Source organism: Felis catus, chromosome C2 (genome assembly GCF_018350175.1).
Source record: "Felis catus isolate Fca126 chromosome C2, F.catus_Fca126_mat1.0, whole genome shotgun sequence".
In the NCBI taxonomy this organism is placed as follows: Eukaryota; Metazoa; Chordata; class Mammalia; order Carnivora; family Felidae; genus Felis; species Felis catus.
Genome location: NC_058376.1, coordinates 113,611,878 through 113,683,966, shown reverse-complemented (window position 1 = coordinate 113,683,966; position 72,089 = coordinate 113,611,878). Strand labels below are relative to the sequence as shown.

General features: G+C 36.0%; 1 protein-coding gene across 7 annotated transcripts; it reads left to right on the top strand.

The window, feature by feature from the left end:
• The first annotated feature begins 17,784 nt into the window (after positions 1-17,784).
• On the top strand, positions 17,785-66,540 carry TSC22D2 (TSC22 domain family member 2). Of its 7 annotated transcripts, XR_006585403.1 has the most exons (5): positions 17,785-19,913; positions 31,297-31,368; positions 43,149-43,307; positions 60,031-60,338; positions 62,679-62,711. XR_006585403.1 is itself a non-coding variant. In XM_019810572.3 (4 exons), the coding sequence occupies exons 1-4, from the start codon at positions 17,935-17,937 to the stop codon at positions 63,986-63,988; spliced, it is 2,364 nt and encodes a 787-aa protein (XP_019666131.3). In that variant the 5' UTR covers positions 17,785-17,934; the 3' UTR covers positions 63,989-66,540. The 7 variants fall into 7 exon arrangements, 3 of the variants coding, with proteins under 3 accessions (XP_019666131.3, XP_019666132.3, XP_023116230.2); XM_019810572.3 differs by lacking the exons at positions 43,149-43,307; positions 60,031-60,338 and adding an exon at positions 63,728-66,540 and having other exon boundaries at positions 62,679-62,730; XR_006585402.1 differs by lacking the exon at positions 60,031-60,338.
• Positions 66,541-72,089: the final 5,549 nt, after the last annotated feature.

Genomic DNA, 72,089 nt, shown 5'->3' with positions numbered 1-72,089 from the left:
AGAATCCCAAGCAGGCTCTGTGCTGTCAGTGCAGAGTCTGACATGGGGCTTGATCTCACAAACTGCAAGATCGTGACCTGAGGGGAAACCAAGAGTCAGAAGCTTAACCGACGGAACCACCCAAGTGCCCCTGATTTTTAAAGTATAGGCCTTCCCCACAACTCCTCACTATGGAAGATAAGGACATAGCCTTCCTTCATTGCCCTCTGCCTCCCCATCACACACATCTCCCCTTCTCACCTCTTCATGCACTCAATATCATTAGATCACAATTTTGGTTGTTAAAATTTTTCCTTTAATGTATATTCATTTTTGAGAGAGAGAGAGAGAGAGAGAGAGAGAGAAACAGAGTGTGAGCGGGGGAGGGGCAGAGATAGAGGGAGATACAGAATCCCAAGCAGGTTCCAAGCTCTGAGCTGTTAGCACAGAGCCCAACATGAGGCTCAAACCCATGAGCAGTGAGATCGTGACCTGAGCCAAAGTCGGTCACTCAACCGACTGAGCCACCCAGGTGCCCCTTGGCTCTATTAATAGTTAGTGTTTAGGGGCGCCTGGGTGGCTTGGTCGGTTAATCGTCTGACTTGGGCTCAGGTCATATGATCTCACAGTCCGTGAGTTCGAGCCCCGCGTCGGGCTCTGTGCTGACAGCTCGGAGCCTGGAGCCTGTTTCAGATTCTGTGTCTCCCTCTCTCTCTGCTCCTCCCCTGTTCATGCTCTGTCTCTCTCGGTCTCAAAAATAAATAAACGTTAAAAAAATTTTTTTTTTTAAAATAGTGTTTATATTATAGTAGGCATATCAATGTTACTTATACCTAAGCTCTGTCTTATAAATACTATATTTCTCCTATTCTTTTTGGCTCATATGTTTGTTTCCCTGGGGTTTTTTGTTTGTTTTATCAAGTATTCTATGTATTACCACTAATTGAATTCTCCATCCATTATTTGACCTTTTTTAAAAAATGCTCAAACACATCAGGATTCTTTTAATTTCATCTTCTTAAAGAAGTCCCTCCTTGAGCCTTGTAATGAGCCTTGTAGTGACCACCAGATGGATGGTCCTGGACACCAGAGGCACACTTGTCACCCAGGCTTTCCCTTCCCTATCTCCTGGAACCTCCTTGGCCTGTGTCCTGTCTCCATTGTCTTCCTCTGTCTTGCCTCATTCCCTCATTTTGGTGGAGCACATCCTTAAGCAGCTTCTGAGAATGGGCATATGACACGTAAAAGTTTTTGAGGCCTTACACGACTGAAATTCAACTTATTTTCTATGGTTTCACATTCCCAAATCTCCAACCCTCAATTATTTTCTAGATCCTCTGAATGTCATACAGTTTGTTACAAATCTCTTAAACGGGTAGGCCCACAACTCGCCAGAGTATTCTAGTAACAGTCTGAAGAATGCAATACAAGAATTACTTTGTGATAACTGAATTTGGCACTCTAAATTCAATTCTGCCACAGTCACATGTTGCAGTTATCGTACCTTTGCCTCTCCTGCCTACACATGTTCCTATTTAGGATTAACAACTCTCGGTTTTGCCAAGGTCATTTCAAATTCCATCCTTGTATTCGAAAGTGTTAATAACTCTGTATCTTAGCATCCACCATAAACTGAGCTTCATAAAATATCAAATTACTAATACAGCACACAGGTTTTCTAGACTCTGAAACTTGCTGCCATGTCTCTTAATGGCCAATGCGAAATTATTTCAAACCATTAAACAATCGGAAACCTTGAAACATATGCCATAATTGTTTAACTTTATTAGGAAAATAGTACTCTGACAGTCGAGTTTCAAGGTCCCAGTTCTGGGGGATTTATCCTGGTGCTTTGCAAAGGTGTTCAGCTTCTGCCTTTCAAAGGCCATCTCTTTCCTTATTTAAAAAATTAGGTAGTACATAATTCTTTTTCCAGACCTCAAGCTTCCATTCTGTTAATACTAAACAGATACATAATTAAAGAGGCAGCACGGCATAGTGAAAGAACACTTGCTTGAAGAGTGAGAAGATTAATGTTACTAATGCTAATATTTCAGCTACTATTACTCGGATGTACTACTAATCCAATATTTAGTAATCGATCAAATACGTATTGAACACCTACTGGGTTCCGGGTATCACACTAGGTACGGAGGCTACGGAGTGAAAAAGACAGACATGGTCCCAGGGCTTGTTAAATAGGACAACAGACACTGAGCAAGTAATAACAAGTTGACCATGACAATAACCTAACCTTTATGAGACTCAGTTTCCTTGTGAGTATACTAAAATAATATCACTCCATGTGTTGCAATGAGGTCATATAGCAGAGAAACTTTATAAACTCTCTCTCTCTGTCTCTCTCTCTTTTTCTTTTCCATACAAACTACAAGCACCTTCTACTAGCTTTGGTTGTTCCAGAAGCAGGGAGCATACCTTTCTCCCATGTGTAACTTCAGCAAGTAATCAGTGCTTGTCAAGTACATGGAAAGTCAACACGTGTATGCTGAACAAGCAACAACTCCAAAAGGAGTCTGTATTTTCATACATGTAAAAGTCTTCTCATTTTCCCACCAAGATTATCCACCCATTCATGAACAAATGAACCTTATGCAATTAAAAAGCACAAAGTCATACTTTACTAAGACACTTCCTTTTAGCAGGCATTCGTCATTAAGGTGTGTATGTTTGAATAAGTGAAATATAACATTTAAGCTTTCATCTATCCCATTTTACATAACAAGCAATTGTCCCTAAAACAATTTCAGAGGACAGAGTGTAACTTTTGAAGTGTTTGACAAAATTATGTGAGATATGGAAAGCACCTAAATAGGACACCCAAAACAAGTCAATTGCTTTGAATTTCAAAATGAGATGTTAAAAAAAATTGAATTAACTCTCAACAAAGTTTCAGCCTGCAGAAAAGTTTTCTAACAATGCTAAAACACCTTAAAATAAGTGTATGAAAATGTCAACTGACCTGCTTCCCAGCAAGTCTATCGGATAAATGGACTTTAAATCTTCGGACACTAAAATTTGTACAGCAGACAGAGTTTTACCATGGAAGGTAATTGTTTTGGTTTTATTCCCCCCCAGAGGGCCTAAGGAATAGCTGTGATTTCTGTTCTCATAAAACCAGAGACCGGAAGGGCTGGAAGGGAGTCTAGGAATTGTCCACTTTAGCCTCCTTATTTTTCAGAGGGGGAAAAACAGAGGCCTAGAGAGGTGAGACGATTTGCCAGTTGCAGAGCTGGGATAAGAACCAACGTCTCCTCTTCTCTGGGACAGGAAGCAGCAGCAGCCTGCTGAAAACATTGCCTGGTATCCCGGGAATTTGCTTGTCTGCTGTGTGGAGATAGTCTGACCTTGGAGAGTCTAATTCCAAGACAGTTACACATACATTCCAGCTAAAGACACAACTTCATTTTAATTGAAATAGAATGGCAGACCAACACCTCCAGTTGGTTTTTTGTTTTTAGGAATAGAAAAATGAAATGTTTTATCTCCTATTATAAAAGCTCTACTCCTTAACAGAAGTAAACAGAAAGCCCTCTAGAGAGCCTGACCCAACCACAGTAGTGGTTCCCAACACACCAGCCTAATTAGCTGCTATACCCCAAAGCCTGCACTGGCCCATTGCTTCTTTCTCATGGCAAGTAACAACCTCCTGCCCACTTCCTTCCCCAATCAAGGACCTCATTATCAGCTCTATCCCTCAAATTCATCCAGAACAGGTTCAACCCCTTTCTTCTGGCCTTTCCTTCCAACATGATGAGTTCACAAAACAAAACAAAAAGTCAGAAAGTAGTTTCTCTTCACAAGTTTGGGAAAATCTAATCTGCTAGTTCATAAATTATAATTGTAAAATGGAGTAATGGAGAGAACATGGGACAAAGAGAGCAGGCAGACCAGTTCAAATAGGGTTCTGATTCTAAACTCTTGAGGAAGTCCTCAATCTCTCTGAGGTTCAATCTCTTCATCTCTAAACTAGAGATGCTAATGTTTATCCCATAGAGTTGCTGTAAAGATTAAATAAAGGGGCACCTGGGTGACTCAGTTGGTTGAGCATCTGACTTCAATTCAGGTCATGATCTCGTGGTTTGTGAGTTCAAGCCCCGCGTTGGGCTCGCTGCTGCCAGTGCAGAACCCGCATCAGATCCTCTGTCCCCCTCTCGCTCTGCCCCTCTCCTCCTCTCAAAAATAAGTAAACATTAAAAAAAAAAAGATTAAATGAAGACACATTTTAAGTGTCTACCACACTGCCTGGCACACACTAAGCACTTATTCTTTTCTGTTCTCTCTCTGCTGCTCACTTTTTCTCCATTTTCTAGGAGCCCTGTTGAATATGCAAGTATTGTCATTTGTTGTATGATTTTACTTTTCTATATATTTGGAATTTTTCATTATAAAAAATTTCAAGATAACATAATTTAAAATGATCATTTTCAGATGCTAGCAATGTTTAATAAATACAAATAATCTTTCAATCATGCAGATTTGGATGATAATATATTTCTAAAAAACAATAATTTAGAAGCTAGAGATTGTCATTTTTTTTATTTTTTTTTTCAACGTTTATTTATTTTTGGGACAGAGAGAGACAGAGCATGAACAGGGGAGGGGCAGAGAGAGAGGGAGACACAGAATCGGAAACAGGCTCCAGGCTCTGAGCCATCAGCCCAGAGCCCGACGCGGGGCTCGAACTCACGGACCGCGAGATCGTGACCTGGCTGAAGTCGGACACTTAACCGACTGCGCCACCCAGGCGCCCCTAGAGATTGTCATTTTATGCACATTGAGACATCGTATATAATAGCCAGTGTTCTTAAGGAGGTTTTATTCTGATAAATAAGCTATACAACAATGCTTGAACAGCAGCTGACCACCTTAACTGTTGCTTATGAAGTACCATTCTGATTGTATATCTATTTGGAAAACACTACTTTTATCAAAAATATTTCCTATTTCTGCTTTCAGTTCATGTAATTCATAGTCATTATGGGATTAACTACCAAACTGGGTATCTTTTACAAGAAATTTGTTTTATCGGTTTGTCATATGTAGCCTGAATGCTGATCAACAACTGATGAAATCATATTCAGTTTGATGCATTTAAGGAAAATTAGTGAGCTCATAGTTCAGAATGAACATTTGTTTATATTTTTTAGAAAGTGCTATTTTCCACTTGAGACAATATTTTGCCCTTTATGATAAAAATCTCTTGCCATTTTTAATCTAGCTATAAAATATAAACATTTTAACCCATGGTTCTATATGTTTCTTTGAACTAACATGGTTAAATACTTAGGGCCAGCTCACTCGACCTCTCTAAATTTCAATTTCCCAAGTTAGATGGTTTAAAATACCTTATATTTACAACGCTACCTTTCTTTTAAAGACTTTGTAATGTGTTCAACTACTTTGTTATTAATTCCGAAGCGTTCCTTGGGCTTAGTAGAAGGTATCTATTAAATGCAGCTTACCTAAAGGGACCAGTCGTGGCTGAATGACTTGCCCAAGGTCACAAACACATAGCATCATAACAATCAAATGATATGACACGTGACAACCATAAAGTACTACACAAATTCGAGGTATGACCAGAAATATGAATAGATCTGTGATGAATTCTCACAGTTACTGACTACTGTTCTTAACGCTCTTTTCCCTTGACTTTCCGGCCAACACTAAAATAAAACTTACCACCAAAACATCTCATAAAGCATAGCAAAGAGTAAGAAGAAGCTGGGAAATATACAGAACTCCTTGAAAATATGGTGCCATGTTATTTTTATGGGTAGTAATAGTGACCCTGCTGTGGAAATAGCCTCCAAGATTCATTTATTTATTTTTTAAAGAATAAAATAATTAAGTTTAGAATTCTGACCAAACTCTAACTTGGGGATTGACTTTCAATACTTCAGATCTCTTGCTACATCTACTCAATTTCCTACTTGGCTGGAGAATTATTGGGAAATCTCATAATGCATCCTAAGTACTTGCTACATGATGCCCTCTACACAGCTACAGAATATCAGCAAAATGTGTGTATTATTTTTCCTTATTCTCAGAACTATTTCAGAGTATAATGAGCTGCTTCAAAAGGGTCTGAAGGCCCCTAATGAAAGGTGTTTAGGACGTGCCAGATGCCACGGTTGCTATGAAAATTATCAACCAACTAGAAACATTAGCTATTTTATGCCAAAAAACCAGTGTTTTAATAATGATTCATTTTTGGTCGTTAGCTGATTATTCTAAGTTCTCATTATCTTGAAACTATATTAGCACCAAAAAAATATATGTTTTCAAATTTGGCCTCTTTTGTGTGATGGTTCCATCTCGTATGTACCAACCATAAATTCTTTGCCTCTGGGACTGCAAATACTTCAGGATGTAATGGAAAGTTAGTATCACATGGCAAGACATTTGTTCCCATTGCAGAGTGAGGCCAGCTCTGAAATTCAAACCCTAATGAGAACAAGTATGTAAATGAGAGCAGCCAAACTAAACAGATGAAGAAAACAAAGACCAAGGAGTCTATAAAAGACATTTTTTTAGCCTAGGTATTCATTAACCCATAGCATTTAGATTCTCTGAATTAAAAATAGAGCCTTCTTTCCAAGTTTGTTACTGTAGTGACATATCTATAGACCTACATTTAAAAAACTATATGGGAAGAACTTTTTACCCATAGAGTAGATCTATTTATTAAATCTTCCTATGAAAGGAAATGGGAGACTATTATACCAAATATTAAATGCATTTTAATATGCCTTAAATGAATATGATTAAAAATGGTGGTGTCAAAGGAATGTGTATTCGTGATCAAAATTTCAATCTGTGCTTTCTACGGAATACTAAAGATGCTGTATTCTCGAGGGCTTCTGCATATGATCCAATGTATAGCTCGCATATTTTCTTAAGTTTCTGCAAAGATTAAAATTGATTCAATAACAAGTTTAAAAAAATGTCTAATAATTAAAATGATTTCTTTTTTAATTCCTCTCTTTTTAGGTTTATTTATTTTCAGAGAGACAGTTGGGGGGGGGGGGTTGCAGAGAGAAAAGGAGAGGGAGAGAATCCCAAGCAGGCTCAGCTCTCCCAGTGCAGAGCCTGACATGGGGCCCGAACTCACAAATTGTGAGATTATGACCTGAGCCAAAATCAAGCATCGAATGATCAACCTACAGTACCACCCAGGCGCCCCTCTTTTTTATTTCCTCTTAAAGATACATGAAGTACCTATTTTTTGCAGGGAATTCCCCCTGTGCCAATCTTCCATGATTTTAGACATATTTATTGCTTTACTTTCATAATGGTGAATGAAAATGTTGTAGGGTATTATAAACATGGAAAGTTCATTTATACAGTATTTATTAAAAAATATAATATGTGTCTGGCTCTACCACCTTCAGAATGCAAGAATTGGGGCTCCTGAGTGGCTCAGTGGGTTGAGCATCGTACTTTTGATTTTGACTCATGTCATGATCCCAGGGTGGTTGGATTGAGCCCTGTGTCAGGCTCCATGCTGAGTGTGGAGCCTGCTTAAGATTCCCTCTCTCTCTCTCCCTCTCTCTCCCTCTCCCACCCTCTGCCCCTCTCCCTGGATCTCTCTCTCTCTCTGTGTCTAGAATAAAAATATATACATACTAAAAACTAAAAAAAAAATGCAAGAATGAACAAGACTGATGAAAGCCCTTGCTCTCCTAGGCAATCCATTTTAGCATGGGAAGATAGACAACAAACAAAATAAGGAAATGACATAATGTATTAAAAGATATTAAGTGCGGGGCCCCCCGTGGCTCAGTCAGTTTAGCATCCGACTTTGGCTCAGTTCATGATCTCATGGATGGTGGGTTCGAGCCCCACATTGGGCTCTGTGCTGACAGTTAAGAGCCTGGAGCCTGCTTCAGATTCTGTGTCTCCCTCTATCTCTGCCCTTCCCGGGCTCTCTCTCTCTCTCTCTCTCTCTCTCTCTCTCTATCTCTCTCTCTCCCCAAAATAAATAAAACATTTAAAAAAAAATGTATCAAGTGCAACAGCAAAAAAATAAAGCAGGAAAGAGGATAGGAGCTGGGAGCGGGAGAGGCTTGCAGTTTTAAATAGTGTAGTCAGGGTAGGCCTCACTGAAAAGGTGACGTTTGAGCAAAGACTTGAAGGAGGTGAAGGCATTAGGCATGCAAATATTTCAGGCAATAAGCAGAAAGTACAGGAAATGCAAAGGTCCTGAGGCAGGCGGGTACCTTGGGGAATCAGGCAATAATTAGCATATTTGAGGATTACCAAAGCTAAAGCAAAAATGTTTTGTGGACCTATTTATATGTTGGCTGTCACATGCAAAACCAAGACTCCAAATTTGTCCTTTGGGACTCTAGATTCATAAAATATGAGAACCAAAAATAGTAATGCTCTCAGTCAACCTCCTTATTTTACAGATAAAGAATATGACACCCAGAGAGGTCAAAGACACACAGCTACATAGAATTCTGCAGAGCCTACAATAGAACAAAGGTTTCCTAACACCCCATTTTCATTCAACTTTATTTCTTATATTTCAATTACACTTCTGTCCTTTATGTCTTTTTTAATTTCTTTTTAAATTCCTTTTTAATTTCATAAATTAACTCTCTAAAGCATTTTTGCATTAATTTGACTCAACTGAAAAAGCACTATTCATTCCTAATGTTACCTTTTGATGGAATTCAACAAAACTGAGGGGCAGTTTATCTTTTGATAGAAAGTACAAAGTGTTATTTATCACATGACTAAAATTGTCATTTCCTCTGTTGTTACACCTTTACAAAGCTACTTTTAATTTAGGTGGTATGGAAACGTACATTTTTTAATATAAAAGTAACACACTCAGATAAAAATTGTATGTGATTGTTGTAGAAAATTTGGAAAATATGTTTTAAAATGAAACAGAAAAGGCCAATAACCTCATCACCCAGAGATAACTACTATTTAAATTTTGATGTATTTTCCCCTCAGTTTTTTTCCTATGCATACATGTAACCTTCTTTCAAAGGTGAGATACAATTTTGTTTAATGTTTTTTAACTCAATATTCTACCACATTCATCATTTTTTAAAAATCATCAGATGATAACAAATGTTCATCTTTAAAATGGTTTGATTTTTTTGAAAATAGAAGTCAACTACATGTAAAGTTCATTAATCAGGTGGACTATACAGTTTGTTGAAAGTAATATTTTCCTACCCACAACAAGATACAATTATAAAGCAATATGATCAATATGTGTAAGCTTCATAATTAAGCTGTAAAATAATTTAAGAGTTTTGGAATGGTAGTTAACAAAAATGCAATATGGGAACACGTGTACCCTTTTTAAAGAGGATAAAGTCTTAATTCTTTATAATCATACAAACACCAAATTTCATCAAATAATAAACAATCTATTTCAAAAGTATTAGATAAGGTAAGCAAGCCTTCTTTCTTTGTTTGGAACTTATAGCAGCCCATTTACATTTACACTGGGGTCTATAGCACAAAATATGTAGGTGCTTCTTCTTCCACGTTCCACTGGGAAAATAACTTTGTGTGCTTCAGAGAAAAGGATGGCTTACCCGTCTATCTCTGCTGAAGCTCCCAGACATGTTGGCCCTGCTTTGGAGTTTACGATGGTAAGAATAAATTTAACATTCATACACATAAACCTAGAATTGGGAGAAGACGAAGGAGTGAGGAAAGTGGCGAGGCCAGCTGTCGCCACCAGAACACGAGTGTAGCTTCATTAAAAACAAGGCTACTCTAGCATTCTCTTGCTAAGAGAGAGCCCATGAATCAGAGTAAAAATTATCCACTGTTCAATTGTACCTGGACAAGAAAGAAAAGGCAATCCGCCGATACTGAACTGTATGGCCTTGCCTTCTACCTTTTCCATGAGGGTCCCTTCTTTGTGGCTCTTTTATGACTAACTGAATCTCTCCCATCCTCCCTAGATTTATCTATGTATATTTTTATCTCATGGGAAAGATGAGGCTCAGCACCGAGCCTCCCTAAAATTAGCTCTACTTGTTAGAAGTTCTCCTTGTCAGGTGGTTCTATCACACTTATCTAACAATTGCCTTTAAACAAAATGCCTTCTTTTTCTCTGTAGTTCAGAGTTGGGTTGTTTGTTTTTTGTTTTTTGGGTTTTTTTAGGTGGGGCATTTCAAGTTCTTGAGTAATCAAAATCACTGACATTAAATTAGTTAGGGTTTCACTGAGAAAAAGACTTGTCTCACAGGTATTTAATCAGTTGTTGTGCTATAAAGTTATTAATCTCTGTATAAAAAATGTCATAGAGATTGTTCAATATTTCTACCATTTTGGTATGATACAAGTATTATAACCATATGAAAAGAAATGTATCGTTGACTCTTTTAACAGATCTTTCTGAATATAATACACCACATACTCTAAACTATGAGAAGTTAGGAAAACAGAGAGGTTTCTTTTTAAATGTAAATCATAGCGTGTTAATCATGTGCCTGTAACCCTCCTGTGGCTTCTCATTACATTTAAAGTAAAATACAAATTCTTTCACTGGGCCAACGAGATCCCTAAGATCTGGGGCCTGCCTACTTCTCAGATGCCCCTGCGACACACTGATTTCCACCACAGTGCCATTGTGCCGTGTCTGCCTCTCTTTCTTAAATGCTGGCTTTTGACAAAAAGCCCACCAGCCAGACACCTAAGATGCCTTTGCCGCCACCTTCCGCTGTTGTTTGTTTCTTCTTCACACTTATGAATCTTTGAAATTACCGCATTATTCATTGATTTCTTTGGCATCGGTTCCTGTTCTAAAATATAAGACCTATTAGAACAAAGACTTTCCTTTTCTTGTATAGTTCACAGCTGTTCCCCAAGTCTAGCAAAGAGACCAGCACATAGTAGTCTTCTAAATATATATTAGATGAGTAAATAAGGAGATATTCAGAGCTCTTTGTTCAAAATATAAGCTTGATTTTTTCCATCAACATAAAATATTTCAAATAAAATATTAATAAGCAAAATTATTTTAAACGCAGTAGTTAAGCTTAAAGCAATTCAGTAGTTGCTTAAAGCAATACTTGGGGAGAATACATGGAAAATGAATGAACCATTATCACATAATTTATCTTTCTTTAAAATATGCATTTTTGTGAAAGGGTTGATCTTTTTTTCCTGAAAGGGTAGAACCATTGTATTGATGGAGAACCTATCAAACAAATATAAATGAAATAGTTATAAACTGAAAATCTAGAAGTAAATCAGCTATTGAACAAACATATGCAATATGCAAAAAACGATTAGTACCACAATCCAGAAGAAATGGGGTGAAGATGGAGAAACTATTCTAAATCTTTGAACATGAAATATATTTGTATCTAGTCAATTTAGTTTAAAAAATAGGTGAATATCACAAAATGAGGGTCACAGTAATAGTTATAGTTATTCATTAGATATTTGATGGCCAAAACTGCAACAAGCCTATGGTTAGCATTTCACCTTGATTTTGCATTTTCCTATATCCTTATTTCTTGCTAGCCTCCTTCTTCTCCAAAGATATCAGGTGAAAGATGGGGGAGAGGAGTGAAAATTAATTTATAGAGGAGCAGCTCATTACGTAACCATTTTTTTTTTATTATTATAATTTTTTTTTTCAACATTTATTTATTTTTGGGACAGAGAGAGACAGGTCATGAACGGGGGAGGGGCAGAGAGAGAGGGAGACACAGAATCGGAAACAGTCTCCAGGCTCTGAGCCATCAGCCCAGAGCCCGACGCGGGGCTCGAACTCACGGACCGCGAGATCGTGACCTGGCTGAAGTCGGACGCTTAACCGACTGCGCCATCCAGGCGCCCCATTATGTAACCATTTTAAGTAACACCCAAATCCTTGTGCAAACATGGGTCATGGGTTGAGCTTTTAATGAGTATGAATGCTGTCAAAGTAGGATTTCAAGTATTCTAAAGTTAAATGTTAAAAGTGTTTTGTTTCCAACGACTAAAGAGATAGTTATTTTGGAATTAAAACACGACTGCTAATACAAAGTAGTCAAGATTCTATTTGTGCCTTTCAACCGCTGTTCACTATGAATTGAAAGTAGTTCAATCAGCCAAGTTAGAATGACCTTCAGATTATCAGTCAACACTTAGACCATCCCTCATGTCTCGATCCAATTTATACAAGTTTCTACACTAAAACATATTTTTTTGAACTTCATAAGCTGATAATAGTAACATACAGAAGAACTATAACCTAGAAGTCTAGAATTGGCAATGTCTTTCAGTGTTCTTTTGTGAGTATTAACGTTACAACTTAAAATTACAGATATACTACCACTTGAAGTGATAACATAATTACACATGCGGACACCAAATTCACATACACAGGAAAGACAGAATAGATGGTGATGATTCACCTTACCAAAAGATTTTCCATTAAATGTCTTTAAATAACTAGCTCATCTATGACAGAATATGGCTTCTTCATAAAATCATGTAATCTAGTAACCTTTTTTAAAGGTTTTTATTTATTTATTTCTAAGTAATATCTGCATTCATTGTGGGGCTCGAACTCACAACCCTGAGATCAAGAGTTGTATGCTCTACCCACTGAGCCAGCCAGGTGGCCCAAGTAACTTTCTTTTTTAATTGACAAATTGCATTGAAAATGTGACTGTCAATAATATCACAGTGAGTTGCCATCTTTTCTTCCAAAGACACCAAAACACTGCCACGTGTGTTATCTTTTTCCATCTATTCTTTCAGTGGGAATGGTGGTTTTAATGCCTCTTCACCACAATGTTGCTTCTTTTTAGTAATGGGAGACTGAGGGATTAATAGATTTGTCAACAGTTGCAAGACAAGTTTAAAATAAAACTGAAGCTTACTCTTGATCTCAAGTTTTCTCAAATTAGGAAATGTAGATTTCTTTAATTGTATCCCAAGTGGTCATAAGTAGTGTGTGTGTGTGTGTGTATGTGTGTGTGTGTGTATGTGTGTGTGTATTTAAAGGTAATATAGTCACTAATAGATTTTCTGTTGAAGTTGCCCTACATTGCAGTATTAAGATAGATTTCAGAACTACATAATTAATATTTTAGATTCTAAATTAAGTGCCATAATAGAAAACATGCTTTAATAGGACACTGTATTTATTATTCAAAATGCACCATTTCCTCCCACCAAATTGCTGTATTTTGCCTGAACTTCAAAGATCACTGGGACTCAAGGGAATCTTCCCTATTAAAAAAGACACTACTGTTTCATAGTATATCAAACTTTAGAAGACTATCTAATAGAACTTTTCTTAAATTTGAAATTTTTACGTACTTCATTTGCTGTCAAGTGATGAAAAGATTGTGTATCTCCATCAGATTATGTTTTCTTTTATAAAAGTATTTATGGAATTTCACTATGCTTAGACTTCTTTCATTGCAGCGTTGTTTTGTTGTTGTTGTTGTTGTTTGATTTTCAGACAATATTATACAATGGCCTCAGTCCAAGTGGTTATTAGTAAGATATTGTCCTAGAAATAGAACCCCAGGAAAACCATAGTAATAAATAAGGACTTGTTTAGACAACTGATATTTATTTCTAACAAATGCTTTTTGAAACCTGAAAAGTAGTCCTCCATTTTGTATTTTCCAGCATGTTGGTAATAAAAATTTAGAAAGTAAACACAAGCTATTTCTAAATCCCAGAAAAAGTTGTTGGCTAGGACACAGGCTGTCCAATTCTTAATGCACACAGGGAGTGCTCAATAAATGTCACTGACTGATAGCATTAATTCCGAATGTTACTTCTCTTAGTCTAGGCAGTTGCTTAATTTCTCCTGAAAGTATGAGTCTTTTTCTCTATCCCAGAGTATTTAATATACTATTACTATTTTAAATGTAATATGTATTTGTTGAAAAAAATAAGGTTTTCTTGAGTATCTGTAGTGCACATTCCAGGATCTTGTGACTATGAAACAATTTACCATCTGGTACTGATATGGTTAGATAATAACCTAGCAGAATTTGGAGTATGATACTCTCAAACAAAGGAATCTTGCTATTGTGGTTGTAGTGTTTGGTTCAGTTTGGTTTTGTTTTTTCTGACCATCAGTGGAAACAGTCCTTAGTTTCTAAGTTGTTGGCAATTGTTTTGTTTTTTTTTTTCTTTCCCCCCTGCATTGTTCTTCCTAAACCTACCTCTCATACGTGGCTTTAAAGTAAGTCTTTGAGGGAAGTATAAGATGTAGGACACTCAAATTGGGTGCTCTGGAGCAGTCATCAAGGACTCCCACAGTTTCCACATGTAGTTTTTGGTGTAAGCATGGAGCCAGCATAGTTGCATGAAAACCCTTAGTCTTGAGGTTTGGGACTCCAGAGGTCTCCCCAGTTTCAGTGACTTAGGCTACCATTTTACTTATTATCAGCTCTCCTCACACAGAGTGTATATCCTGGCTGGTACATCTGGCTTCCTATCACTTTAATTAGTTATGTGGAGGATTTTAATCCTTTGTGGGTGAACCATGAATTACATAGTTGTGCATTGTTTGATGGCAGTTATGATTTTTTTTCCTCTGTAAAATGCTTTCAAATCTATTTTTAACAACCAGAATTTTTACCATTTCTTCATAGCAGTTTTATGCAATAAATTCTCTACATCTCTAAGGAGCGAATGTATAAAAGAAGCTAGGGCCTTTAAGACTTTTGGAAAACTTACTTTCAAGAGAACTATTTTATTGTCTTAAACACACAAAAATCTTTAAGCATATAAATAAAACATTTTAACTTTATACATCTTATTTTTTGCTAAGATGTCTTTTAACATCCTTAACCCCATTCTTATCAAAAATATAGTCCACTTGCAGATCTCTTCTAAATTATCTTTATCATCATTGTCATTTCATAATCCTTTACATGTTCTTTAAGGAGAAATGATCTTACAGATTAGTTAAGACTTTTCCTTTAAGTGTGTGATTTAAGAGTATCATAACAAGTAATCAGGAAGTTATGTAATAAGATAATGTAATGGGATAAGCAGGCATCTGGTACTTATTTTTGCAAAATTGATCACCATTTTTTTTATTTAAAAAAAATTTTTTTTTTTTTTTTTTTACATTTATTCATTTGTGAGAGACAGAGCACAAGCAGGGGAGGGGCAGAGTGAGAGGGAGACACAGAATCTGAAGCAGGCTCCAGGCTCCCAGCTGTCAGCACAGAGCCCAAGGCAGGGCTGGAACTCACAAACTGAGAGATCATGACCTGAGCCAAAGTCGGACGCTTAACCAACTGAGCCACCCAGGCGCCCCAATTGGTCACCATTTTTAACAATACGGCAAGTAGATGCAAAATTAAATTAAGCTTTTGTTAAGTTTATATTGGGTTTAACCAGTTGATCTAACTTTTTAATGGAAAAATCTCTAACAATTACTGAAATTAGAGATTTAGAAATGAAATATTCCATTAGCTATCTCTACCACAATAGCAACATAACGTTACACTTTGTTCCTTTACTCTCTCCCATCTTCTTAACAAACAGGGATGTTATTATCTGGTTTTATTTCACATCCTGACCTCATGCACTTGGGTTTGGACGACATGGTTTCTACTAAGGTTAAAAGACATATGTCTGTATATTATATTTACAACTAAGGACCTAAAAATTATTAGTAAATTGTCATTATTGAAACATCTTTGGGGATAAAAAGTATTTCTACTCTTCAAAGATTAGAGAACTGAGCATAATGGTTAACTGATTTATGTAAGTCATCATGATATGACTGCTAAAACTGTAGTCATCATGATATGACTGCTAAAACTGTGATATGAAATCTTGATTTCCAGATTTCTTGGATTTTACCTAAGTGATATATTAGTGTGTCAAAGTTCAAGAGCCACGTTCCCCATTTTGTTTAACTGTTTAAGAGAATGGCCTTACTATTTGCTTTCGCCAGGAAGTAGCTAAAAGATAATCAATTCTCCAGTACTTTTGTAACTGTTCTCTGTACTGGAGAGGAAAGGGTGCTTTCTGACTTGTTCTGGTTGTTCATGGCCCAATTCAAACCATGTTAACACTCTGGCTCCAACTAAGAGTTTCAGAATAAACAAAAGAAAGAACCATAACTATTTAACGCAGTAGGTTCTACATTTATGGAGCCCATAAGCTGATTTCGTGCTGAAAGTAAAAACAGTCTCAAGAGTTTAAATGAACTCTTCGACCCTGGGATTACAGCAAATTCAGGAAAATCAGGAATATGTTGGTAACCTCTAATCTTTTTTTAAACTGACCTCACCCTGGGCAAGTAACCATCTCCTGATGCCATTGTTGGAGACAGAATTTCTGGCCGAAAGATCAGTTTTCTGACTCAATCTGGCTTGCTATTCTTGGTTAATCATCCCCATTTCTCTCGACATTTCACTCTTCTGACTACAGTGGTGAACATTTATTTTCAGAAAAGACTTTTTCAAGTGATTCGGTTCCTCCAGCGGTTTCCCTCTTTATCCTGGCTAAATCTCCCTAACTCTCATTTCTATCGCCCTTGTTTCTGTAAGATTCTGCTAAACATTAGACACAGCACATGACCTCCATCCAGTCTTCCAGTGCCTCGGAACAAAACTGGCGCGGTTGTAAGCTCCTCCAGGCTTGGCATTCAAGAGTCTTTAGCTCTTCAACTCTTAAAGACCTACGGCCTAAATTTTAAATTTAAAAAATTTTAAATTAAAGAAAAAAAACCGCTCCCCTTTTTTAACCTTTAGTCCCGCCCACCGCCTCCCCCCCTCCAGCCTCCACGCGAAACTGCAGGAAACCGGAGGGGGCGGGGCGGTGACGTCACGACGCCGGTGCGTCACGGAACGGCGGCGGCTGCGGCGCTGGCGGTGGCTGCGGCAGCGGCGGCATTTTAGTCGACAGCGGCGGCGGCAGCCGGGCTGCTGCTCCTCCCAGCATCCCTGGCGCGGCCATTTCAGCCCCATCTTGGCGGAGGGGAGGGAGCTGCAGCCGCCGCTTCAGCAGTTTGAATTTCAGTTTCTCCGGGGTTTGCGAGCCGGGCGCATCGAGGAGGAGCCGAAGAAGCTACCACCGCTACCTCACACAGCCGGAGCGCCTCCGCTCGCCGGCCAGCGGGCCGCCGCCGCCGCCACCACCACCACCACCGCCGCCCCTCACTCTCTCAGGAGCCGCGAGGGGAGGCCGAGACCGCCGCCGCCCGCCCGCGGGGGTGGCTCCCCTGTAAGGGGAGGACCGAGCTTGCTTTCCCCTCCCCCGGAGCGGGTTTCCGCCAGAGACAGTCGACATGTCCCTGGGGCTGAGCTCCGGCTAAAGCCGGGGAGGGGGCCGCCCGCCCGCGCCGAAGCTCCGCCGCCCGCCCGCGGACCTTCAGCCAGCCCCGGCCCGCCGCTCCTGGCTGAATTAGGAATCCCCGGCTCCAGACTCGCCACTCCTTCCCCTTCCCTCAGCGTCCGAGAGAGCCCAGAGCTGACGCCGGCACTGGCCTGAGGAGCCCGAGCGGGGCAGCACCGCCCCTCACGCCGCCGCCTCCTCCTCCCCTTCGCCCTCCCACTCCCACCCCCAGCCCGGCCTGCTGACCGCGCCGAGCGTCGAGCTGGACTGACCACGGCGGCCCCGGAGACGGGAGGAGGAAGCAGCCGGCCCGCCCCTGGGATCGCGCTCGCGCCGCCGCTGAGGGGATTGAATCGAGGCGCCGCGACTGCGGGAGGCGAAAAGGAAGGAGGAGCCGCCGCGCGAGTGCGACGGGGGCAGAGCCGTAGAGACCGACACTGAAGGAAACGGGGAGGAGGATGTCTCGCAGGGCGGCCAGCGTCCGGATCAGCCAGTGACTTTTCACAGCGGCGGGCCTCAGACCCCAGCGCGGACGCGGACTTTGTCTTTGGGGGCCCCTGCTCTGCCCTTCCTGGTTTCCGGCAAGATCGCAGAGGAGCCGGCGTGCCTCTCTGCCCTCCAGCCTTCCTCACCATGTCCAAGATGCCGGCCAAGAAGAAGAGCTGCTTCCAGATCACTAGTGTCACCACGGCCCAGGTGGCCACCAGCATCACCGAGGACACCGAGAGCCTGGACGACCCGGACGAGTCACGTACGGAGGACGTCTCCTCCGAGATATTCGACGTCTCTCGGGCCACGGATTATGGCCCTGAGGAGGTCTGTGAGCGCAGCTCCTCGGAAGAGACGCTCAACAATGTTGGGGATGCGGAGACTCCCGGGACCGTCTCCCCAAACCTCCTCCTGGACGGGCAGCTGGCGGCCGCGGCGGCTGCTCCCGCCAACGGAGGAGGAGCCGTTTCGGCCCGGAGCGTGGCTGGGGCGCTGGCCAGTACTGCGGCGGCGGCGGCCGCCACCTCGGCCCCCTCCGCGGGAGCACCCGGCGGTCCCTCGGTCGCGGGCTCGTCTGCCGGGCCAGGGACTGCGGCCCCATCGCAGCCCCCCACCACTTGTAGTTCCCGATTTCGCGTGATCAAGCTGGACCACGGGAGCGGGGAGCCCTACCGACGCGGCCGATGGACGTGTATGGAATACTATGAGCGGGATTCGGACAGCAGCGTCCTGACCAGGTCCGGGGATTGCATTAGACACAGCAGTACTTTTGACCAGACTGCGGAGCGGGACAGCGGCCTGGGCGCCACCGGAGGGTCGGTGGTGGTGGTGGTGGCCTCCATGCCGGGGGCGCACGGGCCCGACTCGGGAACTGACAGTTCCTTGACTGCTGTGTCACAGCTACCCCCGTCGGAGAAAATGAGCCAGCCCGCCCCGGCCCAGCCGCAGAGTTTTGGCGTTGGGCAGCCACAGCCACCGCCGCCCGTAGGTGGGGCTGTGGTTCAAAGCGCGGCTCCAGTGCCGCCGTTCCCGGGAGCCGCGGCCGGGCCGCAGCAGATGATGGCAGCCCCGCAGCCGAGCCAGCCCCAGGGAGCCGGCCCCGGCGTCCTCCCGCAGGGGCCCAACGGACAGGGTCTGCCGCTGACGAATGTAACCCTGACGCAGCCCGGCGTGCCCCTGCCGCCGCAGCCCGGCCCGACCCTCGGAGCGCCAGCGACGCAGCAGCCTCCGCAGTTCGCGTACCCCCAGCCTCCGCTCCCGCCGGGGCATTTGCTGCCCGTCCAGCCCACGGGGCAGAGTGAGTACCTACAGCCGCACGTGGCCGGCCTGCAGCCGCCAAGCCCTGCTCAGCCCTCGTCCACCGGCGCCGGAGCGAGCCTCGCCACGCCTGCCAGCCTGCCGGTGGGCACCGGCCAGAATGCCTCCACGGTGGGTGCGCAGATAATAGGCGCGTCTTCCCTGCCCGGTGAAGCCGTGGCTCCGGGGCCGGGACCCGCGCAGGGCGGGCAGGCCGCGCCTGGTCAACCGGCTGGAGTGCCCCTGGCCGCTGTAGGATGCGCGGTGCAGCCGGGCCTGGTTCCCCCTGGGACCGGGCAGCCCCAGTCCGTGCCTCCGCCGCAGATGGGCGGCAGTGGTGCGCCGTCGGCCGTGCCTGGCGGCCCCCACGCCGTACTGCCCGGAGTTCCAAACGTGCCTGCAGCCGTGCCCGCTCCAAGCGTGCCTAGTGTGTCTACCACCTCTGTTACTATGCCAAATGTACCCGCGCCTCTGGTCCAGTCGCAGCAGCTGAGCAGCCATACGCCAGTCAGCAGGAGCGGCAGCGTAATCCAGCATGTTGGGCTGCCCTTAGCGCAAGGCACACCCAGTGTACCAACAAGTCTACCACAGTCTGACTTAAGCCAGTTTCAGACTCAGACCCAACCTTTAGTCGGGCAAGTTGACGATACTAGAAGAAAATCAGAACCCCTACCTCAACCACCACTTTCTCTCATTGCTGAAAATAAGCCTGTTGTGAAGCCTCCTGTTGCAGATGCCCTGGCAAACCCCCTTCAGTTAACACCTATGAACAGTTTGGCCACCTCTGTATTCAGCATAGCTATTCCTGTTGATGGTGATGAAGACAGGTATGGAAATCTTATTTAAAATATTTGTTAGAAATGCTTGACCAAACATTGCAGTTTAGAATGCAGCTCGAGTTCTTTTTTTCAACTTGAGGCCCTTAGCATTTTTAAATACAAAAATTTCTTTGTGTTTATTAAGATTTGTCAGTTCTTGAAAGGGCATTGGTTTTAGATTGCTAATGTAACGGTGTGTAATGAGAAAATTGGTCTTGTCGTTTAAAAGCACTGACGTGGATAAGGCACAACATTTGTTTATTCAAAAAGGTGGATTTAAGCTTAATTCTATACATTTACAGGTGGTAACTAGACTATGCCCTATTGGATTGTTCTTTTCTTAGGCAACAGTCACACTTGAACACTTATGGCAAGAGAGTTCTGTCAGTGTGAGTTTTGATACCAAGACATGAAATTTGAATTTTTCCATTCTGGAAAACCAGAGGTCCTCTAATGGGGAAAGATCCATGTAAGGTATCTCTTCCAGTGTATCCGGAGAGGCTGGAGAGAGAATGGTGAAATGTCAAGCCCGGCTTTGAAGATCATATTGTCCTCCAGCCTTTTTAATAAAAGGAGATAGAACTAAGGTCAGGAGGCTTCCCAGTGACTTCATTAAGGTCCTTTTTTTGTTTTGTTTTTCAAAGCAAATGTGTTTGAAAGATATTCTCTTCCATTAGTTTTTCTTTTTCTTTTAGCTACAGGAAAGGGAGGTATGAAATAAGATTCTTTGACAGTAGTAAAAGCTACAGTTCTTGAAATTAGAGTAATATGATTAGTAAAAGTATTCGTGTCAACAATTGGCTCCCTCTATTTAAGGGATGCTTTTTTAATGGTTTAACTGAAAGTTGGTGTATTGCCATACCAATTCTATAATAGTTGATGTTTGGTTATGGTTCATTGAGGATTTTAAGTGGTTTTGAGGAAATGTCAGAGGGAAATTTGACATATATTGCAAATTTTTAAAAACCGACTTGTTACAAAGCTTTAAAATTACATTTTAAAATTACAGAGAAAGTTCCAGGTACTTTACGGTTAGGCATTTATTTGCTGGGATTTTTGTTTTGAGAGAGGTTAATTTTAAAAGATTAAAAGATATCTTTATGGATTTCTAGAATAATTGGTATGTAGAACAATGAGATCTGTTAAAGCTTTTTCTTCCTCTGTGTCTTCTGAGTTCCTTCACATTCTTTTCTTAACTTTTCATTTCCAATTAGCCTTGTATTTTTGTTATATACTTTTGTTGGTTTGAAAATTGCTCACTGAAATTCATCTTCTCTGCTTTTTGTAATTCAAAGTTCATCTTTTTTTGTAGGTGACTTGCTTGTTGGGAGTCTTTCTTCCATTTGAGAACTCTTAGAGAATACCACGTGTCCATAAGTGAGCTCAGCTAGCTAGTCATTGAGAAATTTTATATGGATGGGACTACCAAGTAAAGAAACTGATTCCACAAGCCATTCAGAAAAATCTCTTTACATCTGCTCCCATATTTCACTTTTCACACATAGGGGTACACTTGAAGTGCAGATTGAGTTTGTTTGTTTACCTTTGGTAAGAGGCAACAGGTATCTTCCCTTTTCTAGCTACCAGAAGCCATTTTTTTCTGATGGGTTGGTAAATAACCATTTGCTTGCCTCTCTGTTCCTGTTGTACATTGTCCCCATATCTCCTCAAGAAATGACTGGTTTCCCAAACCACACCCTCTCCTTGCAAAGCACATGCACATCTGTGAATGAAGAATGTATTTTCTCTCCTCCTCACACCTTTCTCAGTTTACAGCATATGTAATTACATTCCCCAGGACTTGAATATGATGATATGGCATGAAGCAGAGAGATCTGTTGACAAATGGAAACTCTGGGATGTATTCTTTAGGGTATGACCTCAAAGATGAAATTATTTATCCTCTTATTTTATTAAAAAAGTTGATAATTTTAAGAATCTTATTTCCCAGTGTGAATGTTTGAACCACAGATACTACCGTATCTGTTCTTACTGCAACAGTTAATCCAGTGCAGGGGTTTTGATATGTGTGCAGTCCTGTATTAAATGTGGTATACTTCCCTTCCCCTCCCAGTCTTTTAAAATCTGCATTGTTTATCAAATGTGCATTTCTTTTGTTGTAGTTTTTCATTGGTTTTTAATTTAACATGCTAGTTTTCAAGATGTAATCTTACACATTTGACTATTTTGTCACTGGACCAACACACCTGGTGAAGGAATAAATCCATTAAGTAGAAATAGTTTTTTTGTTTTGCTTTTGTTTTTAATGGAAAGGCTTTGTAAAAGAGAGGGCATTTTAAAGTTGTATGCTTGAAATTAAATGACACAGTTTTTCTAGGTGTATGTTTAAATTACTGAGATGACTATTTTTGAGGAAACTGTACTAACAAAATTATAATTTTAATATGGTGATTTGGGGTTGCCTTCTTAAGTTAAAATCTGCATACAATTTTAGTTGCAGTCATTTGAATGCAAAATAAAACATTAGAGTGAGAGATATTGAGTAATTACGACTTTAACTTTGTGAATAGGTTGACAGATTTCAGATCCTAAAAATTTATAAATATTTGCTTTTTTTTTTTTTTAAAGAAGATATCAGTAAACATAGCCTAGTCCTTTGAGAAAAGGAAGGAAAATGGAAGATTAACAAAAATGACTGACCAAACCAATGATTCTTTTGGTTTGATATATTGAAAACTTTATGTTGTTATTTTGGTTCCATTACCTAAAGGAAGGCTTCGTTTTGTGACCATTTATTTTGAAGAAGAGGACCTTCTAATAATACATTTTAATAATATACCTTTAAGAGGGCTGATGGTTGTATATAGAAAGCAAGAAGATGTTTTAAAGTTCTTAGTTAACATTGTCTTTTGACTCTCTATTATCAGTTACCATAAAGTTTACATATTATTCTAGCCTTTCTCATTGAAAAGGCTTATGTCAGTTGTTGATTCTTCAAACTGATTTTGTGTAAACTGGAGGATATAATAATGGTTGAAAATATAGTTCATAAAAAAAACAGCCACTTTTACAGTGGAAGTTACAACATTTGTTTAAATTACCTGTACCCGTAACAGACTCCTTTTTCTGTAAATGGGGAGGAGTGCAAAATATTCCCTTTTGGAAAGGGAGCACAGTGCAGATCGTTTTCCACAGACAGCTGACCAATGTGAACTCTGTAGGCCACATTCCAGGAACTCTTATGAATGGATGCAATTGTGAACTGTCAACTACAACCAAAAGATTGTTGAAAACCTGATTGTAAGGATCCCTTAGTGGCCAATATCTTTATATCTTGTTAATGGTTTTATTTGTGTAGTTTGCTAATGACTGATTAAGTATTATAAATTGTGAATGTTAAGTGGTGTATCCTGACATGTGCTATATATACAAATTTTGTTGCTACAGTTATACATATATCTCATACACACACACACTTTTAACAGAGCTTTTTAACTTGCTGTTTAAGTGAGAAGATTATGCAAATGTATATCAAGAGATTGTAACTCTTAACCTTTATCATAAAATCTATAGATACTTCTTAGAGCTCAAAAAGTCTCACTACATTTAGTCTTTACAAATGAAAGCTCCTTAGCTGAATCTGTATTTCTTGGGAGCTTTTGTTTCTTTATCTATATTGAGTTGTAGAGATAATTTTGCCCTACTAGATTTACAGTTGATGTTTAAGTTACACACACTAGATATTATCTTACGTACTCTTACCAAGGATTTTGTAAACAGTGTAAAATCCTGCGTGTGAGTGACATTATTTAGTATAAAAACTGATAAATGGTGGATCCATCAGAGTGCCACACTGATTACTAAAATATACTTTGGTTATAAACATGGCTTTAAGTAAAGGAAATTATCATAGATTTCCGGAAAGATTGATGGTCCAAAAGTACCCAAAATTCCCAAAACTGAGTTTTATCAGGAGTATGACTTTTTTTTTTAACAGAGACATATATATTTAAATTTTTATATGAACTAAATTCTGTAGGCTAAACATTGGATAACCATTAGAAAACATAATGGCTTATATGTGTGTGGGTAAGACACACTCTAAGTAACTATTTTAGTAACACTATTTTTTCCCTGTGGAGGAAGTAGGGTATGTTAAACTAAATTGCTTCTATTGGAAGTCTTTTTTTTTTTTTTTTAAAGTACTGGTAGTGTGGTATAAATGTTTTCTACTTCCTGAGAATAAATGTAATATTAATCTGTTGAGAATTCTGATAGCACTAATTTGGAAATCGTAAAACATGATACTGGATTTATGGATCTGGTACTTGGTCATTTGGAATAGAGTTTAGTCTTTCTGTGCACCAGATGAGATTGGAAGCAGTCCTGCTCTCTAGTGTCCTAGTAACAAAGAGCACCCCAACAGTCAGATGGTAAAGAAACCAAAATGAGTCTCTTTACTGAGGAATGGTTGATAGGGGAATATAAAAAGGTCTTGACTTTTCTTTCCTAAAATAGCAGAAGTTGGGGCAGGGGGAGTTAGAGAGTGATCGCACATAACCAAGATAGAAGAAAATAGAGCGAAATGACATGAAATACGGTCTCAGAAGGAACAGCAACACTTGTTACTAGTGAGAAAAAGCCATCTAATTTCTTTTCTTAATAATTGTTTTAGACCAATATGTATTTCCTTTTCTGAACAGATGCTGTTTATTTCTTAATTGCATTGCAATTTAAATACTCGTTAAGTATGAGGAAGAAAGGGTTTATAAAAACAGGTCTGTCTGGATAAATGTAGCCTGAATGATGATGTTTCTTATGAATTTCTTATTAATGGGAAGAGCAGGTTTTTAAGAAGAAATCTTATTAATTGACAGTATTTAAGGGGTATGTATAGCAAAATTCCTGAATTGAAATAAATCCCTTAAGTTAGTTTTTTCTTTATACTAAACCAAGTGGACTTGTGATTTGAAGCTGCTGTTTTAGATGGTATAAAACAAATTACTACATCCACAAAGAATGTGCATACCTGAGTCATTGGTATAATTTGGGTCTTTCCCACAGCATTTCTTGAACATACCAAATTGCTCAATATTTGTTACATTCTTAAGCTAGTATTGTTCAGGGCAAAAACTTCTCCATAAAGATTTAGGAACAATAACCAATTCATATCATTCCCATACATCATTATGTGACTTTCATAATATATTTTAATATATACACTTCGAATTTGACTGGTATTTAAGGTATTATCTGCTTTTATCTTTAAAAACTATAAGTTCTGCTTTTAAACCAGGTGAATTAAATTTCATCCATGCTTTTCTGGATTGCTTCTCAAATTTAAAGCCCCAAATTAGATTTAGGTATTTAGTTTTATTTCTTTGTACCCAAGCTTACATTTGTTAAAAAGAATGAAGTCTTATTAAGTCATACATTATATGTGATAGTTATGTGAAATTTCTGCAGATCACTGAGTTAATAATTCTAATAGTGTGTTCACCTAGGACATAGACTATTAATAAGTGCCTTGCTAATTAGAGTAGGCAAGACAAACAAGTGAAGTCTGAATGTTAAATTACTTAAAGCCTCTTTTCCCATAAGCTTTCACTAAAATTTGGTGAAACAGGAGCACCTGGGTGGCTCAGTCAGTTGAGCGTCCGACTTCAGCTCAGGTCATAATCTTATATTCTTGAGTTTGAGCCCTGCATCAGGCTCTGTGCTGACAGCTCAGAGGAATGGCTTCAGATTTTGTGTCTCCCTCTCTCTCTCTCTTCCTGCCCCCCCCCCAAATAAATAAATGTTAAAAATAAAAAAAAATAAAATCTGATGAAAGAATATTAATATATAGAAACTGATTAATATGTCAATTATTATAAATAATGCTGGTGTATTTTAAATGTTACTTTTAATGTTTTAGGGTATCCCTCTTCATTATTACACCAGTAGATTGTTTAATCTGTGAATGAAGGATACCCAAAGCAAAGTTTAAAACCAACTAGTTTCTAAAGTAGAATTAGAATTAAGTAGAGAACTAAATAGTTTTATAAGTTAAACCAAAACACATCCTTGCTTGACTTGTATTCGGTCTCCCTTGCCTTTGAAAACAAAGCAAAAACAAGGAGAGGAAGGCTCTTGGTCAAGTAAAATCAGTAGTATGTTTAATTATGTATTAGCATGTCATATAAATGGCCATTTACAGATAGTGGAGTCAGACATGCCTGGGCTGAAAACCCAGCTGTGCTACATACCTGAGGCATTTTGACCTTGAGCTGGTTATTTAGCTTTCTAAGCCTCCTGTTTCCCCATACGAAAAATGAGGGTAATATCTGTGTTGAAGAGTTTGAGAGGATTAAATGAGGTATACAAATAATTTGTAAATAATCCATACATAATACAGTATGTATGGCAAGCATACATCACAGAAATGTTAGTATTTCATTGTCCAAACTGCTCTCTTGATCACCTCTTGGTGAGTCATACCAAGAGTCTTCTGTTCTGATCTGAAAGTGTAATTCCATGGTATAGATGTTAATAAGAGAAAGGGAGACATTGTTTTAAAGCCAGAAAAGTCATGATGTTATAAGATGTATAATAGTTATGTTCTGGTCATGACTTTTCTACCACTTAGCCAGTTTCTTTGGTTAAGTTTTTTAACTTCTCTCAGTTTTCCTCATTGGTAAAGAAGGAGTTTGAGACTTGGTTAGATTTTAAAGTTTCTTGTATGTGACTCTGTATATCTAGACATATATATATATATATATATATATATATATATATATATATATATATATATATATATATCTGCCAACTTAAGCCTTCTTGCCACCAGACTATCATGTGACCAAAAAAAGAAAGAAAGAAAAATTAAACTCACAGATACTCATCAAGTAGGTTGGAAGCCCAAGAAAACATTTAAAGTAACAATGTCAGTCATTTAAACTTTCTTTGTGTTCCCTGAAGAGTAAGTACTGGCATACAGAAATAAGACTATCCTGCCCTCTCAAGATCTCAGGCTATATGAAAATGTAAGCTTTCATATACATTATAGGCTGTGATGGAATAAATATAAGGTACTAATGGGAATAGTTTAGGGCCTAACGCCAGACTTGGTAGACCTCTGTTTAAAATAATTTATTATCTGCATAGGTAATACCTTTTGTACAAGAGTACAAGAGTATAAATTGAAAGCCTCTCTGATACCTGTATCCTCCAGCCACCCAGTTTCTGTCCTCAGAATCAACCCATTGTTACTTGTGCATTCTTCAACTCTCGAAATGAATCTTAAAAGGGCCATTTAGGTTAGGTCAGTTGATAAGCAAAGCGGATGATTTTCCAAGTAGAGAGAGATGGCAGTTTGTGTGACAATGGAAGAGTGAGATGTCAGATTTGAGAAATGTAGTTAATTTGACAGGAACTAGAGTGAAGGATTTAAATGTTACAGTGAGAAATTGAGGTTTTTTTTTTTATCAGAAGTTTATGGTTGCTGTTAAAGGTGTTTCTTGAAGCTTTTATTGTTAAAATAGTATGTATCTTGGAACCATTTCAGTACCCTTTTCAGTGATTATTGTACTTTTAATTAAAATCTTGCAATAAAGTTGTGTATAAGGAAATCCTGGGGGAGCTCTCAGTCCCAGAAGTCAGGACTCTTATCCAATGGAATGTACAAAACAGCTTGGTATACGTAGCTCTAAGTTTAAGTATTTTGTTTGCCTCAATATTACCTTAGTAATGATGAAATATTTGGTATATGTTAAGATTCTCTACCAAAACTTGATTTTTATATAGCATGATTTGGAAACTGTAATCCTGTTTTAAACACAAATCAAGCTTAATTATATCTGTGGCCCTATTTATGCATAATATCGTTTGAACTTTTCAGCAACTATGGGGAAGTGTTCCTCCCCTTTTTATGGATTAAGAAAACAGACTTATAGGATTTAAATACATAGTTATTAAGTGACAAAGCATGGATTCAGACTTAGGCCTTCTGACTCCAAAGCCAGTGCTCTTGGATTTTTCCAGAGTTAGTTTTGTTCTATTACTTTGCTGACTATAGTATAGAGGAAGGAAAAGCTACTCTAGCCACTAATCTGTTGTGTTGTAACCCTTTACCTAAAGAATAGTTTTAATTATTTTAAATCCTTAGATAATAATGTTGGAGGTGGCCCTTGTTCCTCTGCTTATTGTATTTCCCTGGTTTCTATTTAGAGATCTCTGAAGTTGAGTTTTGACATAAGGGAAGAAGGTATTTGCTAAGTTTAGGGCTCATGTACCTGATACTTTAAGCTTCAACAATTTTGGTAGCTTAATTTTGAGGTGTAGTATATATCTATATTTTCCTCTCTGTTACAGTTACCCTACAAAGATAGTGTCTTAGCAAAGCAGGTAGGTATATGTCATGTTTGAGTCACATTGTGATGTACTACTATCATGTACTTAGATATTAACAGGACAGGCTATTTAGTGTATAAAGTCAGAGAAAAAGATATATTCGTCATTGGTTTTGAACAATGTCTACAAATGGAGAAACAGCATTTTAATTTAGGTGGCTGAAATAAATTCAGAATAAACCACACCTCAGTCTCCCTAAGAAGTGCTTTGTTGGCTTTATATTTAGACTAATAGTTAGCATTGACATCAAATATGTTATTAGAAAACTGGTTTCAAATTTTATTTCTTGGGCAGAAGAGAATTTATGACCAAAATTGCATAAAATTCAGTATTTCTTTCCAATAAATTTTTAATAACGTCAGTTGCCTCATGGTGCCTTCAGATTACATAGACTATAACCTTGAAATGATCCCCATTAACAGCATTTTCCTTGGGCTCTTAATTTCCTCAATTTTATGCCATTCCAAAACAGAAGTCTTTGATGATCAAGCCCTTCAGTATTTACAAATGGCTCTTTTGAAGTTCTGATCAGCTAGGTTTAACAGACTTGACTCCTTTAATCTATGCCTGTTAATCAATGTTTTGAGACTAATTGTTGCTATTTGCAAAAAATTCCTCTGTTTATGGAAAACACCCTGCTGAAGTATTCCAGAAACCAAATGTTTATCCTTGCAATCTAGACTATTTGAATTTTTCTAGAGTACATAGATTGTATAACTCCATATGGCTTCTTCATTTTGAATGTATGTAAAAAGTGATTAACTGCCAGCTTTTGCAACCTGAGTATTTGTTCTGACATGTTCTGAAGACTTTAGGCCCATTTATAGTATTTTATTTCATTGGTTCCTTTTTTGCCCCAAGATCCACGACTAACTGCAGATACATTCTTTTTTCACTTCTACATTTAACTTACGAGAAACATTTCATTATTAGAGTCTATGCTGTAAAAATGCTGGAATCTCATAACTCAAGTCATATGACTTCATTTAAAACCAATTTATTTGGCATATGAATTTGATTCAAGTTAAATATATATATGTATGTAAGTTTCCAAGGTCAGGGGATCTGAAGTTTTTTTAAAGAATGTCATCCTTATAAATATATTGTAAATACTCTTTAATGAATTTTAAATTCCAACCTTGCAGAATAGCCTCCACGTTTACTCTTTGTTATCCTCTCATATTTAGTGCTTTCCTCTTTGAGTCACTCTGTTTTAAATCCAGGGTCTCCAAACAGACCTATGTGAATAGCAAACTTGTCCCCATATGGTCCTGAGTAAGCCTGGTAAAAGCCAATTGAGTTTTCAGTTGGTTCAGTTCACTTTCGTTTAATTTGGTAGACCGATTTCCAGTTACAGTAAGTAAGTAAGTAAGTAAATAAATAAATAATAAATAAATAAATAAAATTAAAAAAAATAAATAAAAAATAAATAAATAAATAAAAAATGGCCTGACAGATCTATCTTGAGAGTGTACAAGCTATTAAATAAACGGTAGTTAGCAGACTCTGAATCCTTGATATTAGGTCTAATCAGTTTGATTATCTGAGGCCTGGTCTAGAGAAGAACAGAGAAAGGGTTAAAAGAATAGGAAACAGTTAAAGTAAGTAGGGCAGGCAAAGAGAAGTAGATATGCTGAAAATGCCAATTAATCAAACAGTTGCTTTGGTGACACTCTGGCATCTAGTGTCTGTCTGCCTTTCCTAGTTTTAGATCATCTAAGAGGTATCCTAGTGGTTAAAATAAAAAAATAGCCTTTAAAAAATATTTTTTTTTAAAATTTAATAGATAATACAATGAGTCTTAATCAGAATTTTGAAATCCTGGAATTCTGTTGAGTATTTGTTTGATTGTTGATCATTGGTAATTCATCGCTCTTCCAGTAGAATTTGGAAATAGTTTTCTTATTGTACTAATAATAAAGACCCAGACCTAGAGAGGTTAAAATTTAACTCTATGTTTAGCATAGTAGTTTAAGAGCATAAACTGTAGGACCAGATTGCTACCTACTAGCTCTGGGATGTTAGGTGTTTTCCTTTTGGTGAGGTGGAAATAATAATAATACCTACTTTTGGGGCTGTTGTAGAATTCAGTTAATATACATAAATAAACAGACAAACCCAGAATAGTGTCTGGTATTTAATAAGCACTTATGTTCTTAACTTGCTGTTAAGACCCTTGCCACAGCGGGGGTCAAGGATTTTAGAAGTAATGTGACAAGTTTTTGTTAGCTCCCTAACATACAGATTGAAGTTGGGAAAACTATGGAAATATGCTTAGGTACAGGGGGAACTATTAGGAGGTTTAGTAGTCAAATTTTAGTAGTCTCTTAAAAAATCCAGGGATGTGAGATGAATCATGCAGGCTGGGAGCTTGCCTTGATGAGCCCATCAGGTAAGATTCTGTGGTTATAGCCCTAGGGAATGTGTCTCCAGGGAATGGTAGAAATGGATGGTGATTAGAAAGCTGCCATACAATTGCTGCACCGTTTTTTGCCCTAACCCAGAGAAAACACAAATAAATGGGTTCTGAACGTAGATGAAATCATGTCAAGTCCAACCCAGAAAAGGACTCGTTGGTCGTCATCAAACCCTATTAAATAGATCCTGTTAAGATTTTTTATATTATGAAGGTGTAGCCTAATTTATTGTATATGAAAACTGTGCCTGAGAATAGCTTTGTTGAACTGCCAAGTGTTTAGAGCTTTATAAAGGCATCTGATACAGACTAATGTTGATTAGGCTGTGAACTGATTCATGTTTGTGTAGACATACACACACACACACATAATTGGGTGCTATTTTATCTGTATTACTCCTTTCTTTTATAACTGTGATCCTGAATTGTCAGGGTCTGCTGGATTTCATCCAGTTTTTTTAATTTCTTTCAAAATGTTTTTAAGCAAGCTTATGTAGTGTTTTTTTTTTTCTTTTAAAGCTTTATACTATACTAGAAATCTAAGATCTTCCATCTTTTTTTGAAAAATAGTGATTTGACTGTACTTTCTCAACCTCATTTCCATTTGATTCTTGGATCTCGCAGGAATCCTTCAACTGCTTTCTACCAAGCGTTCCATTTGAACACGTTTCAGGAATCAAAGAACCTCTGGGATAGGTATGAATACTTACATATGGAATGCATACATGCAAAAGTGTATGCATGAATTGCTTTGCACTGTACTGGTATCACATCATTAAAACTAAACTTTATATGTCATTTTAGGGGGGGAATCATGTGGTATCTAGCATGGGACAAAGCAGCAAAATAAACCAAAAGGACAATCTATATTTTAAATAGAATATAAGCATACTTTTGTTTTTACTTATTTTTTAAGTATATTTACTTTTTTGAAGGATTTACATATTCTATTGAATTTTGCTATATGAAATATCCACTTACCCTTTATATTTCAATGTAAAAATATATTCTGTAAAATAAACTATGGTTATTTTACTTTTTCCTATTTTATATTTCTCTGTAAACGCCTTAGTGACTCAAAGCGAAATGTTACTTATTAAGAAATTGGAGAAGGGACGAGACCAAGGTATTAAAGTAATAGTCACTGTTTAATTCTTGCTGCGAAACTTTAACATCAAGCTTGTTTGCTCGAATTCCCTAGACCTGCATTACTGTTTTATAAACTCCTAAAACAGCTTTTCTCATAGAAATGTTATATAAATTTCATTTTTAACTTTTTAAAATATAGAGTGAAGTCTTAAGAGTTCGTTTATGGCAAAAGATAATTTGGTTTATCTTTCTGCTTATTACATAGTTTTAGTATATGCTCTGTTCAGTTATTTGGCTGAATATTTATTAGCACTCCATTCTGTGTTTAATTAATAGAATGAGCACAAATGCTGTTTTAAAAATTCACACAAAGCTTTGCTAGATTCTTTTAACTCTGCCTGGCAACGCATTTGTGTCCTCTGGCATAGTTTGGATAACACTCATGGACTTAACTTCATCTCTTTCATTAGAAAAGAGTATTGCTAAGTGCATGTACATGTCATGCTAAGACATGGTTTACATTGCCTACAAATGGTAACAGTCTTTTAATTCTTAGACTTGATTTGCTGTGTGTCACTCTGAAGAAATTGTCTAACAAAGTATCTTTTTGGTGATCTGTTCCTTGACTGAAAATGTTTTAAAATAGTTACTTGTAGAACAAGAAGTTTTAAAATTTATAGTACAATGTTTATAATTTCAATTTTGAAATTATACAGCTATATCAATATAAAGTAAGACATAAGTGTACATTGTGGCATAAAACTAGCATGGATGCTCAATCATTCAAATGGCTTATCAGATGTAGCCAGGATGAGTACCTTGGGTTGTACTTTATACTTTTGTATTAGAAAAAGGAAAAATGGCACTCTATTTAGAAATGTATAATAAGAGAAGTTTTGGTTGAATGGTAATTTATTTCAAATAGCTAGATTTTGTAAGCTACCATGATATCAATATGATTAAGAGCTGTTCATCAAAACAATATAGAAAGGTTTGAGCTTTATTTTTTATAATTTTGACCTAATATCAAAAGTTTTCTTTTGTTCCATTATAAAACAACCACAGAAGTTGCCTGCTCATCATTTGTTGTTATAGCTAAATACTCCTTATCTGTTTTCCTTTTTTAGATACAGAAGTATTTAAGGTATCAGAAATGAGGCAAGTTGCTGTATCTGTAGTTTCTCATGGTTTGAAAGTATTTTCTCTTCTCCCTGAAGCCTGTTGTCCGGAGCCAAAGATGTTAATAGATACTTGTCTGTAGTGTCTTGACACCAAACTTATATTATAGATCAGCCATTCTTCCCTTTGGTACTAAAGTGACAAGTCCAACTCCATAGAAACGAACTAGTGGCTTCCTTTGAACCTTTCAACTAACTTACTAGATTTTCAGTTGAGAGCAATAGTGGCTAGCTTTATTAGTTCTAACTATACGAGTTCAGTTGGTAAATAGCTACAGACTTTTTAATAGGTATATTAGCAAATAAAGTATTGTGGGACTATTCGTTTTTTTTCATTGCAGACAAGGGGTTGAAGATTTGTGTGTGTTAAGCTTTAAAATATATTAAATACTCTTATCCTAACCATGGCCGTAATCTCACCAAATTGCCATATTCATTTTTTTACCATTATAAATTAAGGATTTTTTTTTTAATTACACTAATTTGGCAAATGAGTATTTTGCAGGGGATGATTCTATTGAATAGAACCATTCAGGAGTTGAAGGGACTATAAATCCTTTACAGTATCTAAGTTTGAGGTATAAATTTGCTTATCAGTGTTGATAAGTACATTTCAGGCTCTTATTTATGAAATCTTGGAACTCCTATTCTGTAGAGGCAGCTTTTAAACCCTGTGCCAATTTTCATTAAACCTGCCTGGAATAGCTGAAGATCCTTGGTTTGCCTTATTTGAAAGACTGGAATCTTCCCTCCTCCCCCCCCCCCCCCCCCCCGTATTCTTTTAGCAGAGTATCTTTTAATCAAAACATAAGTAATTAATATACATGTCCTCACATTGACTCAGAGTTCCCTAATGGCCCCTTTGTTTCCTTCTCTCTTTAAATTAGAATTAGCAAATTGAGAAGATTTTCACCCATCTGCCTCTACCTGTATTTAGAGATTGTCTTTCTACTGATAACCAGCACTTTATTCAGTTATTATACTAAAGTTTAAGCACCTACCTGTAGGTGCCATCATTGTTTTCTATCTTCCTGTCATTTACAGAGTACTCAGGGAATCAATCAGCTGAAACCATTGCCAAATTTAAGGACAATTGATACTGATACTTTAAAAATAATACATCCCTTTCTTAGAGTGTTTGCATTGACTATTTATTAAGCTTCCATAATTAGCTTTCTGGAGATTATTTTACTATAGTTATACTTAGTGATATCCTAGTTTATTGGCATTTTAGAATAGTAACTTTAAAATTTGACTTTCTATTTCTCTGTAAAGAACAGCTTTCCAGACTTAATTATTGGCATTGCTTTGTTACCAGTGCAATGGTAGGTAACAAATTAGTTTAGAAACCTATTTTAACGATCACTGGGGAACAGGCTGTTGTTGAGTCCTTTGCAAAAAAGCTGAGGGTAAGGATTTATAGCAAACAAATTTACCCTCTTGTATATATCGGGTCAGTAAGGTAAAAGAGTAGGGAGGAAGAAACTTTTGCTCAGGTAGACTAAAGGAAGAAATTAGGTAGCTTGTAAGGATTTAGACTTCATTGATAAACACTTGCAGTATTTCTGCCTTAATGAAGAAAATGCATAAATGTAGTTAACAAATGAGAGTAACAGTTGCCAGGTGCACTATCCCCTTGAGTTGGCTTGTCCTTTCTTATGATAGCACCAGTATTTAAAGAGAAATAAATAAGGAAAATAGCGCACATGAGTTAAGTTAAAGAGTGTCTAAATTTTTTATCTTTATGCTAGATACCTAATTTCATTTAAATTGCTTTGTTTTGTTCCTATGAGATTTCATTTTTGAAGTTAGGAGTAAATCAGAAATAAGCTTCTTGTATAAGATAATTTGTTTTACTCATCCTCCAAGAAGCTTGGGTACATCATTAACACCCCCTAGTACTTACCCAGATGGTAAACCTCAGGTTTTAGAACTTGGCTAATCTAGTTTTTGTGAATGCTTTAGTGATAGGACTTTTAAAAAATCTTCTTATTGAAGTATAATTTTTATCAGAAAAGTACACCATTCATAAATGTACAGTTCAACTGAACATACTTTTGTAACCAGCACCCAGATTAAGACACAAAATTGTAGTTCCTTATTTTGTGTCTGTCTTCTTTCACCCCATGTTTGAGATTTATCTATGTGATCTGAACTACACATAGTTCAGATTTTAAAATAGTTGTAGATCTGAACTACAGTTGACCCTTAAATAATGCAGCGATTAAGGACACTGCCCTTTTTTCTCCCTCCCCTGGATGCAGTTGAAAATCCAAGTGTAACTTACTGATAATATAAACAATTGATTAATACATATTTTGTATGTTATATGTATTAAATATGGTATTCTTGCAAATTAAGCTACAGAAAAGAAAATGTTATTAAGAAAATCATAAGGAAGAGAAAATACATTTATAGTACTATAAAAAATTAAGGTATGTTGAATTACTATGCTATACGCATGAAACTAATATAACATGTCAACTATAAATAAAATCCACATATAAGTAGGACGTGTGCAGTTCAAACCCATGTTGTTAAAGGGTCAGCAGTACATAATTTTCAAGAATCACCATAATGAGTTGTTGGAAATTGTTACTAGTTAAATATTCTTTCCTTATTAGGAGATGTTCTGTACTTACTAGAAGTACCTTGAGAATATGAACCTGAATTGTTTTGTAAGCACCCCAGATATATTTTCTAATAATTTCTATATAGTACTTATGTAATTTATTATGTGATTACATTTTGACATATTCCAGTTAAGGATATCCAGTAGAGGATAATCAAAGACACAAAATTAGAGGACAAAGTTTTAGTAACCTGTCACCTTTTAGGACTGGATCTCAGATTTAGAGAAAAACCTAAAGATATGTTTATAAAATGTTTAGACAATAAAGTAGGAAGTTATAAGTATTATCAGATGATAGCATTTATAAGTTTAACAGTCTGAAGCATGTGTAGAAAATTAGAAGTTGAAAGAACTTGTGTGTAAATTCAGGAAAGTTGAAACTTAGGTTAAATAGGTGGAGTAAAAAATCCCTAGATGTATTTAGTTGCCTGCATTTTATGGTATTGATCAGCAAGTGACAGTCCTGTCACAAAAGCCAATGTAATTTTAGACAATCTTTTTAGATCTCAAAGAAACAGGAAAAGATGGTGACAGACTTAGTATACTCCATTTCTATAGGATAGTTACTTTAAATACAAAGGTAGCTAAAAACTACTTTCTTTGTACTCTACTTTGTATCCAGACAGTCAGGTGGGTGTTTGAACAGAGAGGCTTGAGCTTGCTTTCTTAAAGTAGACACATGCTCTGTAAAAAAAAGTCTTTCCATCACTACAAATTAATATTAATACAGTTAACAGCTGTCTTCCTGCTTATGTCAGGAATGTTGATTTTGAGGTTTAAAGCCAATTACTTCTAAAATCCCTGTTCTGTGGAGTTTTATTCCCCGCACTTAGTTCTAAATGGAAAAGAAGAGATAAGAAAGGCGTTGGAATTGTGCTACTTCTGTTTTATCATTGTTGGCCATGATTATCACAAAACCTCATAGAACTGTGTATTTGCTTAAGGAATGGAAGACTAGCAAACTCTTAGAAAAGAATCCTGTACCAGAGGCATTTAAGTGTTGGTCACAATAGGAAAACCAGTGAGCTGGGTCTTAACATGGAACAAGATAAGTGAGAAAATCATCACATGATTGAAAGTGATAACTGTCATTTAAAATTCAAGCATTTGAATGTCTCAAGTACAGCTGGAGGTACTGGGGAAGGCTTCTTTAGGAAGAGGCTTTTTGAGTTGGAACCTGAAAGGTGAATAGAATTTGCTCATACAGAGGTAAAGAACTGAGGGAAAGGGAGAATTCCAGTTAGAGTAATACAGTGAGCAACTGTGTAAGTATGGAGCATATGTGGTAAGGATGGTTAAATTTGTTGCACAAAACATTTGAAGACACCAGAGAAGAGATGTTGGGTTAGACAGAGACCAAAGAGAATAGAAAGGTAATAAAGGCCTGAATTAGGCAATGGAGATGAGAAAAGAATAGTTATCAGAAGGTAGGAATTACACGATGTTATAACTTACTGGATATTTGACTCCAGAGTCTAGAACCTAATTGACTGAGAGAATGGTGGTACCAATAGGAAGAATTAGTAAAAGAATTGGTTTGAGAAGGAGAAAATAGTAATGAGATTCTGGTTTTAGCTACTTTGGGATGTGTGGAGCTGCTGGAAAGTCAAGGTGGAAATACTCAGGGTACAACTGGAGCTGTAGACTTGCAGCTTGGTAGAGAAGCCAAGGCTAGATGAGATTTAAGAACCATTTGTTTGTTTTATTTATGTATATATGCATATAGAGTTCAAGCTTTAGGGAAAGCTGAGTTTGCCAAGGAGTGAGCAGAGTAGGGTAAAAGGGTCAAGCCATAACCTTGGGAAACATTATCTACTTTTAGAGAACAGGAAAAGCTCTGAAGAGGGTAAGTGATCTTGGAAAGTAGAAGATAGATTCTGGGAATATCATTTACTAACTAAAAAAGAAGGGAACATGTTTGAACTTTGAAAAAATTTCAAATTTACCGAAAAATTACAAGAATAATAAAAAGCTCCAATAATCTTACCAAGATTAAGCATTCATTAACATTTTGTCATACTTGCTTTATGACCCTGACATATTATTTAGGAACCATTTAAGAATAAGTTGCAGACATCCTGTGCATTTGACCCAAAAATACTTTTAGCATAAGAAGATTCTATTATCTAACAACAGTATAATTAGCAAATTCAAGTTTAATATACTGTTATCTAATACACAGTTTATATTCAGATTTTGCAGTTGTCCCAGTAATGTCTTTCATTACCATTTTTTTACCTGATCCAAGAGCCAATACAAGATCATAGATCACATTTAATTATCAAACACCTGTCTTTTTTCCTCCTTCTTATGTAATTAAATACTTCTCTTGTATTAGTCTTCTCTGGGATTGTTAAAAGTTTAAATATTCACCACAAAAAAGGAGTGCTAGTATTCTGGATAAAATGATAAGGTAAAACACATCTGCCTAGTTAGTCTGTATTGTCAGGGTTGGGGAGAGGAGATAGGCAAGATGCCTAAAATCCAGCTGAAACAACTGTTGGGGCTGGAAAAATGTTACAAGGGGATGTCTTTTATTTCTCAGACTTGCGGGGTGGGTAATGGCAAGAGAAGAACCTGTGGATATTAATGTGGGTGTGTCCCTTAGAACAGAAATGCAAGTGTATTCGTGTACCAATTTTTTCTGTTAGGTGATTTTTATACATACATATTAAGTTGGGATTCTAATCTGGAATTGGAAAAAGTAGTGTAATTTGAAGACCTTTTTACTCACCTGTTGGGGTTACAAATTATGTAATTGCTCTCCTTTATATTCTGTTGTATCCTCCTAATTTTATTCTGATAGTTGTGTAAGGTGAATTATCTGCTACCAGATTTTTAACCATAGATCTGCGTCTCATTGTTTGATGCGATGTTTGGTGGATTCTAAGCATTTCTTTTCCTCTCTTAGCTTTTCTATGGCTGGCTGAAATGGGACACCTGACTTGCTGACATTATTTTCATCACATGACCAGACTTCAAAATTGATGATGATAAATTATTAACAGCTTATCCATTATTATATGCTTCTGCTCATGTGTTTACCACCTTCTTCTTTAGTTAGTAAATTTTCTTAACATAAGTCACCAAAGCCTACTCTGAGAGGTCATGGTAATTACTTTCAGGGTAAAATTTGAGAAACAGTTGAAATAAGTGGAAATAGTTGGTAAGGTCTTATTATTGTTAATTTATTTTTACTTTTCACCAGAATAGTTTTAAGCAAACCAAACCTTTGAATAGAACAGAAACTTGTATGTGTGTATTAGTGTGTAAACTAATTTGCTAAACCCAATTTATTTTTTCTATGGAATCTAGAACTCTAACAAAGCTTTTTAAGAAAAACTTTTACTGAACTTGTTCGGATGAGGATATTTAAATATAGCCTGAAGTTGTTGAGCCAGAACAAATATATATAGCATCTGTTTTGTTTTCTTTCTAGTCTTAAACAATTTAAAATTTTAAGCTCACACTTCACTCAGCGTATTTAAACTTCCAGATAGTTTGGCAGCCTTTTAGGAAGAAACAAATACCAAGTGGAGTTACTTTATATTTTTGTTTTCTTAATTTGGGTTGGTACGTAGTTAGATGAAATGACTGACTATATTCTAGTTGGCATTTTCTTTATTATTTATGTGTGCACACGCATACTCGTACTAATATTCTAAATTACTCAAACTGAGGGTTGATGGGGGGTGGGAGGGAGGGGAGGGTGGGTGATGGGTATTGAGGAGGGCACCTTTTGGGATGAGCACTTGGTTTTGTATGGAAACCAATTTGGCAATAAATTTCATATATTGAAAAAAATAAATTACTCAAATCAGGAAATATATTAGATTTTTGTGATGGATATAAAGCACTTAAATGTGTTAGTGTACCAAAAATTATCTTCTGTGTTAGGTTTCAGTTGAATACTTTTAAAACATTTTTCATATTTGACAGAAATAAATTTAAATAGGTGGTAATAATTTAGAATATGTTTTGATATATATCCTTAATAAATAGCATTTTTATGCAATTTTGTTTCCTGGTTGTTTTCAAGGTTTAAAGATCCTTGATTATAAATACCAAAAGATTTGGAAGGTGCTGGTTGTTATTTTTTTTTCAGTTTTTAATTTGATATTTGACCCAGAAACAGTGGTATATATAACCAGTGTCTTGGAAGCCAAAAGTGTGTCTGACTGTGTATCTCCCTGTGGGTAATGTCAGGGTAAAGAAAGTATTCTTGCCCTGGGGTCTACCCACTATTTGAAGGTAACAAGGAGTTCCGGAAGAGTTGTATTGTCTGATTAATCCCACTCCTTCTGTTCAGAGTGACTATTAACCATTGAGCTTCAGAAAATTTATTTGCAGCACCTGTTTCTGTTTTAGGTATTACTAACTTAGTTTGGAAAATGTTGCTAAATGTATGTTTGGGATGGTTATATTATGTTTCAAGATGGAGATATTAACTCTTAAAAACGTAATATGTGATGCTCTCAAATTTTAAGAGCAGTTATATTTCCTTATGTTAGCTGTTATTAATAAAAGCTCAGTCAGATATCCTGCCTTCTGTTAACAAAGCCTGCCATTCCTTATTACATATGTATTTAAATAACATATAATTGGCTTCTACCTACTGTTTTCCATTTTTATTTTCTGTTCCAACTCCCAATTAATTTATTTTAATCCTCTATAAGCTGTTTCTACTCCTTTTGAAAGAATGAGGAGTGTAAATCACTTACGAATGAACATGATCTATTAAAAACATCAATAACCTATTTTGTTAGAGGTATTTTTCAGAGCTGTATGAATGAAATTTTTAAGCCATATATTTTGTGTTTCTTTCACCAAAAGGTGGATTGGATATAGTGCACAGCATGCTAAACACCTTCTTTAATATTTTTAACATAGCTAATCATCTTAAATTTTACCTTGGCTCATCCACAGATACAGGTTTCCTTTACTGTGTATGTCTTTTTATATGTGAGTTTCTTAGAACACACTGTCTTTCCAGTGTTCTTATTCTGTTAGGTACGTTTGGACTAAAACTTTTCCGTAAGTTTATCTTTGATATTCTTAGCTTCCTTTCCCCAATATGTAATCTGTGGAAAGACTATACTTAATTTATTGGGAGCATACAGAGTTGTCCCATTTCCCCCTTTTTTCCATTTAAAAAACAAGCATTTCTGATCTTTAGAAAAGCAAGCATTGATTTATCATGTCTAGGATTTCTCCAAACAGTGTAGTGAAGTTTTTAAGGATGTGGTTTACACGTGAAAGTGAAATTTTATATCCGACCAAACCTAAGCACATTTATTCACATAGCAAGTTCCTTTAGGAACTCTTGCAGATTTGTTTGATTTTGCATATCGGTTTTCAGATGACTTGGAAATTGTAGATCATCCACTTTCTTGCCCCTGTGCTCTCTACATTGTTCTATCAATATAAATTTGCCATAAAATTAGCTAAATCATGGTAAACCTAAGCCTAGTTCTTCCTGGACTATACCATAAGAACTTTCAATAGCACATACTTGGTTAAATGGGATTTTTCCTTCTCACAAATTGAAAAAGAAGGAAATGATAAATATAGGAAATGTTCAGAATTTGTTTTTGATAGCAATCTTGCCAGAGATTCAAGATTATGATTGATCTATTAGAACAACTTTCTAAATGTTCATTTGGGGGAGAATTCTAATTTTAAAAAGAATATCTAATTAGTCTTAACTATGTTCATCTACAAGCGATTCAGTTACCCAATTTTATTTCACATTTTTAATAAGGATTTCCTACATTTTGGAATTTAGTCATTGAAACCCTTCAAATGTGACCCCTGTACTTGGTAGCAGCTAATTTTGAAAATACATGCTGGGGGAAAAATCTGATAAGGAAAATTTTGTATTTTTGAATATAATATAGCTCTTAAGTCCTAAATTTACCATACATTCGTATAATGCACACACTCCTTAAATTTTTTTTTCTATAAGCTTCATAATAAAATAACTAAGTTTGCTTTGTATGACTGGTGTGATTCTTTATTGCAGAATCTTTCCAGGCATTTATCGTTAACAGTGCTTATTGTTGGCAGGCCCTTTAACAGAGGGTCAGGTAGTGTGGCTTTTAAATGGCCAGTCCATCAGAGCCTTTACAGACAAGCAAATTACCAGCATTACAGGTACATATATTTCAGGAAGCATTTACTCTGCTACATATGTCTGGGTATTGTGTCTTCTCATGGGATTTGTCCTATAAAAGAGTACATCATCAAAAAGGACTTTTTAAAATCATGGTAGTATTGTGGTTGATAGGAGACAAGAGTTGCTTAAAATGTTTTGATAATATGTTAATGAAATGACCACGACTTTAAACTACTACTTACCTCATCGTTATGGGTTTTTGCCTTCACCAGGTGATTACATTATAAGGCTGTACTTTGACAAAAGATAGTAAAGTTGTATGATTTTATTGAAGTCAAATGTGTTGTGAGATTACATTTGGAAAGATATTTATAAATTGGAAAAATTCTAATAGTTCTTCAGATTGTGTAGGAGACTTTTAAAGACTGTGTGTGATAGAAAAAAATCCATTAAAAGTTAAAATCTGTAACAGCATAACTCCAACCCTCTACATTTGGGTCAAATATTTCTGGAGATTGCTGCAGAGTTTCCTTTACAATGCTGTCTTTGAGTTTTCTGTGGCTTTGCATATATTGATCTTCCTCAGTAATGGCTTCCTTTCCCCCCTTTCCCTTGCCCTGTTATGTCTTTTTATTTAGAGGGATAATTTAAATTGGCAAAAATGTGCCCATGAATGTGTGGGCTGCCTTTTCTGTGGATTACTGGCAGCTAAAAACAGAAATGAGTATTCACACTAGATAGAAAATGTTAACAAATATTACCCTTCAACAATTAAAATAGATGCCCAATTGAAAGCTTTCTTGTAAAATTTAATAAATTCAAGATTATTAAGTAATTTTTTATCATTTATTAAATATTCCTACCCCTAATTTCATTCTGTGCCCACACACAGATGAGCTGTAGGACCACTTCTGAACAGGATACATTGTTATGTCTGTTATATAAAATGCATAATAAAATTTTATTCTATCATGTTGTCTGATTTTTAAGTTGGAGATGGTAGAGACAGATTAGGATTTAGGTATAAAAATTGAATGCTGTCTGGAGCATTTAAATGATCGGTATGGATTATTACTGATCCAGCCACGTGTGCTGTATGTAAGTCTAGAAAATCATGTGGATGTGAACCAGATAATAGATTCAAGTGCCATTCTACAGGACTACAAAACTGTCTGTAGCAAGTTAATGGTGTTACATCATAATTTCTGGATCATGATCTTAAACCTTTAATTGGTTTCCATTTCTCCTTGACTCTTTACTAACAAGTATTCCTGATGGCCTGAAGTCCATGTTGAAATTTAAAGTTTGAAGTATCCAGATTAAATATGAAATTATTTTACATTAAAAAAATTTTAAGTACAAAATATCAGTTGTGTAATCATGGTAAAACATAAAACTTTGCTATAAAAGATTTTTAAAGGCTATTTGATTAAAACACTTATTTACTTAAACTCTTTGCTAGAATTTTTTTTAGAATTCAGCATCGGAGGAGGAATGTGACATAATAATGATCGAAAGCCGAAAGTTTAAAAGTTGTGATGCCCTCACATGGTTGGAGGGTTATTCTAGCTTCTAAGGACTGAATGTTGTCCACAAGAGTGTCTCATCAGGTCATAAATTGGTAAGACTTAATGGATTAGATTTTATGTATTATACCTGATGTTATTGTATTGAGATGAATATTTATGAACAAAATGAGCACATTGTATAACTAAGAGTATAGTACTAAATATAAGTTCAAACTTGGAATTTTAAATACTTGGGGGTATGTAATCCTTTCAAAATTTCATGAGGCTGAAGGCCGTATCTTTGCAGTGGTGTTTAATAAATAATCAGTTTAAAAAATAAGTGACATCCTGTGCTATAGTAACATTATTTAAATATTGCTATTACATCTGCTGTAGATGTTCACAGTGTAGTTAAGAGCCCCCAAATACTTTCTAGTTATTATCCCAGGAGAGATTTGAGAACTAATATATTAATCTTTTATTAGAAAAAAAAAAAAAACCACCTTACATCCATTTTTTCATACAATATAGTTTAAATTTTATTGCTTCTGGGATTTTATTTTTTGTTAATAAAAGGCATTTTTCTGCTAGATGTCTGTAAAAGTAAAGCCAGGAAATTTTTCTCAGTTCCTGTCTTAAGAACCAATATTAAATGAAAATGATAAACTTATAAGTCAGTATACTTTTTTGTATGTCCTGAAAATAAAACATTTCCTTTCAGCATTGTATTCTGCTTGGAAAACAAAAATCTTTAAACTTGTTTTATAGGTCTTCTTATTTCACTTTGTTTTACACAGCTGTATTTTGTAGGAGACTCTTAGGAAAATACAGTTTAGACTAGGATAAGATCTTAATCTTCAGTCTTCAAAAGATCATCATCATATTTTGCATATTTGGGTTAAGTTTTTTATGTCCAAGGTCATAAAGTTGTAGAATAAGTATGTTCATTAAAGTATGGTGTACATATCCTGTAAGTGTATCAAAGATTTTTTGAAATTATATAAATAGGCTACCATATCTATGTCTAACTTTATTCTCAACCAGAGATATGTTAGTCTCTCCCTTACATACATTCTATCTTTTGAATAATATTCTAAATTGTTTCTGATTGTATTACATGACTTTGATCATATTATATAAACTTAAGTTTCTTAAAGCAGTAATTACGATCAATAGTAGTCTGGAAGGAAATATCACAAACTAATAATTGTCCCATATTCTATAAGATTTTTAGTTTTTATTTTTTCCTTTACTACAATAATTCTATATACCTTGGGTAATTAGGAAAACAATTTCTAATTTCTTTAGTGTAGGATATCCATCTTTGGTAGTCAGTGGGTGAGTGGGCCTCAAGGGATCGTGAACCCTGTGAAATTTTGGATGAAACTTTATGTTCAGTTTTTGGTGAAAGGTTCAGAGCATTTGTCAGATTTTCAAAGACAGTTGAATAACATTTGTTAGTGAATGTATTTAAGAGACACAGCCTTGTAATATACCTAACTACATGGTGTAGGAAAGAAATTTTTAATGAGTACACTGATTCTGTAACTCTTACTGAATTTTATCCAAGGCTGATTTATCATAAGTGATCATTAGACTGATGGAACAAATCAGAGCCTACCCACTTTTAGTTTAGGAATTTCATACTGTCAGTCTCTGTGCTCAAATGTTGATTGGATTTCTCCACAGGATAATTTAGTTTTGCTACTGAGTGGTTACTATGTATCAGGCACTACCGCTACCTATTTTTTGGCATGTTATTTAATTTTCACAACTGTTGTATTATGTAGGTAGTATCCTCAGTTTACAGAGAAGGAAATTGAAAGCTTAGATTGGGTAACTAGCTCATGTCACATAGCCATTAAGTAGTGGGGCTGGGATTCAAATCTAGCTTTCTAACTGGAACTATGACTCTCAATTGTATGTCGGTATGCAGAGAGTAACCCTGGGGAACTTAAAGGATAAGGGAGAATTTTATATTGAGTGAAGATGTGAATATATAAATTTGATTTCCTTTGAACCTAAGTAGCAATGGGTCATCCTTTATTATAAAACCATCTTTTAAAGCACTTGTCCAAAAAACTAATTTGATAAGTTGCTATTTAAATATGTATTGCATTCGAAAATAACTTCTATTCGAATTTAATGCTTGTGATTTTAAGCAACTATATATGTGTTAGAAGTATTTAGTATTGTACCAAGTGTAACCATTAAGGAACTCGCCCTTTGATATTTAGGATTTATAAATAGCAAACAATGGGAAGCAGTTTAAAAATCTACTTTGAACTGCAAATGTTTCCTTGGGTAGGGGAATGAATCTCATGTAAAACCTTCTACTAAGTGCTATATCAGTTTCCCGTTTGCCCTTAGTTGTGAAAAATTCTATTAAGATACCTCGTCAATGTTTATTTTTAAAACATGTATGCAGCAAAATTTATTTTTTAGACACATGGTTTTTATTTTGAGTCCCTACTTTGTGTAAATCCTTTTCTATTGGTTTAATTTTATTTTCAGATGAGCTTCAAACGTTACAACCTTTTCCTATTTTTAAGTGTTTATAATAAAGTTCTAAGTAGGACTTTAAGTTAAATCCACAATAATAGTACTGCTTAAAACAAAAACCAGTAAAACTGTAAGAATTTGTTTACTCTTCAGTTAAGTTGAACTAGTCTGCATATCAAGTATAAACTTAATTTCTTCAAGACCATAGATTAAGGTGTACGACAATTTGATAGGTCATCAGAACATGAGAATATTTAGAAGTCTTTTTTTCAGTAATATATTTGAACCCCAGCTTCTTTAGTAGTAACATATTCACTTTTTCAAAATTAAAACACAGAATGTTTGGGGAACAGAATAAGAGCCATCACACCTAATCCAAGTGTTTAACACAATTACTGTCTCGGTGTTTGCATATTCCCTTCCAGACTTTGAGCACATATGCAAGCATATCAACAATTGCGATCACAGTTATGTAGCTTTTAAATAGTTTTTAGTGTTCCACAAATTTCTCCAATTTGTACAAAGCTGATACTGGCATGTCATAGGTTTTAAATTTGTGACTGATAATTTTGATATCTCTGATACCATCTCTTCTAGTTTTTCGTTCTACCTCACTGGTTTCTTCTCAGTCCCCTTGGCAGCCTTTGCCTTTCTGTTTGTCCTTTTAAGTATTAATTAGTGTCCTCAGGATGCTGTCAATACCCTCTTCTCACATTCTTCACCATGCTAAGAACATGTAGATGGTTCTGAGTGTCATCTGTATATTTAGGAATCCATCTATATGCTCTAGGCACTAAACTTGTGGCATTTCTAAACTTGTACCTAGGCATTTCTCCTTAACATTCAAATTTCTGTGTTCTCCCATAGCCAGTTAATTGCAAAGTACTGCCACGTCTACCTCCTGAGTATTTTTTCAGCCTATCCGTCTCTCTCATCCCCATTTGGGACACAGTCCTTTCTTACGTGGAAATGCAGAAATCTTCTAACTGGTCTTCATTATTTGAGTTTTCTAGCATGGCTAACTGTACCTACTGTTGTGTCTTTTTACTTGTCTGTGTGTCCTTTTCTCCACCCAACTGTGGCACTTCCATTACTAAACATTCTTTCCTGACCCTAGATCTTGATTATGTTTCCCCAAACACCCTCTAAAATCTTACCCTGTCATAGCATTTATCATACCTCTAACTTGTCTATCTCCCACACTTAAATTCATAAATTCTGGGGTAATGTTTACTCTGTAATGTGTCTCCATAATCAGCATCTGATAAATGTTTAAATACATTAAAATCCCCCTGAAATGTAGCATCATAAAAGTTAGTAACTGGGAAGAATGTTAGAAATTATACATTACAGGCAGGAGTCAGATGTAGAAACCACATCATCTCACTCCTAAGTTAGTGTTCCCTGTGTATTTTATGATATTTAGATTTTGACCGCTCTACCTTACTCATACAAATTATATAGTTAATATGTTAAGCGTTTAATATGTGCCAGACACTAATGCATTATCTCACCGAATACTGTTGTCTGATCCTATCATTATTCTTTGGAGAGGCCAAATAACTTGTGTGAAGTCATATTATAAAAGTGATAGAGTTAAGATTCAAACCTGGGTATGACTCTAGAGCCAAAGCCTTTTTATTAACTACCATCTCTCAGTTTATCTTCTGAGTCTAGAATTATAAATCTGACTTGGAAGGGAATTTATTGGTCATTTATGCCAACCACTTGTCTCATACTTGTCTCCTGTGTATAACATACCTTCTTAGTTGTTCTCTAGCCTTTGAACACCCCCAGTGATGTTGATCATGGTGTCCTGGTCTTTTTACAGTTCATATTTAAACCTTGTAAAAATTCTTCCTGTATATCAGAAAATCTAAAATATGAAGCAGAAAAATCAGATGATTGCCATCACTGAAAGCATTGAGTAAAGAGATTAGGTTTATGTAAAAATAAAAGCTGTGTTGCGTATTCTGTGGAAACCTTCAAGTGAGAACATTCTCTAATTTAGTGTTTTCATAGCTGAAATAATTAAGAATATGGATTGCAGTTCATAGCCATAAATCATCGGTGTTAATATAGATGCATTTCTAAAGTTTTTTTTCCAAAAATGGGCAAGGAGACGTTGCTTAACATCTTAGAGATCACAAGAATGCTCTCCTACTTCATAATTATTGATTCTAGTAAAGATGCAAAGGTTTCATAGGACTCCTTTATACTGCTTTGATCCACCAGTGTGTAAAAAGAGCAAAGTACTGTACATATGAATTTCTTCAGACTCCTGGATCTAGTTCACTTAGAACTTCCACTTGTTTGTGAGACATCCTTAAAGGCATGCCAATTTGAATTGTCTTCTTTATCTGATCTAACCAAACTAGCAAGCCTGTGGTCTTTTTCCACCTTCAAGATAGCTTTTGGGTTGTTGTTTTTTTTTTTTTTTTTCATTTCTTCTCTTTAGATTCTATATTAATCATCTGTATAGAATGATATTGGGCAATTGAGAGAACTCACACATGGATATTTATGATATATGTTTATACAATTAAGCCTTTCATTAGGTTCACAAAATTATTTTCCCTAAGTCCATGATTCTAATGTAAAAGATCTTTGTCGAGGTTTTTATCCAAAAGATCTTTAGGAGTTTTAAAGTCCACTTTATTTTCCACAAAGTCTTCTATGAGTTTTGTCATTACCATGATCACTTCTGTGGAACTGCTGCGATTCACTGGCATAATTTTGTCAGAAGTAACCTGAAAGTACATAGAACTCTAGCTATTCTATTCCTCAGACTTAAACCATTTTTCTATTTACTTCAATTGCCAGTTATATAGAAACTAGTACCCTTTATTCCTCCTCAGTGAGTAGCAACCAGAGGCAAGGAACATCACAAAAAAAAAAAAAAAAAAAAAGGTTTATTGACCTTTTATTTAAGATGTTTTAGTCAATGAGAAAAGATTTCTCAGGAGACATGCCCGTTTTTACTATGTTCTAGGGATATCCTTCTCATTAGTTTCTAATATTTAAATGGGTAATTTCATGGGGCACCTGGGTGGCTCAGTCAGTTAAGCGGCCGACTTTGGCTCAGGTCACGATCTCATGGTTTGTCAGTTCGAGCCCTGTGTCAGGCTCTGTGCTGACAGCTTGGAGCCTGGAGCCTGCTTCAGATTCTGTCTCCCCTCTGCCCCTCCCCCACTCCTGCTCTGTCTCTCTCTCTCTGTCTCTCTCTCTCTGAAAAATAAGTAAACATTAAAGAAAAAAAAATTTTGGGGGGCGCCTGGGTGGCGCAGTCGGTTAGGCGTCCGACTTCAGCCAGGTCACGATCTCGCGGTCCGGGAGTTCGAGCCCCGCATCGGGCTCTGGGCTGATGGCTCAGAGCCTGGAGCCTGTTTCCGATTCTGTGTCTCCCTCTCTCTCAGCCCCTCCCCCATTCATGCTCTGTCTCTGTCCCAAAAATAAATAAAATGTTGAAAAAAAAAAAAGAAAAAAAATTTTTAATGGGTAATTTATTAGTTCTTTTTCCTGGCACGATTAGCCCACATAACATAAGTTCGTGCTAACTTACAAAATACGATTAGATAACATATTAATACTATTTTATTCCATCTTTTTTTTCAATTAAATGTTTAATATCAATTTTATGCAAAGTGTTATAATTAGTAGACCCTCCAGATGAACACACTTCCTCCCTTTACAGTTTAATTCAAGGATGAACATTCAATAGAGACAACAAAAACAATCATTTATGGAAGAATGAAAAGGGTGGGGTCTGTTGGCAAGAAAGGAAGAGAGCAAAGAGAATGTAGGTGAAACATTTCCATTTCAGATGACTGTGTCTTAGCGCTAGAATCTAAATTGATTTAACAAATTTTGGGTCATGATGTAATTCTTAGAATTGATCATAAATGATTTTACTCAATTTGAAGTATACAAATGATTGTAAAATTCTATCATTTACCATGTCTATATCACAGTATTATATTTACCGAGAAAAATTCAAGGACATAACAACCCTTTAGATTTTATAGTAGTGCTGCTTTATCCTTTTCTTCATTGTCCTGTCAGAATCTCTTTTTGAGTTAAGTAATTCTAAAGCAGTGATTCTCAACTGGAGTGATGTATAGAAGCAAAGCAGTACTTGTCCCACTCTTCTGATTTGTTTTCAGTAATATTTAATTGTTGAAATATCATATAACACTAAAAGAAGGCACAGGAGATTTTTAGTTAAGCACTTTTTTTTTTTTGAAATTTTTATGTTGAAATAATTCAGTTATATATCAGTGGCCTTTGGAAATATCTCCCACAGTAAGTTAAGATTATTTTTATGCTAAACAGTCATTATCGTTCAATCCACAGGAGTGCTGTGCTTAATAAATATTGATGTAAGTTTAAATCTCAAGCAATTTTTATTATAGCATATATTTTGTGACTGCCTTAAATCTTTAACATTTGACTCATTGACTACAAAGGAATCAAGTAAATTTAAGGCATAACTAGCATTATTTTGTTCTTTGGGTGAGGTGTAATACTAATCATAATTGATTTTTATTTGTACCTCACTGCTTGATTCGCGATCTAAGATACACTGGAATAGTAACCTTTTATACTGTCAGTCCAAATTTTATCCAAACAGTAGAAGGAACTAATTATTTTTTTAGTGTTTATTTTTTTAGTGTTGACAAATGTCATAATCATCACACAATCCTTTAGGGCAGGTACAACTATAACCCCATTTTACAGACAAGGAAACTGGTTTTAGTATGTTAACTTGCTATGATCACCCCACTAGAAGGTGGTGGAATTGGGATTTAAAACAAGCTTGTCTAATTTCTGAATCCTGTGCTCTTAAAACCACTTTATTATTCTTTGAGAATTTAGTCTTTTGCTTAGGCAGCTGCTAAGAAGGAAGGTGTCTTGCCCCCAGAATGAAGTAGAGAACAAAAGAGAAGTAAGCAAGTGGTAAACTGATAACCTAGACAACTTTCGCTCTTCTGGGCATATATTCACCATACTTTATATTTGTTGAAAGTGAGCAATTTAATTTTTTGCTTACACCCAAGCCAATCCAAAATTTTTAAATATCCCAATTGGAAAATATTTATTGATTTATTAAAAGTAAAATAGACCAGAGTTTCTCCCCGATAAGATATTCTCTTCATTTTGTTAAGAGCTGATGACTGTTCATTTAGTATAAACCAGAATAAAGCATCTGTCTCTTTAAAAACTTTGTGATACTTTTATTCTTCTGGGTTGATCCCCATTTTGAAACAGTGCATTGGTAACCTTCATTGTATTTATTACTATCCCTGGACTTTGGGACAGATTAGGAAGAGACATAAGGTGGCGAAGAAAGACTAGTTAATAACCTAAAAACACAAGCTAGTTTTGATCAGAAAATCCTCAGGGCTAGCGTGATAGAATTTTACTTTGTCAAGTATGTTGTCCATACAATTATGTATGCTTTTTCTAAAAAGCTTTTATAAATAACATCTCTGTATCTTTAAGATTGGGCATAAGTGAAAAGATTAGCTTTGGATAAACAAAATTATCTCTGTTGCTCTTCACTGGTATTTGGCGTTTCGTATTCAGGGGGATTGTCTCATTTTCACTCATTTGGTTAGGCCTCATTGAGAAAATGAGATTGAGAGGATTTTTTCAAGAAGATCTGTTATTTTTTGAGAGAGAGAGCACGCATATGCGTGCATGTGTCTGTTGCACAAGCAGGGGAGGGACAGATGGAGAGGGAGAGAGAGAATTTCAAGCAGGCTTCACTGTGGAGCCCAACTTAGAGCTGGATCTCACAACAGTGAGATCATGATCTAAGCCAAAATCAAAAGTCAGACACTTAACCAACTGGGCCACCCAGGTGCTTCAGGAAGAATTGTTTACTTTTTAAAAAATAATAGTATATAGAATGCTGGAGATGGAAAAAAGGCAACTGTGAGGCCTTTCAATTCAATGAAAGAAATAGTTAGCTTTCCGAAGAAGGGTAGTTTCTTCCCAAGCTCATCTTCCATTAACTCTTCATCTTAGTGTTCTCCATTGTTTTGGCCCCATTTGTCTTTTCAGTGTTTAATAAGCAAGCTCACCTCTCACGGTTTTGTGCCACCTACCACATTCCAAAAACTCTCAAATCTAGACTTCTAGGCCAGAGATTACTCTACAGTTCTAGATACCTATTTCCAGCAACGTTCTTTCTATATTTCTCCACCAGAATCTATATCCCAGAGGTCTCAAAATTCAACAGTCCCAAGTGAAACTTAAATTTCTCTTTTTCTCACCTTTATTCTCAGGTTCCTCTTTTACTCACTCCCTGGCCCCTGCCCTCTAAAATCTAACCATCTTCCTATGACACATTAACCATCTCCCTACTCCTAGTTGCTTCCAAGCTAAAGAAACTGCAGCCATCCATGGCATTTTCTTTGCTATATAGGTGAATCTCTTTCTTTTATCATCCCTCTGATCTTTCATAGATCCTCTGTGCTTCAATTGTAAAAACTGTTTCACTTTTTCCTTGCTTAATACCTATGACCAAGCATTTTGCAGTATCCTGATATTTCTTCTCCCCCCTCCTTACTGGCTTAGTTCTTTTATTTTTTTTTTTTTAAGATCCATGTTACCCCCACCTCACACACATACCAAAAAACCCCAGATGTGAAGGTTACACTAAGTTCCATAAAAACCTTTGAAACTAAATGACAGAGAAAGCCCAGTGGGAGTAACTAGCCTCAGGACACAGCAAATCCGAGGTGAGGCCAAGATGCAGCATGTGTGTGCTAATTCCATATCTAGTGATCTTCCCACTGGTGGACATCATCTAACTTCATAATCTTCCAACTAGTGTTCATTGAGCATTGGGCAGTGTGCAGAGGAGACATGAGAATTTATCATTTTTTATAAAAGTGTCATCTAGAAAGATAAATGTTACTGAGATTTGGCTACATAGGAAATTAGAGGCAAAGTTTGTTCAAGATTATGCTCTGTTGGCTCTAAAGGAATTTGGATTACCTAGACGTATGAATTAGATATTAGCCAGCAAGAAGATATGGCAAGTTTCGTTTCAGACTGAAAATGAGGAACGAGATTAAGGAATGTTTCCCAAATTGTTTGAGTTTAGCTAAAATGAAGCATTAACCATGTCCATTAGATGGCAAGGACTACTTTTGGGAAAAGTCAATTTTGCCATTAAACATGGGAAATAGCTTTGGAGGTGGTCTAGTACAGCTATCTTATGTTAGAACTGAAGAAAGAGGCCCCAGAGGTAAAGTAGTAAATGATATATTTAGGACTCAAATTCCAACTATACAATTTGTGAGTTCAGGCTTCTACAGCATTCTTTAGTAGATGGCTGACAGCCCATGGTAGGTTTTGTGTAGAGCACATAGAGTTTTGTCTGGTGGGACCTATTAGAACACAGTCTATGGTAGATACATGGTTAGAGCCATAAGGATAGTGTGGGACATGACTGACTATACTACTTCTAGAAAGGTTAGAAAACTAGCCTTTACAGAAAAGAAAATATTTGAGCTGACAGCCATAAAAGAATGGTAGAATTTCCACAGAAGTATTTAGAGAATGAGAAACAGTATGAGCAAAGTGTGAGAATAAACCACGGAGAGTCTCCAGGAGTTTTCGATATCCGCTTTAAAAGTTGAGCAGGCATTTGGAATGGGAGGGAATAATGTAAATGTTAGCATTAGAAATAGTAAGCTGGTTCTGATTTTTTGTTTGTTTGACCCATTTTTATGTCCTTGCTGAAGAATTCTGAATTACTTTTAGAAACGTTAGGTGTATTTAGCTATATAAAAAGATTGTTTTTATAATAGGTCCACTGCATGTTTGTTGGTCTCTGAAATGAAACACAAATATTGAGTGTTTTGGTTGGTTTTTTTGTTGTTGTTGTTACTGTTTTTATTTCCCTTGACATTCTTTTCTATCATGTTCTTTCTCCAGTTTTGTTCATTTTCATGCACTTGCACCATGAAAATTTCCTTAGGTATTGAAAGTGCTATTATTTGTTCATAGTCAAAGGGAAGGAATGCTATTGTTAACCTTTTAAAGGAGAATTGATTTTTACTACAAAATGGTTGCTAAACATATCTTTTTCCTAACACAGCTGAAGTAATTTGCACTCTTAGGTGTTTTTAATGTCCTCGTTCACATAACGAATTTTTTGGTTTTTCTGTCTTTTTGTTTAAATTTTCTATCTTTCTAGGAAGGATCATCCTTCAGATCACTGAAAAACAGATCTTTTGTTAAATTAAGGTTTACTTTAATCACCAATTCTGATGTTTTTAGAAGTTGGTCAAATATCAGCTTCTATCTTAGCAACTAAAAGAATGGCTTTAGAATATCTAGAATGAATATACAGGACTACATCTACTTTACTCCCTTTCAGTATAATCACATTATTTTTATAAGGTATTCTGGGCTAGGCATCAGTTGGCAACATTTGAAATCCTTTCTAATCTCTCTTTCCTTTTTTACTCCTACATGCCAATGTATATCTCAGTCTAGATAATTGTCAGTCATATACTGGCTTCCCAGTCTTCAGGAAGTAAATTAAAGTCACCAGGACTGTAGTGTCAGATTTTTAATTTGGGTTTAAGCCACTTCGCACTAATGGATTATGCTGTCATCAGATAACCTATTGCTGCTGTGTAAATAGTCCAATGAAATCTCTTTCAAGAGAACCTGCTGTAAATGTAAGCACTCCAACATTAGAGAAAATGCCACCCTCCTCCTACCCCTTTCTCACACCCTTTCTTATTTCAGTCTGACTCAAAGGAAGAAAATAACTTTTTCATCCTGTCAAACCTTGCCTAATGTTAGTCTGATAAAAAATAACTAGCTAGTGCATAAGCTCATTTATCTTAAGTAGATATGATTTTACATTTAAGTATTTAACTTGAAATAATAGAATATTAAACTTTCTTAGTTTATTTGGAATATTTGGATTATAGTGGTAAAATTGCTGTGCATGTTTTACTTTTGTATTACTCTCCAGTTTTTCCAGACTAAATTTTTACATCTTCTATTTTAAGTGTTTTAAGAGAAAGAATTTTAGTTTGGTTAGTTTTTAAATTGTTTTGTTGGAGTGGCTTTACAAGAAAACGTTATCAGAATTTTTATGCTTAATACTAAAATAATTCCCCCAAGATATCCTTAGTTGGAAGTGCAAAAAGATCTTGAAAAAGAAGGTAAAGTTTACATTATTCTTATCTATGCCTTCTCTGGAATGTACTTTTAAAGTAACATTTTTATTATATAAAGTTATGTAGCCTATTATATCAAAAAAATGTTTATCACAGACTTATTTTTTTCTTACCAGAATCACTTTGAACAGAAATAACTATACTAGGAGTTATAAACATTATTTACATGATATTTTTAAGTGATTATAATTCATTGTAAGCCAAAGAAGTAGATTTTACAAATCACAAATATGACTTATGTTGATTGTTATTTTGAATGTTGAACATAGTACCTATCTTCTGGAATGAAGTGGTTCATAAGGAAAGTAGAGTTGTTGGCTCTCTTTCCGTCCTTTCTCCCTTTTCTGTTTCCTGTCTGCCATTTGTTCATGTCTTGAGTTCACGTTGTACAGGGTAATAACTCTTCTGTGAGTCACTTTCATTTTGGAATGTGTTGTTGTTTTGCTTTGTTTTGTTTTTGAGTACTCTCCAAAGTGCAATGAAAGTATCTTCTATCTCTGTCCCCCATCTGCCTGCCTTCCCAGACAGATAACCACTTTCTTTGTGTGTATGCACAAACTTCCAGTTTCTTTATGCACATACAAGCAAATACTACATCTATATCTATATCCCCCTCACACAACTGATCATATACATACATCTGCACCTTTACTTTAAAGATCTCCAGGGTACGTTGTTCCCATCTGAGTACACAGAAAAGCATCTTTATGGGGTCTTTTTTATAGATCAGTAGTATTCAGTTGAATACTATACCATGATGGCTATACCATGATCTTAATTCCCTGTTGTTAATTAGAAATCTTGCTGTTACAAACAGTACGATAATGAGTAGCCTTGTAAATATATTATTTCCTATGTATGTAAAAATATCTATAGGATAAATTCCCACATGTAGGATGGGTGACTCAAAGAATAAATAGAGTGAGAATGTGTGTGTGTGTGTGTGTGTGTGTGTGTGTGTGTGTGTGTGTGTGTATAAAATTGTGATATAAGCAAATTGCTCCCTATAAGGGCCAGTATATGACTTACATCACTATACGAGAAGACCCATTTCCTACCGCCTCACTCACAGTGTATTAAATTTTAATATGTTTGCCAGTCTGTTTAGGGAAATGGTATTATGTTATAGTTTTAATTTGTATTTTTATTATGAATGACATCTTGAGTTTTTTTCATGTCTTTTAAACTGTGCCTGTGAAATCTACCCAGTTTTTCTAATTGGGATTCTATTCTAATCTTACAGGTTTGTAGAAGTACTTTATATTTTAGTGAAAGTATTGAAAGAGTTCTTTATTTTTCTATATTTTGAGGCATCTAGTTAGGCCTCTCCCACTCCAAAGTATTACAGAAGTTCTTCCTAAATAGGCTTTTTTAAAGACCGTATACAGATGGTATGGTTGACTGGACAAAGGGGGTCTGAGGTAGGAGAGAGACTTTGTATTAATTGCATACCTTTTTGAATTTTATGAATTTATTTTTTACCATGTGCATGTATCTTTTATTTTGAAATAAATATAGATTCCTAAGAGGCTGCCAAAAAAAACAAAAAAAAGGACAGAGAGGTCTCATGTACTCTTTCACCCAGTGGTATGTGTCCTGTCTCCTTGCCCCCCTCCTGCAATGGTAACATCTTGCATAAGTATAGCATCCAAAGCCCAGAAATTGACGTTGGTACAATCCACAGCATGTATTCTTTTTTACTCTTTAAATATTCATTTCTGGCCAGGAGTTTGACCTTAAGTTAATTAGATGAATGTAAAATATGCTAAGGACATAATTGGTTTCCGTAGATGCTAAAAACAAATACCTTTATATAAATATTTAACTGAGTTTTTAACTGTTCTTTGATAAAAACTTTTGCACCATTGTAAGACTGGTTACTTGAGAAAATAATAACATTTAGTTTTGTGAGTAGTCATTTTACCTGCTTGTTTAGCTTGAATAATAAATAGCTTTTATCATGCACAAAAATCACTTATTTTGTGTTATTAATAAAAATCTTCATCGGGCCTTTTGTGAACTTAATAATGAAATTAAATAGATTTTTGTTTTTATATGGATAGAGAACTTACAGTCAGTTAATTAGAATACATAAAATTTTTTAGTTCTTAGCTTAATTTACTGTTAACTTTGTCTGATAGTTTTATTCCTGACTGCAGAAGTTTGCATTTGTCCATAGAGTAAGTTTACATGAATTTTACTTATTTTGGCTTTTTCAGAAGGAGAATTGTTATTTGCTCTTAAGTGTTAAGCTGTAAATATTTTTAAATTCCTCCTATAGAAGAGTGATGAATTTTTTTTAACTTTCGTAGCATACATTCGTTAGATACATTTTTTGCAATCAGCAATTTGATAGTTTTCTTTCTAAAAAATACAGATACCTGTTTCTTAGAAAAGAGGTCATATGTTACCCAGGTTAGAATTAATCCATTTTAGTAGTAATGATGATATTTTAGAGCTTATTGGCGGGGGGGGGGGGGGGGGGGGGGGTGGTGAAGGTTGTAGATTATTTACTGGAAACAGTACATGATTCTTGAGGACTAGCCTCTAAGAAAGACTGTAGCTTCTACTTGGGACTTTATGAAGAATCATTACCTTATTTGGGTAAGGGGGCTTGAACATGAGTATATCAGATTTGCCAACTCGATCAAAGAAGTTCTTATAAAAGATTTGATTTTACAGTTTGGGGAATTCCTATAGTGGAGTTTTAATTGGGATTGTGACTCAACACAGAAAGTTAGAAGGGTCTTTTAGCAAAAGGTAATTTTTAAAATAATTTTCTGCATATAGATACATATGAGCTTAAGATCTCTTCAGCTTTCTAACAGAGGAAAAGAGCATTTTAGTTCTTGGTAAATAGGTAAGCTATACTGGCTGTCTAAAGATCACTGAGTCTTTTCCAAGAAGTTACCTCCCTTGTTCTCAGAGTTCATCTTCTTTTAGGAATGTGCTAGATAAGATAAATATAGTATTATGCACATAGTTTAATCTTTGGATCCATGCTTATGCTTTCACAAATGACATTTGGTACATAGTTAAAGCATTTATAACATACATAAGTCTGTTATTTCTTTTAGGTTAATAGATAGTTGCTTATTCCTTTCACACCGTCGTACTGTCATGGTAGAAAAAGCATGTGTTTTGACATTGTCTAGTTTCAGTTCTGTCTGTAGCATTGTATCTTTCAGTAAATTACTTGGCCTCAGTTTCCTGAACTGTAAAATGAGATTGTTTCTCAAGCTTGGCAGTAAGGACTCACTAAAGTTAATGTGTGCCTGCAAAAGTGGGCAGTCATTTAAGTGTTCTTTGTCTCTACCTTGTTGCTCTGTTATTTAGCATTTGTGCTGAAGGGAGAACAGAAAAAGAGCAAAGAAGTCAAGATGTAAGAGAAGAAATTTGCTCTGTTTTTATTTTAAACAAGTAGCCATGATGTCTCTGTCCACATTAGTAAAGACAAAGAAAAAAAGTTGATTCCTCATAAAGAGTTTTTTAAAAAGTGAGATCCAGTTAGCCTAACCTTGCCTTCATGGATTTTAATTTTTAGAGAGGAGAGACTGGAGATGATTTGTACAGTCACTGAGCTGAGAGCGTGAGTGAGGCAGTTAGCCTTTTAATAAAGATGAAAATGTAGGGAACTTTTAAAGCCAGAGGTTCATATCTGGCCTCTTCTCAGTAAGGTTGCCAAGTAATCTGTGATAAGAGTAAGGAGGCCCGGGAAGAAAAGCTGTGGTGTGGGGAGCCAATTGGGATGAATTTAAAAATGAACAGCTTTGAACCGGGCTGTCTTGCTGTACCTTTGATACATTGAGTTTTATTTTTCCTGTGAATATAATTGTAATTTACTTAACCATTGAATTTAGGGGCTCCTGGCTGGCTCAGTCGGTAGTGCTTGTGACTCTTGATCTCAGGGTTGTGAGTTTGAGCCCCACGTTGGGTGTGGGGATTACTTAAAAATGTATGAAATCCTTAAAAAAAAAAAAAAAAACTGAATTCAAGCTCATTTGATTCTTTGGGGGGGGGTGCTGTAGTTTTAGGGGAAATCATCCTATAAAAGATATTTTTATTATTTATATGTCTATATGTCCATTTCCTCAATACCCACAAATTTTAATTTTTCTAGTAAATACTAATCATGATATGTTTTTATTCTAAAAGAGTGACCCATAGCAAACAGAAAGTTTCTTTTTAAAAATTATCCCTTTCTATAGCACTTATAGTTTACCAGAATAGTTACAAAGTCTTGGTAACTTAAGTTCAGAAACTGGTTAACCATCAAGTTATAGTGGGGTGAATGCAATTATAAAAAAGAAAACAAGACATAATACTTTAATATTAGGTCAAGGAAGCAAATAAGGAAAATTTTTCATTCTCCTTTTGTTGATCAGTTTCATTTTTTAAGAATGTGAAGCCCAAACCACTGTGTTGACTTTGAATATGGTAGAAAACAACTTGTGACCCTCATTGAAAACCCTCATTGAAATAATAGTCTTAAACCATGTTCAGGGATTTTTAAATAGAATACCCTCCTATTTGATTGTTTAAGACTGCCATGTTGATATCCTTATTATAAATCAGTTTCTCAAATCTTTAGTTTCTATCAGTCATCTGGAGGAGTTGTTAAAATAGATTTCCTGGGTCCCACCTCAAGAGTATATAATTCAGTAGGTCTGGGGTAGACCCAAGTGTTTACATTTCTAACAAGTTCCCAGATGATGCTGATATTGCTGGTCCAGTGACCGTACTTTGAGAATTACTGATTTATTCAAACTCAAAATATTTTAATGGCTTTCTGCCATAAACCGGTAATTGTTTCAAATCTAATTGCTATCCTATTTACTCTTTCAGTATGCACTTGAGTTCCTATGTGCCAAGCACTGAGTTTACTTCTTCATACAGGTGAAAGATAAAGAACCTCTCTGAAGGAACTCAGTCTGATAGGAGCTAACAATGGCAGTATTATTTAACTCATTTAATCCTCACAGGAGTTTTATGAATTGAGGTATATAATTCTTATTTTAGATAAAAAACCTGAGTTCTAGAAAGGTTAAATAATTTCCCAGAATTCACACACTGAGTGTGTGGAGGAGCTGGAGTTCACTATTTTGCTTTCCTGGTTATGCAGTACAAAAAGTTTGTGAAGATTGGTGAACCGTAAGAGAGATGGAGTAATTGGTTCTGCCTTAGGAAATCAGAAGGCATTACAGAAGAAGTGGCACTGGAGCATCTTAAGGAACAAGTAAAAGGTAGCCAGATGAATTGGAGGCATGAGCATTTGCAGCTCGGGGAGCAGTTCTGCAAAGCCATGGAAACCTGAGAGAACATATGTTTCACAGACTGTAAATAGTTATGTAAGACATAACACAATTGGCCAGCCAGATGGAGTGTGAGAAGAAAGGAGACCATAGAAGGCAGGGGTCAAAGTCATGAAGGGTAAGAAGTTTTGTATTCAGGTTAAGAAGTTTTAAAAATAGAATTAGGTTTTTTTATTTTCTCTTACGACTTTCATCTTTGTAAACCATTGGTTCTCAAAGTATGGTTCTCAAAGTATGTTCTGTCAGGTAGCAGAATCAGCATTGCCTGGAAACTTGTTAGAAATGCAGATTCCTGGGCTCCACCCTACACCTTCTGAATCAGTAACTGAGGTGAAGCCCAGCAGTCTGTTTTAAGAAGTCCTCTGGATGACTGGTGTGTGCTAAAGTTTAAGAACCACTGCCATAGGTTAAAGAATTCTTTAAAAACAGCCTTCAAACTAGATTGCTGTAGTGATAGTAATTGTGTCTGTGACTGATTTAATTCTGGTTTAAGTACAATGCTTAACAAAATTGGGATATTAATACCTTTTAAGGGACACATATCTTCATATCCATTTATACTTTGCAGACTTATTCCTCCATTGCTGTAAAAGAAGTCTGAGTCAGGATTAGAGTTTATTATATCAGCAAAGAATAGGATGATAATTATTCCTTAGCCTAAGGGAATGGTTTGGAAACTTACTAATATTATTTTAATCATAAAAAAAAGTAATAAGCCCTTTTTAGGGGTTAGGGTTTATTTTTTGTTTTGTTTTGCTTGCTTGTTAATATGTAAAACTGGTGTTAAAGTTAGCATTGAAGGTGTTCTGTTTAAAACAGATGTGTTAAAAGGCTTGCATGTATTCACATCAAGAATTGACTAAAACTAATATAGTTTTTCCTTGACATAGAAATAAAAAATATAGAAAGTACAATCTAGGATGGTCAGACAGACTCTAATCTAAATGCCTAGAAGTAATGCTAATGTCTTCTTTGCAAATTGTAGGCAATATTTGGTGACCATATCCAAGTGGTCTCTGAACTGAACTTTACACTGAAGCCTTATGGTTTATATAGTTGTTCTATCGCTTATAGTTACATATAGCCATACTTTGTTTTGCATAGCTCTACAAGCATTTAAAGCCTAACATGTATAATTATTTATTAACAGTCTATATATATCGTTTGTAGTTATTAGGTCTACAAAAACCTGTTTCATCTTAGAAATAGCAGCAGCAAGAAGTGAAAGAGTATGCTATAATTAATGTGGTTAATGCTCAGATAAACAAGTTTAATGTTTTCATGTACTGATTCAGTTTCAAGGATTTAGAAGTAGGAAGTCCACTGAGGCATTGACAAGCACCCCTTCATTTTACAGATGAGGAAGGAGGTCCAGAGAAGTTAAATACTTGATTTTGCTGATGGTCACATAGGTAGTGAGTAGCAGAACCAGAATTATAACCATGTCTACTTGGATTGCAATATAAAAGGCACCACTACATTAGACAGGATATTTCTGCGCCTCAGTCTGATAGAACATTGAGGGTCTACATCATCTAAAATAAAAGTGTTCAAATATATTAGCATCTAAATTTTCTTAGGGTATACTTTATGAAGAGTAATTTTGCAAAGTTTTATATCAAAATTGTTTAAAGATCTCTTTTTGTATTGTTAAAGTAGATTAAAGTGTCAGATTTGTTTTTACATGAAAATCTAATGACTGTTCTTCAAAATTTACAAAAATACCAAGAAAAAGATATAGATCTTCACTGTTCTTACTAGTTAAGAGGACAGTTATTGAATCTTCTGTGTAATTATCATACAAATGCTAAGGTTGACCTTGGGATATATTTACCAGCTAGATTACTTCAAATTATTTCCAGGAAAAACTGGTCTAAACCACATACGTTCGTAGGTGATTTTTACCAGCCAGTAACCTACAATCAAAGTATGTAGATTTGCCAGAATGTTGAGAACGCTGTTAACCAGCCCAAAGGCTCTTTAGAAGCCAGTTCTGAAAATTTTTAAGCCAGAATTAAAATCTCTAGAAGAAAAGTCATCATCTGAATTTTAATGCAGTAAGTGACTACTGGAATTTCCACATGAAAGTCAATTAGAATATATAGTTAGTAAATGAAGTTTAAAAGATGTGGAGAGTGTAGTGCTCATTCAAAATTTATCCTTTTAAAAGTTCACTGAGTTAACTCCTGAATAGGGAGTTACTTTAAAGCAGTGTATGTATGTCATAGGGAAATTAGAAATGTTGGAACTACAAAGGATTTCTAGAAGTCCTGTACTTACTGAGATCCTTCATTTTCAAAATGAGAGCTCTGAGTACTGAAATTTTGAGAATAGACTTCTAAGCTATTTTAAGTTATTTTTGGTTTTAAGTAAAACAAATGTTTTTAATTATTTTAAGAGTTGGAAAGGATGTTACATTTTTTAGAATAATTTAATGAAATATTCTAATTTTTTCCAGTGCATCTGGGGGAGGTGGTGTAGCCATTGACAACAAAATAGAACAAGCAATGGTAAGTAAAAGTTAATAGTGCTCTCATTTTATAGGTTGTTTGTTGTAGGAGGCAGTTGGTTTTTACCAATTCTGAAAAACACCTAAATTCTTTACACCAAGATGACCAAAGTATATTTTTTTATATAATGACATTTAATTGAAACTGCTAAAAAAACATTGAGAATTTTTAGCCTAGAAATACCAGTGGAGTTACTATTTCTCCCATTTGAACATCTCACATTTCATGCATTACCACTGATAAATCAGGGCCATTTTAAGGGGCGTACATAATCAGAATGCATTATGTGCCTTCAAATATTCCAGCATCAAAAATAGTTTATTGACAAAAGAATATTAAAATGAAAATTTCAGCTAGAAACCTTTGTCATCCATTTATAGATGCTGTTTTACTCATCTCTAATGAATAGACCTGTTCATGTTGAATCTGTTTCTGATTTCTGCTATTACTATCAATTTTTTTATTCCCTTAAAGATATTCTGCTCATATTGTATATAAAATAGTTTGATTCAAGCTTATTAAAATTATAGACTATAAATAAGGACCATTAGTCTCAAACTATTTCTCTTTAAGATTTTAGAGTTGGAAAACGTAGGCACCTTATCTCTTAAAGAAGTGCTAGAACTAGTTAAATATCACTTGAATATCCTTTGTTCTCTTGGTCTAACATCTAAGCATGTGATTTTAAACTTTTTTTTTTTTTTTTTTTTTTTTTTAATTCTAAGCTTATAATTGACAATTTAAGGAGCCTAGTATTTTTGGAAATCACTCCAAAATTTGAAAAGAAATCCTGGGCTAGCTGCCTAGTTGGAAACTGGATTTTTTCCACTCTTATCTCCCTTAGGGCCAGTCAAGATACAGTAGAAACATTAAAAGCAAGAGCAAAAGAACTAATATAAAAATGCCTCATGTTTATAAGGCACCAGGTAGGCCAGAACCAAATAGCAACACCTTTCCCTTATATTCTTTGTGACATTACTAATTTTGTTTTTCACAGGATCTGGTGAAAAGCCATTTGATGTATGCAGTAAGAGAAGAAGTGGAAGTTCTAAAGGAACAAATAAAAGAATTAGTTGAAAGAAACTCTTTACTTGAACGAGAAAATGCACTGTTAAAATCTCTTTCAAACAATGATCAATTATCCCAACTCCCAGCCCAACAGGCCAATCCTGGTAGCACTTCTCAACAACAAGCAGTGATAGCACAGCCTCCGCAGCCAACGCAACCTCCACAGCAGCCGAATGTCTCCTCAGCATAAAGCTTTCTTGCCTCATTAAGAAAAAAACTGAAAGCAATCTATCCTTGTGTGCCACTGGTATTCTTTCCACTTTATACGAAAGCAAGTAGCCATGCTTCGGTTGTGTGTTTGGCCTTTTCAGTATTAGACAATCATTCTACAGGAGCTTTTCCTCTCTTTGAGATGTCATGCAGCGCTGTTGATGTCCAGTTTTATGTCATCAGTACACAAGGAGAATAATAGGTGGGGTTTATTAAAGCAAGCCGAGTCTGCATTTTACCTGGTGCGCATGAGTGGGGTCTTTTCAGAGCTTTGGTGGCTCTCCCATGTTTCCTATTACCCGTGGATTTACCCTGAGCCTTCCTCGCACATTATAAATAACAGTTCATCTAAAGAGCCACTTTTCTTTCAATATCAGTAACATTTGCCTACGTAAGTTTTCATTTATTTGTGTTTTATTTATTACAGGGCTGCTATTTTCATAATGTACATGAACAATGTCACAGAACTTTTTTAATTTTTTTGAATAATTATAAGTATCAGTAAAGGATTTGAAAGACAGGATTGCATTTAATAGATAAAATGTTTAGGCAATAATTGAACAAAAGAATCCTGGCATATTTCTAACACTAATGGCAATTTACCTTCGGTATTTATTTTCAGTAGTAAAGACCCAGCTTGAATGTAAATTTTGTATAGTGTAAGTATGAAGAACATAGTGCAACTGTACAGGTAGTCACCAGTTATTGTGATATAATAAATAATTGGGCTATTTTGATGAAGAAAACTTTGTTCATTTGTTTCTACTTTCTAATAGAGAAATTGCCACGATTCCTCTGCTTTTTGACATTTCGTATGACTTTCTTTTTTCGGGTGGGAATAAAAAGCTGTGAAATTGTTCAACCTACTTTGTAACCAAAGAAGCAAAGCTGTGTAATGGAGTTTTTTTTTATAATGCACATTCTTTATGTATTTTTATTTAGTGTTTTCTCGGTCACAATTTTCTTTGCTGTCTAGCATGATCTGCATGACCTATAATCTTTGAACCACTTTCGTACCTCATGTTTTTATCCAGCACTCTTATTGTAATATGTACTAGTCTGTGAACAATGTCAAATAAAAGAACGAACAGGTAGTATGGTGGAGCTGAGCTAGTGTCCCATACACTAGTTGTGTAAAAAAAAAAAAAAAAAAAAAAAAATGAAGTGAGCCATCTTTTGTTCATTTAAAATGGTGTTTTGAATTTCGTATGCAGAAAACGTTTTGTTACATTGCAGATTTTAATGTATTTAATAAATGCAACATGCAGATTAAGTGCAGTGTATACTGAGTATTTAAATTAAAATGTACATTTCATAAATACAGTTTCAAGAGAAAGCATCATTTTGTGTATACTAACACATTAAGTGTATGTCAGAAATTGATGTATAAATATATATTTTAACACATTTTCTGAAATTAAACTGCAGTTTTGTTGAAATATTTGGCTCTATATGTGTTCAAAATTTAATTTGATTAGATTTGTATTTTCACAGTTCAAGATATTCCTTAAATGAAAACCTGTGTTCTTAATGATTTAATGATAGTTCTTAAATTTTCAAAGTAAAATAATTTAAAGAATGCAAGAATGGTGAGCAATATTTGTACTCAAGATTCGTATTATGTCAGTGACCTTTAAGAAATCCTTGTCTACCAAAACTTTTACTTGAATTCAGAAAGGTGCCTGTAGAAAACTTAACATGCTGTGTGTCTATAGCCAGCTAGCTAATCAGGAGTTAATGGGAACCAATAGTTAGCTCTCTGCGTTGTTAAAAGAGGATAAATAACTGTTCTTTGTCTATTTAAAATTAAAACTTCATCAGATTTAGCCACAAAGGAAATGCATAAAATTGGGGTGTATGTAGGATTACCAAATATTTTATGTTCTAGTGCTGGAGGATACATTGTTGAATATAAACAAAATTTTAATGTTAATGAATAATATGAGAAAAAACTAAGGAACTAAGGACATAAGCTTGAGAAGTAATCCTGTAGGTGTGGAACAAGATTCTAAGTAGAGTCACCACCAGTGCGTTAGGAAATGAAACTTCCGTGTTGGAATGTCAATTACAAGGCTCACCAGGTGTGCTCCTCAAGTCCAAAAAAAGTGTGATATTTAAAACTGGCAGAGAAAAACTAGTATTAGAAAAGGTTGAGATTTTTGTGAAAATACAAATTTTGGTTCTTGGGATAGAAAAACACTTCATAAAGTAATAGTCACAAAGGAAATGATTGATAATGTTAATTTAAAATGGTAATTAAAAGCAATTATTACTATTTTTGCATTGAAAAAAAAAAAAAACCACCACAGTAGAAAATATGGGTAGTTCACAGAAGAAATAAATGGCAGTTTCTAAAGTTTCAGCCTCTAGTAACCTAAGAAATGCAAATTAATATTTAATGAATTGTTAATTTGTCTTTTAAATAGCAGGACCTAATGTAGAAAGGCAAACTTTCCTGTGTACTTCTAGAAAGTAATTTGACAATATGTATCAAGAGCCTTAAATATTAATAAACTTTTCAGTTTAATGACATAAGATAACTCATGGTGCGGTGTTCAAAAGATGCAAAATTACAATAGTGCTCGTCCTTTGCTCTCCCATCCTTCTCCTTCCCATTGGGTCCCCCTTCCCCTTACATAACCCCCAAAACAGCTGTGAAAGGAAACCTTTACATCCAAACCTACTCTCTTGAGGCACGCCCTCACCCCGAAGTCAGGGACAGACTTAAAGGTGGGAAAGCTTAACTTTTTTAGAATAAAATACACTGTATTTGAGAACAACATCGAGACATTACCCCAAGTGATCGGTTTGTTTAGATCTTAAGTAAATTTCAGTTTGACCTCAGATTTAAGGTCTCTTAGTCCACATAATTGGAATATTTATTGGGATGCCAATTTGGGGGGCACAGTCTTACAGGAATGCCATCTGTAATTTTCTCTTGTAGACCAAAGTGCCACACAAGTTTTCTGTTGGTTTACCTTAACCAACCAGAAAATCCTAGGTGAAGAATTCATTTCTGATAATGGCAATATGTCTGCAATACAAACTGAACTTTCCCCAAAGAGAACTTATTTTAAGTAGTTAACAGTGTGATTTTACAGCTTGCTACACCCCCTCCCCAAAAAAGGCTTATGAGGCGTTAAACATGCGGTTACTTTAACTCATAGTTGTATGTTCAAAATAGCTGGATATTTCAATTCTATTATAAATGTTCTGGGATAAGTAGAAGTATTAAGGTGGAATGCTTTGCCATCAAGTCCCCAGAGATAGGTAATCACAACTGTCTTTATCCACAAAGAATTATCACAGGTCAGAGATGATGATGTTTCTCCAAATTCAAACTGGTCACTCCTAGACCTTTTAAAAAAGATCTGGGGGAAGTCCTTAAGATTAGAGTAACTGAAATACCTGTTCTTAGATGGAAATTCACCTCTGTAGAACTAGAAATAAAATAACAGCTAATTTGGGGGGGAAATTTTTCAGATGATCTGAAGTCTAATTTTTTTAAAGGAGGCTCAGTGCAGGCACCTTGTGACTTGACTCAATTCTCTTCAATACTTTTAAAAGGACGAAGCCCAGGTCTAAAAATTCACAGTTTGAGGACTTAGACAAACCAACATGTACAATGCAATAGTGAAAACATACAAAGATGGATTTGTCAGGGGAGGTTCCCTCACCGAGATGACACCTGATAAGGAAACAGTGCTCCAAAGTTTAAAGGAGAGCACAAACAAAACTCCTTGAATTGCCACAGAATTGTTTCCCAGGAGACAGACTCAGGCAAAGTCTGACTCACCATAGTAGGTTGGCAGCTAGAACAAAAATAACTTCCCGAATGATTTTAGGCAGTGGGATTGTGACCAGATAAGCAGTTTAGAAAAATTAATCATTCTAGTTACCAATAGGAGGTGAATTGGTGGGCTGATACTGGAAGTGGAGAAGTAATTTAGGAGGTACAATAATCCAGAAATGAATATTCAAAATTACAAAATGATAAATAGGCAGATTAGTGATGCTCATGAGGAAGTTTGTCTTGGGTCTTTCTATACCATTATCCCCTCTACAATGAACATTCCATTCCCAACATCCAGTGTCTGTTCTTTCTGCTTCCAAAGAAAGATCAGAGAACCCTATGTCTTAGAATGTTTTAGTCAAACTCTTCCTTCCAACAGCCATAATACTTCAGTGAAATGAAAGTCTTTGTTTAAAGGAATTTCAAGAATTTAGCAAAGGGTAGGGGGAATGGAAGACCCCTGGCTTCACATTTATGCCTCTGTAAATTCAGCCCTCTAGGTAAACCAAATTTAGTTCCTTTATGGTGACTAGAATTAGAGTGTCCCAGAGCATGAGTCCAAATCCTGTCCCTCAAGGCTATCCTTCCCCAAGAAGGATAATGTGAGTTTTGGCCCCATTGCAGATACTGAAACCCAAGTCAAAATAGGTTTTGTTGGCTTCACCTTTTCGTTCTTTGACACAGTTCAATTCAGAAGGCTTCTTTCTTCCCTGTAAGTCCCCTGCCTAAGCAAAATAATCTCTTCTCCCACCCCTTCCTGCCTCAAGCCTAGTAACCCATGTTTCTATCTTCTAGCAATACTAACCTAATGGCTTATTATTTAGTGACATATATTTGCACCCTTTCAACATTCTAGGATGCAACTCTGTTACATGTACTTCTATGCCAAGTCACAGAATTTCTATAGCGAGATCTGTTCTTTGAATGTATGTATTCCTTTGTCAGTGGAGAATATCACTGTACAAGTGCTATTTAATGATTTCCTTAGTGGGCTACAGTTGGTATGGCATGCTATGTTCACAGATGAAAAATGATAAGTGAGGCACATACACAAAGCAAGCTACAGGTCATAGACATTTTTTTTTTTTTTTAACAATCATCATAAATAAGTAAGACAGCCTTTCAGGATTGGTAATGGTAAAGTAAAAAGTTGGTATTTTGCACTGATACAGTCTACTTGGTCATAAAATTTGTTCAACATAATGAGTTAGCTTTATTATTTTTTTCTTCTCACCAGGAAAACTGATAGATTAGGCAGTTTTGAGAATTCTTCCATGATGTGTTGTCATAGATTGAGCTATAAAACAGCATCTAACTTTATGGACTAAGACATTGCCCACAGAAGCCAAAGTTATCCCTTTGAAAGAAGGAAGAAAGAGGTGTGGTAACTTCGATCATAAAAATAACTGAATTTTAAAACAAGGCAAATGCCACACTTCTACTTGCCCATATAAAAAGTTTTTACCTTTTCATTTTTCTATATAACAACTGTAAAGTAGTCTTGCCTACTGCAATCCAACTGTTTTCCAGATCACAGTTCTTATCCTCATTTCACAGGCAAGCAACGCATCTAGAGATAGGTCATACCTGAGGAAGTCCATGGACAACAAGGGAATATTTTCCCCACACTTGGCGTGAAATAATTTATCAGGTCAGTGTCTTATTCCAGTATTTCTACTAAAATAGATAACAATTTAATCAGACAGAAAAAAGGACTATGTGTAACTTTGTCAATCCCCTAAAGGTTTTGTTTTTGAGAAGTTTGGGTTTTATTTTTTGTTTTATAGAAACACCGTTGGAATGCACTTTAGTTCTATTTCAATTCAGGTGCTGCACCCTGTAATAGATGTTTGGAGATAGATAAATGGGACATGATTTGTGCACTCCAGGAGCTATGGTCCATGTAGAAGTAAAAACTAAAGTGCCATTGTTTATTCAAAGTGTATGTCATAGTTTGTGAACGTCATATAATCTGTTGAATGAAAGGTTCATGTAAATCAACAGTAATATTGCCCTGCCACATGACATTGCCAGGAAGCAACTTTACATCACCAAAAAGCTTTAACATCAAACAGTACTTTTAGAAAGAGGGGACTTGGTGAAAAGCCTCCTATCTCTATAATTGAGCCTGTGAGGTGTCCCCTAAAAAAAAGGAACTAATCGGAGAGAGAAGTTTACACATTTTTTAATACTCTTAAGTTTGTAGATAATGGAACTGATTTAAATCAATCTTAACTAGAATAGAATTTGTGTGTCAATGAGTTATATTCTCTCGTCTTATAAGCAACACACTCATTATCTTGGCTGACAAAACCAGCTACCATTCAGTGAACCAAGTTAAGAATAACTCAGGTGCCTGATGCCAAAAATAAATCTGATAGAGCTGGAATCCAGAAACAACTATGTATTGAGTAAATGATAAAAGTAACATTTCAAATGAGTAGGAAAAGAATGGATTATTCAACAAATAATACTGAGACAACATAACCATTTGGGGAGAGAAAATAGATCTCTAGCTCACAAAAATTAAATCCATCTAGACAAGCTAGACAAGTCTATTGCTTTTTGGTCACATATCCCTTGTAGAAATCTCCCTTTGAAAATTCAGGTAAGCAAAAAGTTTTCTAAGATTATGAAGAGATGCCCAAACTCAGCAAAATAAGGGAAATGCACAATAAAAAGAAGCTATCTCAAATCTAGTTGGCAAATATTTAAAATCTCTATAAATCACAAGCCTGCAAGAGTGTGGGAAAACAGATAAATTGGCACAGCTACCTTTAAAGGCAGTCGACTGGTATCCATTAAAATGTAAAATTCACATGCCCTGTAGCTCAACATTTCCAGTTTATAATGAAACACACTCCCATTCTGTGTTCACAGGGTGGCCTGTACAAAGATGTCACTTGTAACTTTGTAATAGAATAAAATTGGAAAAAACAAAATACCCATCAAGAGGCTGGAACAGTATAAAATACTGGGCATCAATAAAAAAAAAAAAAGAGCAAGATTCATACACCTACTGACATGGAAAGATCTCTTAGATACATTTTTTTCAAAGTTTGGGGAAAAAACGGATAACACACGCAATACATATGATACCATTGATTTTAAAACACATACCACATATATTCACACACACACAAATACTGTATAGTGTACTTCCTAAGTACCTATTTGTATATTATAAAAATGTATAGAGAAGGTCTGGAAGGATACTAACCAAACTGTTAATAGTAGTTTGGTGGAGTGCATTAGCTTTAACTGTAATATTCAATGTTTTTGAGTATGCATTCATGTATTGTTTGTGTAATGACAAATTAATAAATTAGAAATAAAATTAAATAGAAAGTGTTTCCTTCTTGTCTCTTCTGCTAATGTCCTCCCTGGTGCCCTGGGTCTCACCGTTTTCAGCCTTCTCCCCTCCCCCTTTCCCTCTCTATTTTTCTTCTCCTTCACCCTCTCCTCGGACTTCATCACATCAGCCAGTGTTTATACAGGCTTAATATGTAAATAAATGATAAATGAGTAAGCCTCCACCTGCTTTTTCAGCTGCCTATTCTGCCTTTCCACTTCTTCCACTTCCACTCGCTGCTTGTCGCTCACAGTCTGACCTGGTAGGAGTTCTCCCTGTGCCCCAAAACCATTTTTCACAAGGTCACCAATGATCACTGTATTGCTAATTCCTTCCAGTAAGTTTCGTTTCTTACCTTATTGAACTGTTTTACCTAATTTTAGTTTATTATCATTTGTTTAGCAAAAAGGTTTCTACCTCTTCATTTCCCTCCTTTTCATTTTTTTAGGGGTTACTCTTGTTAAAAATATATATATATGTATATATATGGCGGAATTTACAGCCTTGTGTTTACAATATACATATATATATATATGGCTGAATTTCCTAGTTTTCTTTTAATAGATTAATCCATTTTTGTATATTATTATTACAGGCATATTTGATGTATTTCTGCCATCTTATTTTATGTTTTCTCTTTAGAATCCCTTCTAGGTTTCCCCCCATTTTCTCCCTTTTCCTGGCTTTTATTCAATTGATTGTTTTCTTATTCATATTTTACCCCTCTGATTGTTGGGATGTTATACATCCCACATCTGTTCTTCCAGTTGTTTATCTTCTAAATTTTTTTTATCATTTTGCTGTGGAAATTTCTAGTCATATACAAAAGTACACAGTATAAGGGACTTCTGTGTATCTATCACCCAGCTTAAACAATTATCCACTTGTGACCAATCTTGTATTATTTATACTCGCACCAGTTTTCCCACCATCCTC

Excerpts from the sequence above, each read along its gene's own strand:
- TSC22D2 (XM_019810572.3), top strand. The coding sequence starts at position 17,935 with ATGTCCAAGATGCCGGCCAAGAAGAAGAGCTGCTTCCAGATCACTAGT. Across the intron at positions 31,369-62,678 it reads TCAAAGAACCTCTGGGATAG|TGCATCTGGGGGAGGTGGTG; the intron begins GTATGAATACTT and ends AATTTTTTCCAG. Across the intron at positions 62,731-63,727 it reads ACAAAATAGAACAAGCAATG|GATCTGGTGAAAAGCCATTT; the intron begins GTAAGTAAAAGT and ends TGTTTTTCACAG.